This window comes from Vitis vinifera, chromosome 10 (assembly GCF_030704535.1).
Source record: "Vitis vinifera cultivar Pinot Noir 40024 chromosome 10, ASM3070453v1".
NCBI classification, from domain to species: domain Eukaryota; kingdom Viridiplantae; phylum Streptophyta; class Magnoliopsida; order Vitales; family Vitaceae; genus Vitis; species Vitis vinifera.
The window spans coordinates 15,167,390-15,239,478 of record NC_081814.1 but is presented as its reverse complement, the minus strand read 5'-3'; the positions used below and the strand labels follow the sequence as shown (position 1 = coordinate 15,239,478).

The following is a 72,089-nucleotide window of genomic DNA, read 5'->3' as shown; positions in this document are numbered from 1 at the left end:
GGTGGATTTTTTTAGGTATAAGATGTTTTAGAGGTGATTATTCTTTTAGACTTAATATATATATAGATTTTTTAAAGTGATGCTTTTTAAAAATAATATTGTTTAAATAAAATATTAGTTAATTAAAATGTCGAAGTAAATTAGTAATATCATAACATAAAATAAGAGTAATAGAATATCATAACAAAAAATAAGAATAACATATAAAAGGAGACAAAATAAGATAACAAAATTTAAAAGGTGACGATAGAAACATAGTCAAATTTAATGAGATGTAAAAATAAGATAATAGAATTTAGTAAGATGAAAAAATAGGAGTAATAGATAAAAGGAGATGGTGACATATGATAAAATTTAATGAGATAAATCTATTTATGACGCAATTTAATAACATAAGGGTTGACATCAAAGTATAATAGAATTTGTTGGGCTTTGTGAAGCCTAGTTTTGTTTGATCCGGTTTGACGACCCGACCCGAATAATATTGCATGGCTTTTTAATGGGAGATTTACTGAGGCCTGTTGGGCCCGTTTAGCCCATTGTGAAACCACCTTTTGTAATTAGGGTTTTTTAGTGTGGTGTGGTTGCTATGTTATACATAAAGAGAAAATATTGTAGCCGTTGTGGTTGTACTCTATATTCTTCCCTGATAATAGTGATATCCCTGCAACTCCGTGGACGTAGGCAAATTGCCGAACCAAGTAAATACTGTCTTGTGCGTGTGATTGTTTTTCTTTGGTGTGTGTTTTTCTCTATTTTTGTTTCTCACATGTTGGAATTCAGTTTAATTCCCTACAACTGGTATCAGAGCCTAGGGTTAGGTTTGAGTGGGAGCAATGGCAGAGGAAGCAGGAAAGGCGTCTGGAATAGAAAAGTTTGATGGCACAGACTTTGCGTATTGGAGGATGTAGATTGAAGATTATCTCTATGGGAGGAAATTGCATCTGCCTCTTTTGGGGACAAAACCTAAGAGTATGAAGGCTAAGGAATGGGCGCTTCTTGACAGACAGGTTCTAGGAGTTATTAGGTTAACTCTGTCTAGGTCTGTTGCACATAATGTTGTAAAGGAGAAGACCACAACATATTTGATGAAGGCTTTGTTCGGTATGTATGAAAAGTTGTCCATAAACAATAAAGTGCATCTGATGAAGAAATTGTTCAATTTGAAGATGGCAGAGAATGCATCAGTAGCACAACATCTGAATGAATTTAATACAATCACAAATCAATTGTCGTCTGTAGAAATTGATTTTGATGATGAGATTTGTGCTCTGATTGTCTTGGCTTCTTTGCCAAATAGTTGGGAGGCAATGAGGATGGCAGTAAGCAATTCTACAGGAAAAGAAAAGCTCAAGTACAATGATATACGAGATTTAATTATGGCTGAGGAGATTCGCCGAAGAGATGCAGGCGAAACCTCAGGATTTGGTTCTGCCCTAAACCTTGAGACAAGAGGCAGAAGTAATGACAAAAATTCAAACCAGGGTAGATCAAAATCCATAAATTCTAATCGGAACAGAAGCAAATCTAGATCAGGTCAACAAGTACAATGCTGGAACTGTGGGAAAACAGGTCACTTTAAAAGGCAATGCAAAAGTCCTAAGAAGAAAAATGAAGATGATTCTACTAATGCTGTAACAGAAGAGGTACAGGATGCATTACTTCTTGCAGTAGACAGTCCACTTGATGATTGGGTTTTGGATTCAGGAGCTTCATTTCATACCACTCCACACCGAGAAATCATACGGAATTATGTTGTAGGTGATTTTGGTAAGGTGTATTTGGCTGATGGTTCAGCCTTGGATGTTGTGGGTCTGGGAGATGTTCGAATATCATTGCCCAATGGGTCTATTTGGTTACTGGAGAAGGTTCAACATATTCCTGACCTGAGAAGGAATCTGATTTCTATTGGACAACTTGATGATGAAGGACATGTAATACTATTTGTTGGTGGTACTTGGAAGGTTACAAAGGGAACTAGGGTATTGGCTTATGGAAAGAAGACTGGTACTCTGTATATGACCTCATGTCCAAGAGACACAATTGCAGTTGCTGATGCAAGTACTGATACAAGCCTATGACACCACAGACTTGGTCACATGAGTGAGAAAGGGATGAAAATGTTGTTATCAAAAGGAAAACTACCAGAATTGAAGTCTATTGATTTTGACATGTGTGAAAGTTGCATCTTAGGAAAGCAAAAAAATGTGAGTTTTTTGAAAATTGGCAGGACACCAAAGGCTGAAAAATTGGAACTAGTACACACTAATTTGTGGGGGCCTTCTCCAGTTGCATCCCTTGGAGGTTCAAGGTACTACATCACTTTTATTAATGACTCAAGCAGAAAGGTATGGGTTTATTTTCTAAAAAATAAATCTGATGTATTTGAAACTTTTAAGAAGTGGAAGGCCATGGTTGAGACAGAAACAGGTTTGAAAGTAAAATGTTTGAGGTCAAATAATGAAGGAGAGTACATAGATGGAGGATTCAGTAAGTATTGTGCTGCACAGGGAATTAGGATGGAGAAGGCTATTCCTGGGACACCACAACAGAATGGTGTGGCTGAGCGCATGAACAGAACTCTCAATGAGCGTGCTAGACGTATGAGGTTGCATGTTGGATAGGAATGGCAACGGGCTGTTTTGGGACGGGTCACACCTATCCCATTCCCGTCCCAAAAGATTTAGTTATTTCCCAACCCGTCCCAAACCCGGGGCGGGGCGGGGCGGGGCATTCCGATCCCCGTTATAGAGTTAAAATTAAAATCCCATCCCCGGCCCGTCCCGACCCGGGTATGTGTTGTCGGGGCTGGGCAGGGCTGGGCGGGACTGGGCTGGGCTGGGCTGGGCTGTGCTGTGCTGTGCTGGGCTGGTTTGGGCTGGGCTGAACCTTGGAAATAAAGCACTACTAATGCTTTTGAGTTAGATTAACCACAGTTGAATCTTCATTTACATTGCTGCTAGAATGTATTAAGAAAGTAAAAATTACATCAAAGTTGAAGTTTGTTTGCATAGTCTTCAACACACAATGAGTGTTGATGATTAGAAAGATAGACAAATCATAACATATCAATCAAAGCAAGTAACCCACTTGGACTGAAGTTCGTTGGCTTTGGATTCACAAAATGGAGCCCTGACTGCATACAAGGCACAGGGCCGATTATAGCAATACTTAATGCCAAGCTTCCTTGTCTCTGATGACCACCCAACAAAAACCAAATATTGAGAGAAGCCTTCAGCCAATGGAGCCCATATAACTTGTTCTATACTCAAGGATTTGCTAATTCCTTCAACAGCATGCACCTCGCCACTGTATATCACAAGGAAAATCCTCCCATAAATGAAAATCCTCCCATTGTAAATCCATGGATCCAACAAGGTTATTTTCCTGAGTGAACGAATAAATGAAATTTGAAACAATAACAAAATTCCTCCCATAGTTTGGATCTATGAAAATCTAAATGTTAAACTTGTATCCAAATTCTAAAATTAGCTTGGACCTTATCCAACAAAAAGGATGTGGGATATAATGGATATGTGAAAAGAATGCTGAGGTGTAATTACCGAATTTAATGCAGCCTAATTGCCAGGATTCCAGGTTGAAAATAAGAAAAGCATATTGAGGTGTAATTACTGAATTTAATGCAGCCTAATTGCCAGGATTCCAGGTTGAAAATAAGAAAAGCATATTGAGGTGTAATTACTGAATTTAATGCAGCCTAATTGCCAGAATTCCAGGTTGAAAATTAGAAAAGCATATTGTCAATGACATCATAAAAGGAATTAGAAATATAACTCTATGAGCAATCTTGACTCTAAAAACTTAGAAGCATGCCTGATGTTAAATAAATGAATAAAAGTAACAAAAAACAAATGACAGATCAAAGAATCCTTTTAACCAAAGACATGAAAACTTAAAAAAAACACTGGTGGTTCCTAGCGAATGCCTACTTGGAAATGTTTGATCAATTAAAAATAGATAATACTTACTGTGGCTTCCTTAACAACTTTGTGATTACATTTTGGTGAGAGTCCCCTTCTTGAGCACAAACCTCACTTAAGCTTCCAAGTCGCACTTCAAATTTATCATCAAGTAGGATACTACTTGCTTGAACATCTCTGCAACCACCAAAAATTAAAATGCTTTCAATATTCACACCACTGGGCATAACTTGTCTTAATAGAATAAATTAGGAGAGAATTTTGTGCAATATTGATGAGAAGCAATGAGGAAAAGAACAAAGAGATAAAATCTAGTTGGTAAAAATGTTTAAGCAAATGAAAACCATTACAACATGAACATTGTCCGATATCTCCAAAATTGAGAAATCTATCTTCACTATCACCCCTTTCTCATGAGTTCTAATTAACTTTTGGGTATTCAAACATCCACTTTTAAATCCTTCTATGATTTACTAGTGTGAAAGTGACCATCTTCTAAAGATGCACAAAACAAAAATCAATGATTTACATTTCCTTTTCCCAAGGATGATGAATGACCCTATTGAAAACATTTGAAGTCTTTAGATATGGACTAGAGAACCCAAGCTTCATGATTGATATGATTCCTGGGTAGAAAATCTCTCATGCAAGGTGTGTTGAACACTAGGCCCTCATTTCTATTTTAAAATTTTGAGGGTTTAGAGGGACAAAAATTCCAGCTTGAGTACTCACCAACACCCATATAAATGCAAAATGAAATTCATGCTTCATAACAGTAAACACAGACTAAGATGCTTAGGGTGAAAATAGCACATATTAGCAACCTAGAAAGATCAAGAAAACCACATTAGATATCTCAATAGAGAAAGCTTCAGAATGTTTGGGACCACAAATCATAAAATCAATGTAACTTTATTTTTGTGGGCATAAAGTTTAAAAATTAATATAATATAAAGAACAATACAATAAATCCTTCAGGTTTTGAGTCCAAGCTGCCTTTTAGCAGCACAATATATTTTTCATATTAATATAGGTCTTTTACTGCTTCATTAATTGTCAGTCTAATTCAAAATTAGTGGACAGTTCAATCTAGCTCACCATAAAATATGTCCCACAAAACAAGCAGAAAAATGGGCCTAATTTCTTAAGGGCTCAATTCACTTCTCCTAGTCTCCTACAAAATCCTCAAGTGGCTTTTTACAGATCAATTATTAATATAATATCCATCTTCCAAGTGGCCCTTAGTTCAGGTCCTAGTAGTAGTAGCATAACTAACCCACAATATTAAGAGAACTGTGTCATATTGTGAAAACATTTATTTCGAATCTATGGAGTATTAATAACTAGAGTGTTCTCACATTTATTTCCTGATCTTTCCAAATTTTTGATAATTATACAATGCATGTGCATAGTAGGTATAGGTGCTAATTATATAGGGAAAAAGAACCTAAAATCAAATGTTCCAAGTACACACTTCCCACACTAAGACTACTTATCACTTTGTCTTAGCTACCAGTTTATAGGATTTTCATGTCACTTAATACTGAGAACAGTGGGACAAAAATCGGGGCCACCGTCCATAAAGGATCCTTTACCCCCCAATTTCAGCACTGCAGGACAATGCAGTATTAAGTTCAACTGTCTACAACCACCAAAAGGTTCTATGGATTCTCACATGAAATTCAAAACAGCAAGAAACTTCTATTTGATTGGAAAATATAAAAGGTTTGTAGTGGTGGCATCTTAGATCATACATACTTAATGATTCGACTCATGGTAGCTTAGCTTTAAAGGCGTATCAACAAAATTTATACCTTGAATACTATTACTAAAGTAGTCAAGCTACTATAGCATAGTGGTTCTAGGATCGTTCACTGGGAAGGGTTTTCGCAAACACAAGTGATATTCAAATTAGGAAAATAGGTGATTTTCTTATGGATGTTAGCTTTAAAAGAAGATGTAAATGTTTTAGAAAGATTTAAACTAATCTAAGCTAACATTAAAGACCAAAATGAAAGGGTGTAAAAACAAGTTTCTCAAAGATAGGATAGCTATGCTCTGGCTCTTATGCAAATTGGAAATCTCAGGATAGGCTCCTCGCGTTGGGGTTGCAACTATGGTGATGCTTGCTTCCCGAACCGGTATGGATTTAGCAAATCAAGTTTTAATCCTTTAAAATGGCAAAACAGATGGTAGTGAATTTCATCAATGGTTATTCACCTTAGACTTCCTTTGAATGGCTCGTAAGAGATAACTAGTAGTCTAAAGCTAAAAGCTTACCAAATATTGGCAACTCAAAGTCATTCCAGGTGATAAACTCACCTTTCAATGGCCATTGAAATTGGTTCTAACGGATTAATGCAAAACTTGGAATTGAAAACCTCACCTTCCAATAGCTCGTAGGAGATAACTAATGGATAGAAATCCAAAAGCTTATCAAGTATTGGCCGTTGGAAGTTGTCAAAAGGAAATAAAAACCAAACTTTGCATTAATGAACCATTAATGAAAAACGACTACCTTACCTTCCGGGTGCGAGAAATTTCCATAGGATTGCATCCAAGCCATCACATAACATCCATACTTTGAGAAACTAAAAGTTTTAGCCAATCATCCTTTGAGGAAAAACCCTCAGAGGCTGTTTGGCTACTAAGAAAATAGAAACGGGAGAGCTCTGTAAAAATTCTATATATTGATCGATATCTGTTACAACGGATGCAAGGGAATATATATAGAGAAGTTTTTTCCAACCTTCCTAGCTAAGAAATCTTATGATTGGTGGATTACAAGGAGAAGAATGGAAATTTATACAAAAATATCTAAAAGAAAAGATCTAAAGTGGAGTCAGCAGAAACAGGGGAAAATTCGCACCACGCATGGGGTGTGCGAATTTGGAAGGTGTTGTGCGAAATTTTCGCACAAGCCTGGAGCAATTGTCTTCCGAAGGTCATATCTTCCTCATTTCAGCTCCAAATCGTACATGGTTTGAAGCGTTGGATTCTTGACTTCCAGAGCTTTGAAATGGTATATAGCATGTAAAAAATGAACTTCGGGAAGTGCTCCAAAAGTGCGAAATAAGACTGCAGCTGCTGTCCTCTTTGCTTCTCTTCACTTTGCTTTCCTCTTCTCCATTGTTCTTTCCTTGCATACTTTGAACGACTTTGGCAAAGGGATATGGAGCTCCAAAGCTTGGTTCTTCATGAATTTGAGCTTCCAAAAGCTTTGCCATAACTTGTCCAAGTAGCTCCTCCATCATTTGGCATGCTTGAATTGATTCATAAGCTGATAAAAACATGTAAACTTGCCACAAAATGGTTAAAACCAATTACTAAGGACCTTAATGAATTAATTGGGTTAAATGAATATGATTACTACTCAAAGGTGCTTAAAACCATTATAATTAGGTCTACAAAATAGCACTTTTTGGTAGTAATCACTTAATGAGCCAAAAAGTTCTTGTTCAACACCAGGAAATGCAATCCTTTTACAAAAAGAAAAAAAAAAGAAAAAAAAGAAAGAGCATAATGTAACACAGCCTTGTTGTACACAAGGATATGCATTCTGAAAAACAAACAGCTAAAAGCGTAACATAACAACTTTAGCTAACCATAAATAATGGATATTAACAAAATGCCACCTATAAGAAAGCAGACAGAAGAAAAATAGTTGAAAGAAAGCTTTGCAATACCTGTGGACAAGGGGTGGGGAACACTCATGATGGAGATAAGATAGACCTTCTACAGCTTCTATTGCAATTTTCAATCTGGTAATCCAATCAAGAGATTGTAGATTGTCGTCTTCCAAATTCGTAACCCTGTATAAGGAATTAGACAAGTCTCCATTTGGCATGTATTTATATACCAATAACTTCTCGCTATCATGCTCCAAGCAGTGCCCCAAGAGTGGGACCAATCTCATATGTGAGACCTTGTTCAACACATCCAATTCAAGAGGTTGCAATGCATCAATAAATTGAGATAAAAATTAGGAGTTTCTTTATGATGCAGAAATACTTTACTAAGACATGTAAAGGAATCAAAACCTAGGGGAGTACAGCACTTACAACATGTCCCAGAGAACGCATTCGAAGACCTCTAGTATGCATGAAATCGGTCAGCGTCCGACCATCCACTGGTGAGAGTTCCAATGAACCAAAATCTGCAACCTGAATTGGACAATTTTCCTGCAGACACAGAAACAGAAATCACCACAACCTTATTTTCATGCAGACATAATCAAGTTCAATCAGATATTATTCAGTGGTTACCAGTTTCGGAAGTGCAACTTCACTGTAATATTTCTAGGACAGATCAACTAGTTCCTGTAAAGACTGTCAAAGACATGGGAGGATAAGTACAGGAAACTGAACAAAGAAGGAGCTTATACCTCCAATGGTATTGACAAAATATTACCTTGCGGTGGAGTCCAGTTTTAGATTGTTTAAGCCGGGCAAAAGCTGCATCAGATAGCATCCTCTTCAGTGCAAGTTCATTTTCATTTGCATTAGCTTCAAGCTGAGGTTTTGTTGAGGACAGTGTAGAATTTTCAGCTTCCCCAATAACAGACTCTGCAGGGGTTTTTGATTTCTCAGACTGCATTTTCAGATTGTTGCCATCTGAATTTTTCTTATTGTTCTTAAGAGATCTAAGAGGAGTACCAAGTCCCTCGACCTTCATCTCATTTTTTGTGTTTGCAGTAGATGGTTTCTTATCTTTCTCTATGTTGTTTTGATCCTGCAAATGTTGTATCCAGCACGCTCCAAGTTCCCATCTCACAAAAATTTCAAACAAAAGAAAAAGAAATATTACAAATTCTTTTTGGACTAACATAATTTCCTCATTCTCTACAAAATAAATAAATAAACAAAATAAAACCTTGGCTAGATCCATGAATAATGAGTTCCTAAGGCGCCAAACAATTCTCAATTGTCAACGCAATCCAATAATCCACCCAATGGTAAGATTTCCTCAACTGTAACAGTATATTCACAAGTTCATAATGAATATCTCCACTTCTAGTGTAAAAACATGAGAACAGCATAGCTTACATAGGATACTTCAGTGACATGTTGTAGGGTTTGACAAAAACCTGTTAATATTAAGGGCATTGGCACCACCTTCAGGCTGATCAAGAAGTTCAATGCTTTGAAAATGAGTATCCATTTTGCTACTTTCTTTCCCTTCAAGTTTAACCACAACTATATACCCACAGTATCTGACATTAACAACACCAAGAGTGGCAAAATCCTGCACTCAAAATGCAAAATTTTCTTCAACCATTTTAGCGGAAACCACTTCATATATACTAATTCAAAAAGAAAATATTCTGGATTCAAGGAACAGTCCTACTGATTGATCCTTTTTTTTAAGAAATTACCTTACATGTGCAGCAGTATTTTCATCAGTAGTGATCCCTTTCAGTAGGTTTCTTTCTATAACACAGGATGTCAATCTAAAATAAAAGACCAGGTTTATTTGAGAATTTGTACCTTCCTTTTCAACGCATTGTTGGCTTCAATTAGCATATGTTCCTGCACCCACATTTCCTTACAAGGACTCTACCTTGCAAGTCTTGAACTTGATTGTAAAGAATGTGGTTCTTAGTTACAACCATGGTAATTAACATCATAGAAGACATGCCAAAATATAATATCCAAAATTAAAATATATCCATAAGCTTAACAACATTGAAAAAAAATAAATAAAAAAAGACATTACAAAGAAATTGTTAGCAAAAAAGAAAGAAAAAATGTCTCTAACATCATCTTAAGTAAAAAATCTAAAGCACAAGTAAATCATCCTTTTCATCCATCATTGTGAGTTGGGGTTGTGAGTCATGAATTGATGAATCACCTAGTAAAAAAAAAAACACCAAAAAAAATATTAGAAAATTTTACTAAATATTTTAATAAAAAACAATTCATAAAATTGATAATTATGTAAATCGGTTACCTTCTTTTTCCTTCCATAACCAACTTTGAGCACACATTAAGGCCTCCAAAGTATCTGGATGAAGCCTACTGCGATGTTTTGATACCACCCTACCACCCGTGCTAAAGGCTGACTCAGATGCAACTATAGATACCGGAATAGCATAGATATCACGAACAATCATCTGCAAAGTCGGATACTTTATACCATTTGTCTTCCACCAACTTAAAACATCAAAATTTGAATTCCTTGGCAGAATAGACTCCTCTAAGTAATAATCTAACTCCGACTTCGTATGACTTTCTCCAGTGGTACTATGAACAAATAAGTCAAACTTTGAAAGAGGATCTTGTTCATCATAGTTTAACTCCAAAAGAGTTGAACCTGATGAAGTACCATAGGATGAAGTTTTTTGCCCCAAATTAGACTTTGATTGATACTCAGACAGCAACTCATAACACATTCCACGGATTTTTTCTATCTCATTTGAAGCTTCAGACCCATACATTAGTGGAAAGTAAAACTCTAAAATCTTTATCTTGTATCTTGGGTCAAATATAGCTGCTATTGCCATCACAATATGACACCCACTCCAATACTTGTCAAACTTTTGCAACATACTTGATGCCATCGTTTTCACAACATCATTTGAGCATATCAACCAATCATACAATGCCTCTTTGATCTCGCACACTTTGATGAAGAAAGTATTTGCAGTGGGATAATTTCGTCCTGAGAACAACTTTGTTATGTTGTAAAACAATTTCAATCTTCCACATATTTCCTTTGCCATATTCCATTCTTCCTCTGATGGCACAACCATGTAGTATTTTTCACGTTGCTTCAAACGTGGGAACACATCTTTATATGTTATAGCAATTGATAACATCAAGTATGTGGAATTCCATCGTGTCTTACAATCAAGACTTAACTTCTTATTGCATGGAATACGCAATTGGCGAGCTGCATCTTCAAACTTTTCCATTCTTGATGGGGTTGCTGACCAATATGCAACACTCTCACGAATTTTTTCAATTTCTACTTCAATGACATCCAAACCTTCCTTAACAATTAAGTTCAACACATGTGCTGCACATCGCATGTGGAAAATTTTTCCATTCAATAAGAGTGAATCGCTCAAAGATAATTTCTCCACCAAGATATTGATCATTCCGTCATTACTTGAGCAATTATCCACAGTGACTGTAGAAACTTTTCTATCCATATTCCAATCCAACAAGAAATCCATTAATACATCTGAAAGAACTTCTTTTGTGTGTGGAGGAGGCACATAAACAAACCTAAATTAAGAATAAAAAATATCATTAACACAAACAATATCATTAAAGGATCAAATAAAAAAACACTTTGCAAGTTAAAAAAAAATAACATAACTAACCTTACAATATGATGGTGTAATAACCAGGACTCATCAATGTAATGTACAGTGATAGCCATGTAGCCTTTCTTTTGATTTGATGTCCACATATCAGTTGTGATAGCAACTCTACTTTGAAGTTTCTCTAAGTAGCTAATCATCTTATCTTTCTAAACCTCATAAATCTTCATTATATCACCCTTAATCGTATTGCGGGAAACCATCTTAAACAAGGGTTGGAGACTAGTAGCAAATTCTCTAAACCCCACATGGTCAATGATTGAAAGTGGGTACTCATGCAATATAATTGCACGTGCAAGCTTCTCTCTTGAGATTTCTTGATCAAAGGTAAAACCACCAATTTGAACTTTTCCATGACCTTTTCTCTCTACTGCCAATAATTGTTGCCTAATATCAACATTTCTTCGTTTCATGCACCTATCTATGTGTACATGTAAGTGTTTTGTCCCATTCTTGCTATCGGCCTTAAGCTTTCCCTTACAGTGCTTACAAATAGCATAATCTTGTCCATCTTCTATGATTTTATCAAAATCATTCCAAACAACCGAAGTCAACTTTCTTCTTTTAGATATCAAGGTTCCATCAGTAGTTGAAGTACTGCCTGTAATTGGAGTTGAACCCGCACTTGGCATGGAAAAGTTTTCCCCTTCTTCTGATGTCATTTTTCTTAATATAAAATAAAGTCTATAAGTAAAACATTCAAACCTAAATTAATAACCTAAAGCTTGGGTAGGGCTTGAAGCAAGGGTTTAAAAGGCAAGATTGTATTTAGGTTAACCTCCAAGAATTGCAAGATGTCAACAAAGTTTCCATTAATAGGAAAATAAATGTAATAGAAAAGCATCGAGGGCAGTGCAACTGAAAGACACATGCAGTTTATATGGACAGACCACAGCAAGTGAGAAGAAAATAAGAAGAAAATAAAAAAAAAAACAGAAAACAAAACAAACAAAAGCAAACAAAGAATATTCTAAAAAGTAATAACCAGAAAACAAAACAAAACATTCCAAGAATCATTATACAAATTATCATGAGGCCATGCAAATAAATTCTAATTTTTCAAGATTATCTCTTCCTTTAGATCCACCTAAGTTTTTGTGCTATCATAATATGGAAGCAACAAGAATGCAGAATTCCTCAATGCATTTCTAGAGTCAAACAAAATTAAACTTTCATATAACCAGTAGAAAATAAATTTGCCTATAGAGAACATAAAAAATGTCCAATTGCACATTCACAACCTCATACTTCACATGATAAAGAACTGATATGCAAATTAAACAACCATTTGGTGCTGGATAAGTAATCCTGGTGAGAAAGAAGCAAGGGAATAATGCAAGGATCAAGTAAAATATGTATATATATATATATTGAACCAACTATTGAAATTCATGAGAATTTGGCATGACTAAGCACTAAATTTGAAGTCCTTATCTGCCACTTTCTGTTAACTGTACTTCAGCAACTGAGAGTAGATGGTGCAGAAGTTGAGTTAGAGAATAAAACACTTGATCAGGAATTGAAGATCACAGCACAGTAGCTTTTGGTGCTGCAAAACGAGAAACATGAGCTTCTAGAGATGAACCGGTAGTTGGGGCTAGAAGTGAGCAAGAGAGACCACCTGGAGGGAGTAAAGTGTGATGTGGAGAGTTTATGTAAGAAGCTGGTAGACTTTCAGAGAGCCAACGTAGAATTGAAGGAAGAAAATTCGAAGGAGATTGAAGAAAATAGATATCTGTTTTAAAAATTATCAGATGTGAAGGAGGAGAAGTGCATGTTAGAAAAGGAAAACAGTGTTATTCTCCATGAAACTGTTGCCCTCAGTAACCTGTCTTTGGTTTTGAACAACTTCTGGTCTGAGAAGGTAGGGGAACTAAAAGCACTTGCTGAAGATTTTGGCAATATCCATGGGGTTAACAGTGACCTTGGGGAGGAGGTGGGAATTTTGACAGAGAAATTGGGACTGCAAGAAACTGAAAATTTACATCTGAAAGGGCTTGTTGAGAAGTTGGACAAGGAGCTGCATGAAGTTACAAATTTAAGTGATCAGTTGAACAATCAACTTTCAGTTGGAAAAGATTTGCTAAGCCAGAAGGAAAAGGATCTTTCAGAAGCAAAACAAAAGCTCAAAGCTGCACAGGACTTGACTGCAGAATTATTTGGCACTGTTGAGGAATTGAAGAGGGAATGTGAAAAATCAGAACTTCTAAGAGAAAATTCAAAGAAGCAGATTCTTGAACTATCTGAAGAAAACACAAGTCAGAACAGGGAAATTGAATGTCTTCGCAAGATGAATGGGAACTTGGAGTCTGAATTGGATATGTTACATGAAGAAATTGAAGAATATAGAATCAGATGAGAGAAGTTGAATTCAGAGCTTCATGAAAGAAGCAATGACTTTGAACTATGGGAGGCTGAAGCTACAACATTCTACTTTGATCTTCAGGCTTCCTCTGTCCGTGAAGTTCTGTTTGAAAATAAGGTGCATGAGCTTACTAGAGTGTGTGAGAATCTTGAGGATGAAAGTGCTTCAAAAAGTATCAAGATTCAACAGATGAGAGAAATGGTTAGCTTCTTGGAAAGTGAAATTGGAGGATTGAAAGCCTTAAGATTTCATCCTACCAAAAGGCTGTCAAGGGAAAACCAAACAAAATACCGAACTTCATATCAAGCATAGAATGAGGATCATACCACCCAACAACAAGGAGCAACAGATGAGAAAAGAACCGCTGTCTCCAATCTGAGGCTTACCAAGAACAATATATTTTTTTTAAACAAAAAGGTTGAGCAACTTCATTTTTACTAAACTTCTATGAGGAATCTATCTTGAAAAAGCATATATATTAAGGATTTTTTTATTTTTAATGGGAATACAAAAATATTATTAACAATGCCTAACAAAAAGCACACCAAAGTAGGTAAATCGTATACAAAGGGCACCATCCCTAAGTAAAATGAAGGGAGAGAGAGAAAAAACTACCTCCCCTAATTAATACCTTAACACTAAGGAAATTTTTGGACAAAAATGGTTTCAGACTTGTTTGGGAAACACTGATTTACCAATGGTACTGAACTAAAAAAAGGTTTAGCATAGAAACACTCTTACATGTGGATGACTGATGACAGCAACTCACACATGGAATCCATGGAGAACCTAAAGTAAATCAACCCACAACTATTTCCCAATTAATCACACCCCTAAATAGCAACCCGAAAACTAATAGAAAAAAAAAATCCTTCAATAATCTGAAACTGGAAATGGAAAAATCCTAAATCTCGTAACTCATTCCCGAATTAGAAACGGAATACAACACCAAATCAAGGCATCATTCAACCAAAAAATCAACAAAAAATCTTACCGGTTTGTAGATACGTGAAGATAATAGTTGTGATTCTTGATTTCTTGTGAATATGGGATAAACAAGGATGAATCGAGAGGAAATGGATTTTCGAATGGATTATCTTATGGATTTCTCCATTGAGTGGGAGGAAAAACCCTAGCGTCGACAGGAACGAGAACGGAGAGAAGAAGACCTAAAATGAGGAGAGGAAGCTAATATTTATAAGTGGGGGGTAAAGTAGTAATTTCATATTCGGGGCGGGGCGGGGCGGGGCGGGGCGGGGCGGGGCGGGGCAGGGCGGGGCGGGTCAAATTATAACTACACCCGACCCCGCCCCGAACCCAATTCGGGTTTTTAAAAAAAATCCTGAACCCGGCCCATCCCCGATTGCCATGTTCCTATACCCGTCCCAATAGGGGCGGGTCGGGGCGGGTGACCCGGGAAACCCGCGAAATTGTCATTCCTAATGTTGGACTACCAAAAACTTTTTGGGCTGATGCTGTTAGCACTGTAGCTTACCTGATAAACTGAGGACCATTAGTTCCCATGGAGTTCAGACTTCCTAAGGAGGTTTGGAGCGGTAAAGAGGTGAAGTTTTCACATTTAAAGGTTTTTGGTTATGTTTCTTATGTTCATATTGATTCTGATGCTCGTAGTAAACTTGATGCAAAGTCAAAAATATGTTTTTTCATTGGCTATGGTGATGAGAAATTTGGCTATAGGTTTTGGGATGAACAAAACAGGAAAATCATCAGAAGTAGAAATGTGATATTTAATGAACAGGTTATGTACAAGGACAGGTCAACTGTAGTGTCAGATGTTACAGAGATAGATCAAAAGAAATCTGAGTTTGTCAACTTAGATGAATTGACTGAAAGTACTGTCCAAAAAGGGGGTGAAGAAGATAAAGAGAATGTAAATTCACAGGTATATTTGAGTACACCTGTAGTTGAAGTTCGCAGATCTTCCAGGAACATTAGACCTCTGCAGCGTTATTCACCTGTTTTAAATTATCTCCTGTTGACTGATGGTGGTGAGCCTGAGTGTTATGATGAAGCCTTACAAGATGAGAATTCAAGCAAGTGGGAGTTAGCCATGGAGGATGAGATGGATTCCCTGTTGGGGAATCAGACATGGGAACTGACTGAATTGCCAGTAGGAAAGAAGGCTTTGCACAACAAGTAGGTATACAGAATAAAGAATGAGCATGATGGTAGCAAACGTTACAAGGCCAGATTAGTTGTTAAAGGGTTCCAGCAGAAGGAGGGCATTGATTACACAGAGATATTTTCTCCAGTTGTGAAGATGTCAACAATCAGACTTCTACTGGGAATGGTGGTTGCAGAAAACTTACATCTTGAGCAGTTAGATGTGAAGACAACATTCCTTCATGGTGACTTGGAGGAAGACCTTTACATGTTTCAGCCAGAAAGGTTCATTGTTCAGGGATAAGAGAATCTAGTTTGCAAACTAAGAAAAAGCTTGTATGGCCTTAAACAAGCTCCTAGACAGTGGTACAAGAAGTTTGACAGTTTTATGCATAGAATTGGGTTCAAGAGATGTGAAGCTGATCACTGTTGTTATGTTAAGTCTTTTAACAATTCTTACATCATATTACTGTTGTATGTGGATGATATGCTTATTGCAGGGTCTAACATTGAGAAGATTAATAATCTGAAGAAACAATTGTCCAAACAGTTTGCAATGAAGGATTTGGGAACTGCAAAACAAATCCTTGGTATGAGAATCATTAGGGACAAAGCTAATGGTACATTGAAGCTTTCACAGTCAGAGTATGTGAAGAAAGTTCTCAGCAGGTTCAACATGAATGAAGCTAAACCAGTGAGCACACCCTTGGGTAGTCATTTCAAACTAAGCAAAGAACAGTCACCGAAGACAGAAGAAGAAAGGGACCATATGAGCAAGGTGCCCTATGCCTCAACTATTGGCAGCTTGATGTATGATATGGTGTGTACAAGGGCAGACATTGCACATGCAGTGGGAGTTGTGAGCAGATTCATGAGTAGGCTTGGAAAACAGCATTGGGAGGCAGTCAAGTGGATTCTAAGATATTTGAAGGGTTCATTAGATACATGTCTTTGCTTCACAGGTGCAAATTTGAAACTGCAGGGTTATGTAGATGCTGATTTTGCTGGTGATATTGATAGTAGAAAGAGTACTACTGGGTTTGTTTTTACTCTAGGTTGTACAACTATATCATGGGCTTCAAATTTATAGAAGATTATTACTTTGTCTACTACAGAGCTGAGTATGTTACAGCAACAAAAGCTGGAAAGGAGATGATTTGGCTACATGGTTTCTTAGATGAATTGGGTAAGAAGTAAGAGATGGACATTCTACACAGTGATAGTCATAGTGCAATTTTTCTTGCCAAAAATTCAGCTTTTCATTCAAAGTCGAAGCATATACAAACAAAATACCATTTTATCCGTTATCTTGTTGAAGATAAACTGGTAATACTTGAGAAGATTTGTGGATCTAAGAACCCGGCAGACATGTTGACTAAGGGTGTCACTATTGAGAAGTTGAAGCTGTGTGCAGCTTCAATTGGTCTTCTAACTTGAGGACAAGAGGATGAGTTGCAGGGATGAGGGATTGTTTCTTGGAGGATAGCGGTTTGATGTTGGTGATTGAACTAGTCTCCAAGTGGGAGATTTGTTGGGCTTTGTGGAGCCTAGTTTTGTTTGATCCGGTTTGACGATCCGACCCAAATAATATTGCATGACTTTTTAATGGGAGATTTACTGAGGCCTATTGGGCCCATTTAGCCCATTGTGAAACCACCTTTTGTAATTAGGGTTTTTTAGTGTGGTGTGGTTGCCATGTTATATATAGAGAGAAAATATTGTAGCCGCTGTGGTTGTACTATGTATTCTTCCTTGATAATAGTGATATCCCTGCAACTCCGTGGACGTAGGCAAATTGCCAAACCACGTAAATACTGTCTTGTGCGTGTGATTGTTTTTCTTTGGCGTGTGTTTTTCTCTATTTTTGTTTCTCACACGTTGGAATTCGGTTTAATTCCCTACAGAATTTAGTGGGATGAATATATTTAAGATGCAATTTAATAAGATTAAAAGATCAACCTTTTAAATCTCGAACGCTAATGAAGAATTATTTATCATAATTATGCGTATTTTTTTTTAAATTCTATAAAAAAAATTGTTGTGAATCTATTTTAATAAAATATAATATTTTTTCAAAATTGTCATTTAAAAATATAAGTTTATTATACATTTATAATTATGGTCATACTAAAATATTATTTTTTTAAAAAATGATTATATATGAGATAGGATAAGAATAAGATATATAACAAAAATTATCAAAAAATTGTTTTTTTGAAAAGGTGGATTTCTATGTAAAAATTATTATTTTTTTTAAAGAAATATCTTTTACCATAGTGATGTTTACATGAAATAGATAATATCAAAGTATAAAGTATAAAATAAGAGTAAGGAAGAAATATAATTAAACTTTCATATTAAAATTATTTTAATTAAATTATGACGATTTTTTAAAAAGAGAAATATTATTTCAATTAATTTTTAGGTCTTTCAAAAAGATAAATATTATTTAAATTAATTAAATAAAATAATAAGAAGACCTAAATCAATGAAATGATAAGGATATTTAAGGGAAAAAAAGAGAGTATACAAACACTTTATATATAGTATAAACATAGAAGAATAGATTTTGAACGCGAAAAGAGGCCAGAGCGGCCCGACCCTGAGAGACCCTGGGCCGAAAGCCCTAGTTCCAGCGAATTGGGCTAAGGCCTGTCCGCTTCCAATGGGGAGTGAGGCGTAATGTGCGAGAGGGAAAAGCAGAGGGTAGGGGGAGCGTTCCCAAGTTGTTCAGGGGGCAGAGGCCATGGAGCACTGCTGATGAACAAACACTCTGTTGATGCCCTTTTCGCCGCTCTTTCTCAAACTCCGAGTCTCAGACCCTCAAATGCTTCTTCTTCAACAACAGAGGCTAGTCATCTCCTCTTCACGCACCATCCTCATGGCCTCCAAACACCTCCTCAAACCCACTCCTTCCACGCTGCCTCTCAAGTTAAACCTTTCCTCGCCCGGCATCATCTCCGCCTTTCCTTTAAAACCCAACTCCAGAATCCTCCCAATCTCCCTCAAAACCTTCGCCTTACCTTATACTTCCCATTCCAATGTCCCCGGACCAGGTCTTCCTTCTCTTCTCATATATATGTGTGTGTGAACGCGCGCCTTGTTTTGTTTTTTGGAATTGCTTATTGAACACTATTTTATTTTTTGGTTTTCTTTGGTTCTTGAAGTTTATTCGGAGAACCCAGAAGACACCAGTAATTCGTCCGCCCGACTCAACGTTTTAAAGAAGAAACTGGAGGTGATAGGCTTTGACACACAAATGCTTAAAACTGGGCAGTACAGTCACTTGACGTGTCCCACGGTATATGTTTCTAAGTTCTATTTATTTTTTGCTGCTATGTTTGTTGTTGGATGAGGGTTATAGATAAAATGAATTGGAACACCCAAAAGTGGGTTTATGGATTTCCATGTGTACAGTGAACACCATCTTCATGCTACCAAACAACAATCAGGTGATGACTTCAATCTAACATATAGGTTTACAAATTCTTGCTTTGATTTACTGGATTATTCTCTAATTGAATTATATCAGGTAAACAGGGTAAATAAGAACAAACCTGGAGTCATCTATTTACCAATTGAAACATAGGTGGATAATTTTATATGGTATTAGAATTTTCATGGTTTATCTTCAAAACTGACTTAATTATTAAACAGGCTATAAAGTCTTTTTATGGTCCTTTTCCTAGGGAAAACTACTGTATGACTTAAGGCCCTCGATTCATCTGGCTCAATAAGAAAAGGATGACACAATTAGTTTAAAAACAGACTGCCACTATCTAAAGGTACAAATTTTTTGAGTGATAGACGTGTGGTAGAGAAAGTGCTTCAGAGAGGCAATTGACGCTAATAAATGGTGGTCTTGCATCAATGCATGGAAATGTTGACCATGTTTGATGAAAGATGGAAAACTAAAAAAATAAATTATTGAAGTTAAAAGATTGTTGTGGAGTTGGAGAATAGGGGATGAATAGTTGTCTTGATGAGGATGAATATTCAAGATATATATCAAGAAAGGGAATTAGTATTAGTTGTAATTAAAGTAGGATTAATATTACTTGGAGTTAAATTATGATTAATATTTGTTGGAGTCTAATTAGGATTAGCTAGTTGAGTTATAATATAATTAGAATTTGAGTCATGATAGGTTATTAGAGTCCTAGTAGACTTTGGATGTTATAATTAGAATTAGAATCATAATAGGTTATTAAAGTCCTAGTAGACTTTGGATTTCTTAGAGAAGCCTATAAATAGGTTAATCAATGTAAATCAAAGGAATGAATTTGATGAATAATATTATACTTTCTTTTATTGCAAGGTTGCAACCCTCAATGGTGAGACTCCATTGATTTTTCTTCTAGGTGAGACTCCTAGAAGGCCTTAGTGAGACTCTAAGGTTTTTCATCTTTTCTTCATTATTTCTTCTTTCTCTCTATTTCTTATCTTATAATTTTCTCTACCATAAAGATTATTCCTTGTTCCTCTCCTTACACCCTAAAAATAAAACCCTAGCCCACCTACCCTTGAGTGTAGGCAACCATCCTAGGGTTGTCCTACATCATGTCTCCTTTATTGCTTTGTCTTAAGGGGCGGCAGTTTGGGATTCATACTGAAAGGAGAAGAGATAGAAAAAAGGAGGGATCCAATTTCAAACGACGATTAGTGAGTAGCCCTTGAGTCCTGGCTAAAGTGGTCAGGGTTTGGGTTGGGGTTGTAGGAGGTTCCCAAGTTTGCGGTCCATTGCAAAAAAAAGGTTTACCCATGAAAATGATTAGTGAGCAGATAGATTACCTATATTAATAAAAATGATCAAACATCTAAAGAATACTTCTTACAAAAACCTTTTGTATGTTGGGGGGATTCCATTTAGTACAAATTGGATACATGTGACTTCATTTGTCCTTTAGCTTCTTATTTGCAAATTCATTTTTGTTGAGCTTTTTTTTTTTTTAAAATATATGTTTTTAATTTTTTAATTCATTTATTTATTTATTTTTATTTTCAATGTAAAATATGTATTTACATGTTGTTCTTGGCACCTTAGTGTAAAGGTGGTGATTCAATGGAGAAAAGCTTATCTCTTTTCATCACTTTAGATGGGTATGTTACATTTTTTTAAATTTAAATGTTCTTTTGTTTTTCAATAGTTCTCCACTCATATCTAATTACAAACATTTTTGAGTACCATAGGGATCATGCTGTATGGATGTGTCATCGAGGAAAATGTGGGTCGAGAGGTAACATACGGGTAAGATACTTCTGTCACACAAGTTTGATATATAATTAATTTTTACTATAAAATTTTGGATTCATTATTGGTTGTGAGATCCCCTTGCCTAATGTTTTCCATTTGGTTGCAGGCCTTTGTAAATGACAGCTCATCATATGGAAGGTTGAACCAAATTACCAAAATTAAGCCCAAAAGAGAAATCACAGAAGAAAGTTTGGGTTTAAAACCACTTTGTAGTGAGGTTTGTCTTTTCACTTGTCTTATTGCCAATGAACTTGATTGGGTGGTTTAACCAGTTTGGTCTTTTAAGAGTGTTTTTATCACATAACATTTCTATTAATAGGTATTTTTTTTTTCCTTATGTGGAATTTAACTTGGAACATTCTCCATCCCACTCGAATCCTTTCTATGTGAGCCTAGCCTCAAAGGCTTATCATGCACTACTTTTTTTCATGAATAGGATTTATATGGTACCCCTGTTCTCTATTATCTATCAAAAAAAATAAAAAATAAAAATTGTACCCTTGTTCTCTACATTTCGTCATTTGCTCAATTGTGAACATGTCATGGAAGTTAGGAGATTAGGCTCATCCATAGGACAATTGGAAGTTTGATGATGATGATTGGGTATTTGATCCCTCATCGCTCAAAAACAAATTGGTCCTTTGTTTTCTTGATATAATTCAATTTTGAGAAACCATTGGTGAGAAGGAATTGATGCAAGCAATGCCTTCAATGCCCAGGTTTTTATCAATCAATCTATCCACAGAATTCCAGCCAAAATGGGAAGGGAGTTCTCCTGGACCTCTAACTTTGACCACAATCCTTCTTCATAACCCCCCAATTTGTGGAACTTTCTTCTACAAGACTTCCCTTTCAACAAAAGACTTAATAGATAAGCCCTTATAATCTGGAATGTTCTATGATTATGAAAGCTGAAAGTTTTCATCTGCAAACTCAAATAAAATATGCATACCATGGCCTCTTGTAGTTTTAGAAAACCAAACTTCACCTAACACCATCCTCACATTTTTCTCTCAATGGCACAAAGTTTTTTCTATGCTTCTCTTTCCTAAATCCTTTTTTATTTGTTTTTATTTATTATATTTCTGTAAATTTTTTAGTTGTTTCTATCTAGAAAGCTAATACTCCCCCTTAAAGGTCTTTCTTACTATTATTTCAAGTTTGAGTACTAGTCTTTATTTTATTTTATTTTTATTTTTTACTATGATGGTCTTGTTTAGCAATATTTATAGTAAATTTATTTTGTTTGCCTTATGCAAAATAGTTAATATTTCCTAATTGGCCTTGTTTCAGCTAGTTGCATATTTTGGAGAGCGAATGATATCGGAAAAAACATTGGCAAGAAATTCTGTCATGCAAAAGTCATATGGCGATCAGGTGCATATTGGCACTCAGTTCAAGAAAAATACTGTCACCTTCATTTATCTTTAATGATTAATTATGGGGTTTGAGTCACCCTAATTGTATATATGAATTCTCTTTTTCAATGACATTGATCAGGATGAATTGACTTTAAGGGTTTTCTGGTCTCACCTTTTCTGTAAAAGGTGTTTAATGATGAAAACACTATATAATAGAGCTCATTTATGATATCTTTTATGCCAAAAGTTAATCCTATGACCAATGAGCTACTTTGTTTTTGATGAATTTTTTCTAGGTGTATAGAGGCACATTAAAGAGTGCCTAACAAAAATGGGGTTCCACCCATGTGTACAAGGAAAATATAGAGAGTACCACAAAAAGAATAGAAAATGCAAACAAGGAATGCAAACTAACCCAAGCTTTGATGGTCTAAAAAGTCCAATAAAGGAAGACTTGTCGATCCCCATGGGGGCCTTAGTCCACTCCAAAAGGGACTTTTTGAAGATCTCCTTCAAGCTCTAATCTGTGAGCTCCTCCTCTTTAAAAACTTGGCCATTCTTCTATTCTCTCAAATACAACAGAGCAAGGAGAGAGGGGCCATTTTCCTTACCTCCCTCTTCCTTTTTGTTTGGTTTTTGAGTTTTGATGTCCAGGAAAAGGTTTAGTATGGATTCGTGAATCAAGGGATTGAGATAAGGCAACTGGTTTGTTTTTTCTATAGGCAATATACCTAAAAATATGACAAATGTTTGGTCCTTAGCATTGTACTAATTGGATTTGGATTAGCAAATTCTGGTGAGGCTGATATAAAGGTCAGGAGTGTTAGCTATGATCTCTTTTCATAAGTTCTAATGGTGCAAAGTGAATCTAAATGGCTCTAAAGTTTTCCTCAGTTATTGTGTTGCAAAAGAGGGACAAGATGAATGGTTTTCTGCCTCATTTTGGACTGAGTGGCTCCTGTTCTTCTCAATCAGGGTAACTAAGAAAAGAGGGATCATAATGCTACAAGGCAACATAACAAACATTAGTTTCCTTCCAGTGATTAACATTTTATTCTTGTTGCTTTTGTCTAAATGTGACCATTATTGATATGTCTGATGGTTTCTGATTTTCTTGACAGTTTATTATTGCATTTACTTATCGAAGAAATGGGGTGCTTGTGAGTTGCAAATATCGGGATGTTAACAAGAATTTTTGGCAGGTATTTTTGTATTAGTTTGGATATCTACTTCAAGTAACTGACAAACAGTGGTTAATAAAATGGAATGATATCTAATTTAGCTGCATTTTAAACCTGTGGAAGGGACCTCCATTGCCTGAATCTCATCTGCATCATATTGTCAAATCTTATCTGCCAAATTGAAGAAGTTGGTTTTGGTTTCTTGTCATTTTTTAGTATTTCCCTTTTTCCTTTATCCTTGATGAGGTCTCCTTGTTGCATTTCTTCTTTTCATTAGTCTTCATCTCTTACCACCTAAAAAACAAAAAACTGTAGGGGATTTCATTCCTGATATTTGGGGAAATGGCCTTTCCTATTTGTTAATAACTTTAGTTCTTTAGTTGCATAATTCCTCTAATGCTATTATCATAACATTTCTTTCTGCTTTGAGGGACAAATTTTGATGTTATTCCAATTTTGATCTCTTCATTTTTTGCTATTGGTCTGCAGGAAAAGGACACTGAAAAAATATTCTATGGTGTGGATGATATAAAGGAAGCAAGTGATATAATCATTGTAAATAATGTTCTCTCCACTTGCTGTGGGCAGTTATTTGAAAAATATTTCACCTGATTATTTTAATGTTTGATTTAGGTTGAGGGTGAAATAGACAAACTTTCAATGGAAGAAGCTGGATTCTACAATTGTGTGAGTGTCCCTGATGGAGCGCCTCCATCAGTTTCTACAAAAGTGTTTGAATCTGCGGAAAAGGTTTGTGTGTTTGTCTTTGGGTTGATTTTTTTAATATGTTGATGTATCCCTTCACCCAATGTTGATAATTGATTTTTTTGGCGAAATGTCTCTGACATAATCTGATTTTTTAATCCCTGCCTATATACAACAAACTTTTTCATGAAATATCCCTTCTTGTTGAGTTAGAAAGCAAACTCACTCCTATCCAAAGAATTCTTACAAATCTTTAATCCTTGTGGCCTGAAGAGAAGAGAAGAATAGGAACAGACTTTGTCCACTAGTTCTTCAGTGGAGCTCTGTATTGTAAAATTTTTTTGACATTGCTCTCAATCAAAATTGTCCATCAGATGGTTTGTAATGTTCAATGCCAGAGGACTCTTCTAATGGATCCTTACTAGAAAGAAGGTGACACTCCGAATCAAGGAGTATCGGCTTATTGGTTTCCCAATGGGTCTTTTATTCTTTACTTTTTATTTTATTTTTTTATGTAAGATTATTGACAAATATATAACATGATATGAAATGTGATAAAAATAAGATATATGATACATGATCTAATATGGTATGTGATACCAAAAACTAGGAAGACAGTTTGCACACATTTTACTAGTTGACAGATGACAGAAATGGTGGCAGCTACAATTTAGAAACTTCAAGGCAATTTTCTTTGATAGGATCATGGGTAAGACATCAGAGATGATTTAGATAGGCATGAGACTTGTGCAAACCTAAGTTAGCATGAAAGGAGAGTAGGTCTACGCATGGTTCTTTGAAAATATGGCCCTAGTCTGTAAGTGACTTTAGAGATGACTAAAAAAGTGAAGTTCTTCTATGGTTTGTTATGGAAGTAAATATAGGTAGCAGAACAATGGTTAACACCCCCTTGGCTGCCATACCTTTTTATCCAAATCCTTGGCAAACCCCTCAGGATATCTCTAGTATGCTGGTCATAACCTTTCAGGGCTTTAAAAACAAGGGGTATACTTCGAGTGCTTTGGTGGTGTGCTCTTATAGCTGATGGGTGATTTGGCTGGAAAGAATGCCAAGATCTTTGAGGATCAAAGGGACCTATGGTAGATGCCCTTGAGGCCTAGCTCAAGTGGTAAAGGGATGGGGAGGGGTTGTGGGAGGTTCCAGGTTCAAGTCACAATGGGGACAAAAATTTACCCATTAAAAAAAGGGACCTATGGTAGATAATGCGATATATTGTTTTCTTTTTGATTAGTTGATTATCACTTCTATGATTTGAAAACTGCTTCCATGAGTAGGAAGATCAAGGAGGAAATTATTTGTCACAAGAGTCTGTGAAAAGAAAGAAAAGGGAGAATCCCTAATTTTTGTTATTAAAAACTATTAATAATACACATTGGACTTGGGTATATATATACATGCTAGTGGGACCCACAATACAATAAGGAAAAAAAAGGAAAAGTAAATAACTGAAATAACTGTACACTATCTAACACTCCCCCTCAAGCTGGAGCATATATGTTATATGCACTAAGCTTGTTACAAATGTATTTAATTCTAGAACCTCTGAGAGATTTAGTAAAAATATCTACTAGTTGATAATTTGAATTGACAAAACTAGTCGCCACACATCCTGATGCGATCTTCTCTCTAATGAAGTGACAATCAACTTCAATGTGTTTGGTCCTTTCATGGAAGACTGGATTGGGTGCAATATGTAAAGCGGCTTGGTTGTCACAGATGAGCTTCATTTGTTCATCCTTTCCAAATCTCAACTCCCGAAGAAGATGTTTCAGCCATATAAGTTCATATGTTGCCAGAGCCATAGCTTGATACTCGGCTTCAGCACTAGATCTGGCCACTACATCTTGTTTCTCACTCTTCCAGGATATTAGGTTACCTCCAATAAAAACACAATACTCGGAAGTGGAACGTCTATTCGTGGGTGAGCCAGCCCAATCTGCATTTGTGTAACCAACAACCTGGGTATGACCTCTGTTCTCGTACAACACACCTTGGCCTGGTGTGCTTTTGATATATCGAAGAATGCGGATTACAGCATCCCAATGGCTATCACATGGTGACTGTAGGAATTGACTAACAACACTTACAAGAAAAGAAATGTTTGGACGAGTAATGGTGAGGTAGTTTAGTTTACCTACAAGTCAATCTAACAGAGTCCTTTTGGTGGCATTAAGCTAAATTTTGATGGTTGTGCTTTTGGGAGCTTCAACTTGGTTGGGCATTAGGGCATTAGGGCAGTTGTTAAGGCTGAGCTGTTTTCACTCTTGGAAGATTGATTATGACATCTAATTGGGCATCTTGAGTTTCCCTATGGAAAGAGATTCCTAAGTGTTTCTTTCCTTGGAATCATGGGGAGCAGAAGCCCTTGGAAGTTTTGGTGACTGTTTTGAGGAGAATTCAGGCCCTTTTGAGGATTATCATCTCCCCTCATAGTCTAAGTAGGGAGGCTGATCTTTAGTAGTTTTTATTTTATTTTATTTTGTTCAGCGGGGTGGGGTGTTTGGTTTGGATCTCTAGTTGTTACATTTAGTGTTAAATGTTAATTTCCTGGTTCTTTCTTCTTTTTCTTTCTCTAACGTCAACTTATGTGGGAAAGGTACCCCATCCTTCTTTGATATCCCTAGCCTTTTTACGGTATTTTTCCCTTATACAAAATATTGAAAAAGAGAAAAAAGAATATCCATGTTCTCTTAGCTACTTGGTTGTCGTCAATTGATTTCAACTTGAGTCCCCTACTCTTTTTTGAGGTGCTTTTTAGGTGCCCTTTGTATACTTCCTGTTTACTTTGGGACGCTTCTTTGGAGTGCCTTGCTTTTATTATATTGCTTTTTACCCATAAAAAAAAAATGATTTCAACTCGCGTCTTGGGGTTGTTATCAAGCACTGCAATATAAACTGTACAGTATAACTACACATTTTGGGATTCACTTCTCTTTGCATGAATATATCTACAGATTGCATTATGATACTAATTCTAGGCATCCTCTATCATGCTTTCATTATTTTTTTTGGCTAATATTTTCTGTTTGTCCAGGCTCTTAGTCTTATAATTATAATGCACAGGGCTCTTAGTAGGGGTTTCTCTATTCAGATGTCAGTTTTTGCCCCTTGTGTTGCCTCATAAATGCAAAGCATTAATGCTTTTTATATACTTTTGTATAGAGAATTTGGATCTGATGCCCCTTCCATATTTTTTGTAAAGCTAGGACATAAAATATCAGTATCTATGGAACTGCAAGGAGTACCTGGAGAAGGTTGGTAAAAGGAGGTTTATGGTTTTCAGTTACAATGAATTAATGCAGAAATGATAGGTCTTTTATTTATTTTTAATATTATAGGCATCTCGCATTATACTTGCAACTGATGGGGATGCACCTGGTCTTGCCTTAGCTGAAGAACTTGCTCGCCGCCTTGGAAGAGAAAGGTTTACATGATTGTGTGCTGATATTGTTTACTTTGTTGAAAAATTTCTGATAACTCCTCATTTTTTGTGAGATGGCAGATGTTGGCGAGTAAAATGGCCTAAGAAAAATGAAGTTGAACATTTCAAAGATGCGAATGAGGTTTGATATAAATGTCTGCACACATAATAATGCAATATTTAGTTTAATGTTAAAATTTTAGCTTTATTTATAAGAAAATTTTAGGGTGTTTTGACTACATTATTTAATAATAATTTTATTTCTAGAGGTTTCCCTTTGAAATACTACATGTTTGTTATTAATAATTTGATTGAGTTCATCATGTGGTGAAAATCATCAAAGTTTCTCCATCAAATACTGAGAACGTCTTGCTGCATTTTGTAGCATATGTATCAATATGAAGTTGGTGGACTTTTCTTGTGTTTCCCCAGTGTGTCAAGTCGTCCTTCCATCATATGTATTATCTTTTGATAATTTCGCCAACTTCATCTGATACCCATTAGCTGCTTTATGTTTATTCTAAGAAAGGATAGAGAGTAAAAATGACATTAATTGAGTGGATATATAATAAATGTGACACAGTAACTGTTGTCTATGCATCATGCTGTCTGTGATGCATGTTGTGCACTTTAGCTGGCATTCATGCTTGTGATAAACATTCAATTGCCAGGTTCTAGCAAAAAATATTTGTTCTGGGAACCATTGCATTTATTTTGGTGTAGTTCTCTCTTGCAAAGATAAAAGTTGAAACACTGATTATTTGTTAAATTATGTTCTCAGGTGCTTATGTATTTAGGACCTGATGTTCTGAAAGAAGTAATTGAGAATGCTGAGATATATCCTATTCAAGGATTGTTCAACTTTAGCCATTACTTTAATGAGATTGATGGATATTATCATCACACTCTTGGTTTTGAGCTTGGTGTTTCAACTGGATGGAGGGGTCTGAATGGATTATACAATGTAAGTACAATATTTCATTTATGTCTTGATTGCTTTATAAATTTTATTTTTAACCTTCCTTTGGCTTTGTCATTACTTCTGAAGAATATATTAAATTTAAGTGTACCTTGAAGTATTGAGTGGTTTGAGAAGAATAGTCAAATGTAATGTTGGATACATCAGGGAAGGATGCTCTGAACTTAGGTCTAACAGACATTTTTGTTAAATCTTAAGTTCAATTTAGTGTTATGGTCTACTTGTATTTGAGGGGTTAGTAGTTTGAATCTTCTTAGGATCCATTTGATAAGAGGGTATAATTTTCCTTTTGAATTACAAAACTGCCTTTTGATTCTTATGTTTTATGTGTGAATTCTTCATGGAAGATGGTGGCTAAATATTATCCGAAGGTATTGAACTGCATATCTTAAGCGATAAAGGGGCCTGGAAATATTTTATTCTTAACATTGAAACCTACCTAGTAATTGAAAATCATTTATTCTTGATGTTGAAGCCCACTCAGTAACTGAACCTGAGAAGGGGTTAGTTCCATTTGCTTGTTCACTGCCTTTATCAATCATCCATTCTGTGACTGAAAGATTAGTTTAATATATCTGGATAAAAGTCAAAAATAGGAATTTTTTTTAATAAATCATTTGATGCCTGGAAGCAGAATAAAAACTAGCAACCCTCATCCCAAATTTCAAAAGGTTCTAGATTATCTGATAACAGACTTTCAACTATACCTCCTCCATGAACTGATACTGAATACTTATGAGCCAGTTGATAGCAGGGAAAAAAAATCTGCCACATGCCTTACAATGACTGATTGGCTGTCAAGAAAATCTATGCTAGTAGATTAAGCTCATGCAATAAAAGCACAATTATTCCCAAACTTATGCATCCAAAACTATATTAACGCATGCGTGTTGATGTCCCTTGTTATTTTGTAAGTGGAAGCTTTTTATAATTTAAATTTTAGTTTTGTGATCAAAGCATGCAACACTCGTTGGGTAACATGAACATGTATAAGTGACTAGTTTTAAAGGTAGAATCCACTCTTTTTGTTGAACTTTTTATTTTGATCAGGTTGTGCCAGGAGAGTTGACTGTAGTGACTGGGGTCCCCAATTCAGGCAAGAGTGAGTGGATTGATGCTCTCTTATGTAATATTAATAGAAGTGTTGGTTGGAGTTTTGCACTTTGCTCTATGGAGAACAAGGTAGTTTATGATTAACTTAAATTTATCTTGTTTCTGTTTGAACTATTTGTTTTAATCTTAGATATTTGCTGTGAAATGTGGGCATTTATATTAGAGATGAGTTTTGGAAATCAAATGATATTATCTTAAATTGAATATATAAACATATCTTCACATAAATGTATCACTATGTTTGTTCTTATATTTGTGTTTGGTAGCCTTTTTAGATAATGTATTTTCTCTTCATGGGATTTATATAGAATCAGCAAGTATACCTGTTAAACAAGCTGCTCAACCTATTGGCATTTGGAAGAGATGCAGTCGTCATAGGATTATAGATGCAGAGGTTCTTGCTTAATCTTAGCAAACAAAGGTTGTATCCTTTTAGACACTAGCAACTTCTGTGTCAAAGGTGATTCGGTGATTCCTCTCTCTTTGGTTTCCTAGAGTAATGGAAGTCAATGATTGACTTTTCCAAAGGAGTGGGATTCTTTTGTTTGGAAGTTGAAGTTTGCATACCAAGTAGTGGATGATAAGACTAGAAAGAGATGCTTCTTTGTCTGAGGAGTTTGTCAGGGTTTCTTCACCCTCAAGTTTAATGCTTCTGCATGGGATGTCTTTTTTCACTTGGTTTAGTTTTTATTATTATTTTTTTATTTTATTGTTTCTGTATTTATGTTTTTTTTTTTAATTTTAATTTTATTTTCCTTGACTTTATCCTTAGTTCATTTTTCCTTCCTTTTTTTTTCCCCCTGAATAAATTGTTTCAGTTACATGTTTTAAAAATGGATTCTTGTTCTCCTTGAATAGTCTTTCTTGTGCTCCCTCATCCTTATCAATGACATGTTGAGAGAACATGCGCGTTCAAGCATGTTTGAAGAATGTTCAATGTACTCTTTACTTATTTTTAAGGTCTTTGTTATGGTTATGTCTAGGATTGAGAGTGTTCAACATTGACTTCCCGCACTCCAGATTTGGGGGTAGGGAACAGAGATCACTTGATTGGTTGGAATTAGGTCACAAACTAAAGTGTGAAGGAGCTATGTGGTTTTGGATGGTGCTATGACACTGAGGAATATAACTCTTATATGTAAGTGATTATGGAGATTCTCTAAGATGAGTGAATCATTGTGGCACAAGGTTATCCAAATCATAAATGGTCTACAACCCCATAAATGAGACAAAATTGTTTTGATTAGGTGGTTGAATGGATGTCCTTGTAAAGTTCTTCCCTAGAGTTATCATGATTTCTCTTATTTTAGTTACTTTTCAGTTGGGGATGGTTCAAAATTTGTTTATGGGAAGATCTATGATGGGGGATCAGTCTCTTTTTATCCAATATCCTAGCATATATATTGTTTCCAGTGGTAGAGACTAGAGATTTCTTATTTCCTTGTTTCATGACCCCTCTATTACAACTCTGTTCTGGAAATCAGAACCTGAAATCGACAACATCTCTTTGCTTCTGATATCTATGTTTCCTGTTTATTTGTCATGCTGTTTCCTTAATTTATTTTTGATAGGTAAAACAAGGAGTATTTATTAAAGGGAAATGCCTAAACAATGTCCTAAAGTATATTGGAAGTATACATTGGCTGCCAAAAGGCTTAGTCAAGTGGGGGAGGGAGAAAACAAAAAAATCACCTGCCCTCATTTAGAACTTAGCCAATCAATGAAGCTAATAAGAGAATTAGGGTTTATATCTACAAACACCCTAGTCCAAGACCATAAATTACCAACAAAAGAGTTTTCATCCTTTGGACCGATAACTCGGCATTATCAAAAGCAAGCATGTTCCTTTCTTTCCAAATGGTCCAAAAGATGCATAAGGGGGCAGCCTCCCAAGGCTTTTTGTGACCTTTACCCAAAAAAGACCCATGCCACCGAAGGAGCATCTCCTTAACTGAAGAGGGGAGAGCCCAAGACACCCCAAAGAGAGTAAACAACAGTTGCCAAAGATTCCTTGTCTTTGTACAATGGAGAAGAATGTGATCAACGGTTTCTTATTCAGAGTGGCAAAGAAAGCATCTATTTGTCTAAGAAAACCCCCTCCTCTGGACAAGATTCAAAGTTAAGGCTTCCCCCCAAGTCGCCTCCCAAGCAAAAAAAGCCACCTTGGGTGGCACACAAGAGCTCCAAATGATGCTTGTGCAGTCTGGGGACTTTGGACCATTGGCGGATTTTGTTGGAAAGGATTTGTCAAAAGCTTAGTAGATTAGTGGAGATCTTCAACGTATTTGTGGAAGCCATCCACTACCTCAGGTCCTTCTGGTTTTCTGCTTCTAAGGAATTTCTGGGTGCTTCCTTGGTTATGATGGATTGGGAAAGACTTATAGCTATATCAGGGGAGTGATGGGTACCTGCATAGAGTGGTAAGCCCTTCCTCTTGATTGCCCTAATTTGGTAGCGTTCCTTGGTAACCAGGGGCATTGGGGGATTGTTGGTGTATTTAGAAACCATTGTGACACTGTGGTGTGAGGTGTTCTTCAAGCTAGTGGCTCTCATGTTAGCCAAAAGGTAGAGATCGTAACCTTGTGATTGAATGAGGTGAGGTCATTAAGAGTTAACATTCTTAACGCTCTTGTAGTGGAAGGAGTCTCAACAATTTTTAGATTGTCCAACCAAGTTGTGGAGTAGTTGGGCAAGTGACAAGCAATTGATGCTAGGGGCCTTTCTCGAGGATTGCTTAACTTCTAGAGATAATTTACTTGTTGATCTTGTTGTGAGCCTGTGACCTTGCTATATATTTGTTGTTTTCCTGTTCTCCTGTACGCTCCTAATGACTTTTGGGTCCTCATAATTCTAGTACCAAATATCTTTTTTTTTTTTCATTGATTTTATAAATTATTTTCTGTCTATTATAGCATGGAAGAAGTATACATTAACACTCAATTAAAGTATCCAGTTAATCAATGCCAAACAATAGGGCTTTTAGAATATTCTTAATGAGTCTGCATAGGTATCCAGTTGATCAATGCCACTGTGTAGAACTGATCTGACTTTTCCTTCCTAATTGTTAGTTGGATTAATATAGTAGTTATTCATGGACGGTTCTGACATGCATGAACTATTTGATGAATTGATTGAGATATCTTTCAACACAGTGTCGTTCATGCATGCAACTTTCTACCAACATTCATGCTTATTCCTGTCCAATTTGGTTTTTAGGTTCGGGAGCATGCCAGGAAACTTTTGGAAAAACACATAAAGAAGCCTTTCTTTAAAGCAGGGTAAGTTCAAGTCAATATCATTCATTATTGCTCACCATAGCATTTTGGACCTATTTGTTATCCCGTGTTCAACTACTTACAGCATATTCACTTATGACAGTTGGAGTTTCATAACTATGTCCAAACTTTAATGTGGTAGGAAATGTTTAACTCTGGTCAACAGGCTGGTGGAGAGTAGTGATTCATTGGATTATAGCTCAGCATTATTTTTAGTCCCTTATTGGTCATGCTCGTGTTTAGTTTGACTGTTGATTGAGTTTTGAGGAGGTGGATATTTCCTTCTTGGTTTGGAACATGTGTCTCAAGGGGGAGGATTTTATGAAAAAAAGAAAGGAAAATCAGGGGATTGGTGGGGGGATTTTTTGCATGGAGGTTTCATAGTTATGTGTTAACTGGTCAATTGGACAAGTCTAAAGGGGAATTAAGACAATGGAGGAGAAGAGTTTGGAAATGTTGGGTGAGGAAATTAATGATTGTTGAAGATAGCTAGGTTTAACCAGACAAACAAGGAGGGCTTATCCTTAGAATGAAGGGTAAGATGTGAAACAAGAGGGATTTCAAGAGGTGAGCTGACATGAAAATTATTTTCTATGGGAATAAATTGAGCAAGTTGTGGTTGAAGAGAAATAGGAATGCCATAGTTTTCTGGGATATGTTAACTGTCTATTGTTGAAGGGTAAGATGTGAAAGAAGAGGGATTTCAAGAGGTGAGCTGATATGAAAATGATTTTCTATGGGAATAAATCGAGCTAGTTGTGGTTGAAGAGAAATAGGAATGCTATAGTTTTCTGGGATATATTAACTGTCTATTGTTGAAGCAACCATCACAGAATATGATCATTAATGGGGATCCTTCTCTTGAGGGAAGATGGTGTTGTTTTATGAGAACCATCCTCTAGAAAGATGAAGAGGAATAGGAATACCATAATTTCTGTGATGTAATAAATGCTTATAGCTGTAGCCATCATCACAGGAAAGTGGTCCTTAATGGGATCCTTCTCTCCAGGGAAGATATGATAACCATCCTCTATAATGATTGGAGTTGTATTTCATGATTGCAATAAGAGTGGTGATTCAAACAGGGAATGCTTTGAGGATAAATCATGTAGTGAGGAGAGTCTTGCTTCATCTTAAAATATTTTTTTAGAGGGAAGACAGATACTTAATGCTGTGTTGATATGATAATCAATGCCTTGGATCAGGAGCAGGACTTTGGGATTTATTTTGAAGTTCAAAAGCATTATGCTTAGATGCACTGGGATTTCCTTGTAAATGTTGTAGCATATGGGCTTTGGTGAGAAATGGAGGAGGTGGATTTAATTCTTATTTTTTCATTGCTTGAGTATTCAGTTCTGATCAATGGTTGGCTGGCATGTTTTTCAGTTGCTTCTTGGGATTGAGACAGGGTGATTGTCTATCACCTTTCCTTTTCATCTTAGTCATGGAAGTAGTTTGGGGCCTCTGATCTTCTCTGTGCAGATTATGTCATTGCACTTTGTGGTTGAGGTGACCTAATTGAGATTTCTTAGGTGTGTTCAGTTGCGTGGCAAAATTGTGTCAATTCCAATGATGTGGAAAAGGTGTTTAATTTGGCTCCTAATTAGAGATGCAGGAGTGGTTCCTTCCCTTCTTCCTACACGAATTTAACTTTGGAGATTATTTTTTTAATATAAAACCTTGTGGGCAAATTTCAGAGGAGGGTTTGGTTTAGAGTAGGTAGTTAGGAGGCGTAAAAGGGGATAGGTGGGTGTTTGAGACAAATATTCATCAAATTGAGGGCATTTTAACCTTCTAGAGAGCACCCCATGGGGGTTGCCTATGTAACGCAAGCTGCTGTTTACAATTTGATGTTTAGTTGCTGCTAGGTTGAAGAAGCTTCAAAGGAATGGGAGAGGTCTATCCTGGGTGTTGGTGGGGTTTTTGCGTTTGGACAAGAAGATTCATTTGGCAAGGTTGTTGATTATTTGTTCTAACAAGATTATTAGGGGGCTTGGTTATAAGGAGCCTTGGGCCTCTCAACAATACACCTATTCAAAAAAAAAAAAAAAAAAAAACACACTAGTGAAAGAATTCTAAGCCTCCCTTTGCATCTTTGTTCAAAAAACTAGGGGAAGCATGTGGCTGTTTTGTGGCCATTGACAAGGATATGGCGGAACACGGGAATTTGTAGTGGGCCAGGGTTCTCATTAGAGTCAGAGGGTGGAATCTCCCTAGTTCTCTGCAGGTGGTGGTTGATTCCACTTGTATCGCGATCTAGCTGTGGTGGGAGACTCCTCCATGGAAGAGTAAGGTGTAACCCTTGCGGCGTTGCAGAGGAAGGGGGGGGGAGGTATGAGGGTGAGGTTGGGTCATGCGTCCCTTTAGAGAGTGGTTGGAGATCTCTTTGAGAAAGGGGTTGGCTAGGTGGTGTTGGATGATCCCTTGATCCCTATAAAAGGGAGAGAGGGCACTGTTCCTGATGTGATGGGAGCAATTGTAGGTGCAGAGGCCAGCCTGTTCCTTTCTGGTGATGGGCAAGAGATTAGTGGAGCGGGTACATTGGTGTTGGGCCATGCTATTGGATCCCAGGCCTTATTGGGCTCAGAGAAGGGAGTTTGCCTTAAAAGGCCTCCCTTAGGTAAAGCCCATTTGGAAGTGGGTTGGGCTTGCCTTTTAAGGAGAGGGGAGAAGCTTCTTGGGGTCTCTGTTTCTGGGTCCACTTCTCACTCTCCTCTCATAGAAGATCTCCACGATCAATGCCTTAGCAGTCCGTTGACTGCAATGGGGTTTTTTAAAGGTCTCAATCCTTGCGTGTCAAACCTGACGGTTTTGGAGGTGGCCTTGAAGCCCTTAGTAGATGATGCCTTTCTAGAAAAAGCTCTCAAGTTCCAAGGTACGTTCTCTTCGTCCCTTTCTTCCTGGGGGGAAGGGACCACTTCTTCTTCTACTCCTTTTTGGGTGTCAGCTTTTGTTGATCTGGGTGGGGACTGCAAAGGGACTGTGGATCTTGTGAAGGTTTGGGGAGGATCCCCTGAGCGAGAAGGGGGTGTGCTGGAGATAGGGGTTGAAGTTGTGAAGGGGTCTCTATCTATGGTTTTGCATGATGGTTCAAAGGTTGTTTTCCCTCAGAATGCTTCCCTTGGAGAGTATCTGCTTTTTGATAAGGAGCTCTCCAAGTTCAAAGAGTTTAGCAAATTTTTGGGAATGTCGGTTGAGGGGTGCAAAGAAGAAATTTGTTGCTGAGGAAGTTAAGGAAGAAGGCTTGTGGCGGGATCCCTTGCAAAGGGAGGAAGAAGAAATTGGTGTTTGTTTCATGATTCGAAAGGGGGCTTAGGAGAATGGATTGTACGGTTAGTTATGGAGATCCTATGACTGCCTCTAGAAGGAGTGGTAGGAACAATTGGGAAGTGATTCCAATTGACTGATGAAGATCAAAATCCTCTTTTGGAATGTTAGAGGGGTCAATGACCGGGATAAAAGGAAGTTGATTAAGTTGGTGGTTAGATCCCAGAAGGCAGATTTGGTTTATTTTCTTGAGACAAAGGTGCAGGAGACGTTGTTAAAGGTGGTGAAAAGTTTAGGTGTGGGAAGTTTTTTGGACTGGGGTGCAGTTGATGCTAGGGGAGCATCAGGAGGCATTTTGATTTTTTGGGACAATAGAGTTTTGGATCTTTTGAAGTTGGAGTGTAGAGGGTTCACCAATTTTGGTCGTTTTTGGAATGTGGAAGATGGTTTTGTCTAGGTGTTCACTAGTGTTTATGGTCTAGTCCTCTTGAAGGAAAAAAACTGATTTTTGGGATGAATTGGGTGCAATTAAAGGTTTGTGGGATGATCCTTGATGTGTAGGAGGGGATTTCAACTCTGTTAGATTCCTAAGGGAAAGGAGGAATGAGTTCAATTTGACAGTAGAGATGAGAAGGTGTTTTGAGGTCATTGAGGGACTGAGACTGAAGGATCTACCTCTTTCTGATGGTCAATTCACGTGGTGTGGTGACTTTAATTCTCAAGTAGCTTCAAGGTTGGACCACTTTTTAGTCTTTGATGAGTGGGAGGACCATTTTTCGGGTGTCTTTCAATGTGCACTCCCTAGGATTGTTTGTGATCACTGTCCCATTATTCTGGAGGGGGGAGGGGTTCAAAAAGGCAAGACTCCTTTCCATTTTGAAAATATGTGACTTGTGATGGATGGGACCGATGGGTTCAAAGAGTTGGTAAGAAAGTGGTGGATTGGGTACTTGATTGCAGGGTTTAGCAGTCATTGCCTTGCTGAGAAGTTGAAGGCTCTTAAATAAGGATCTTAGAGTGTGGAATAAAGAAGTTTTTAGCAATGTATCCTTTAGAAAACCAGAAGCCTTTTCTCGAGGAGGTAGAGACTAGAAAGAGGGATTTGGAGGAGTACAAGAAATAAGTTTTATTTAAAGAAACTTCATGGAGACAGAAATCTAGGGAAATTTGGTTAAAAGAGGGCAACAAAAACACCAGGTTTTTTCATAAGATGACCAATGCTTGGGCGAGAAGAAATTTTTTATCCAAGGTGAGAATTAATAGGGTTACTTCGATTGATGAGGAAGAGATCAAGGCTGGGGTGCGTAGGGCTTATCAAACTTTGTTGATGGAAAATGGGGATTGGAGACCGCACTTTGGGGGTTTACGTTTTGGAGTTCTGAGGGAAGAAAGGTCTAGAAGTTTAGAGGTGCCTTCTTCAGAAGAAGTGTTTGAAGCCCTATGTAACCTCTCTGGTGATAAAGCATTAGGTCTAGACGACTTCACCATGGCGTTTTGGCATTTCTGTTAGGATTTTACCAAAGTTGAGATTATGGCTTTCTTTGGAGACTTCTTTCGCCTTGGCACGTTCTAGAGGAGTCTAAACTCTACTTTTCTAGTTCTGATTAAAAAAAAGGGGGTGCGAAAGATTTGAAGATTGATCATTTTGATTAGGAGACTGAACAAGTTGCTCGCCAAATTTTTGACAAATAGGTTGAAGTTAGCTGTGGGAGAGGTGGTTTTAGAGAACCTGCATGCCTTTTTTCAAGGTAGATAAATTCTTGCCGCTACGCTTATTTCAAGTGAGGTTGTGAATTCTAGGTTGAAGGACAATCTCCTTGGCCTCCTTCTAAAATTGGACATAAAGAAGGTGTTTGACCATGTCAATTGGAATGACCTTCTTTCTAATATGTCTAATATGGGGTTTGAGCAGAGGTGGATTAGTTGGACAGGTGGTGTATTTCCACAACTAGCTTCTTAGTTTTAATCAGTGGAACTCCTTCGGGCTTTTTCCGCAGCACTAAGGGCTTGAGACAAGGCAACTTGTTATCTTCCTATCTTTTTATTTTGGTCACGGAGGCTCTTAGTCAGCTATTGTTCAGAGCCAGATATGGGGGCTTCATTGGGGGGTTTAAGGTGGGAAGAAACAGTGGAGAAGGGAGGTATTTGCTCCATCTTTTGTTTGTTGATGACACTCTAATTTTTTGTGAGGCCAATAGCGACCAACTAAGATACTTGAGTTCGGAGTTTTTGTGGTTCATGGCGATTTCTGGTTTGAAAGTGAATAGAGATAAAAGTGAGTCTATTCCCGTAGGAAGGATGGAGTCTTTTGAGGATGTTGTTTCGATAATGGTGTGTAGAGTAGGGAAACTTCCTACTTCTTATTTAGGACTTCCTTTGGGTGTCTCTTTCAAATCTTCAAAGGGATTTTTTGTGGGGTAGTGGTGCCTTGGAGAAAAACCCCATTTGGTGAATTGGGGTTTGGTTTGTGCTGATAAGTAAGAGGGAGGCTTAGGAATCTGTAGTCTTGTGGCCCTAAACAAAGCTTTACTTGGAAATGGAGTTGGAGATTTGTTGTAGAAAGGGATTCCTTTTGGAAACAAGTCATCATTGACAAATTTGGGGTAGATGAAGGAGGGTGGTGTTCGAGAGGAGTGAGGGGAGGCTACGGTGTGGGGGTGTGGAAAGCCATTAGAAAAGAATGGGAGGGTATTCGTTGTAGATCCCGCTTTATTGTAGGGAATGGGAGAAAGATCAAGTTTTGGAAGGACTTGTGGTGTGAGGACCAAATGTTGAAAGAAGCTTACCGTAATTTATTCCTTTTGGCGGTTAATAAGGATGAGTGGGTGTTAGATGCTTGGGAGGAGGGCAGGGAGTTAGGTAGTTGGAATCCTCACTTTTCAAGACATTTTAATGATTGAGAGATGGAAGAGGTGGAGGGCTTGTTTCGAAAACTGCAACCTTTGGTCATGAGAAGAGACGTGGAGGATGTTTTGAGTTGGAAAGAAAGTAGGAATGACATTTTTTTTGTTAGATCCCTTTACAGCTCTTTCATGAGGGCCTTTAGTGATCCTTTTCCTTGGAGTATTATTTGGAGGTCTTGGGCTCTAATGAGGGTGAGTTTTTTTTCTTAGGAAGCGTCTTGGAACAAAATTTTGACCATCGATCAGCTCAAAAGGAGGGGATGGAACATGCTGAACAGGTGCTACTTGTGTAAAAAGAAAGAGGAAACTAGTAATCATCTAATCCCCTTGTGCAAAAAGGCTACAGTGTTATGGAGTTTGATATTCTTTCTTTTTAGTGTGCAGTGGGTCTTGCACTCCTCAATTAAAAGGAATTTGCTTAGTTGGCATGGTGCTTTTGTGGGCAAGAGAAGGGAGAAAGCATGGAGGGCTGCCCCTTGATGCTTAATGTGGACTTTATGGAAGGAAAGAAATGAAAGAGTGTTCAATGATATCATATTGTCCGACCAAGCCATAAAACATTCTTTTTTGTATACTTTTGTGAATTGGGCTAGGGTGTATTTAGAGGATCATTTTTTGTCTATGTTTGACTTTATAGAATGGTTGTTTGTCTAGTTAGGGGAAAGGTTTTTTGTCTTTCTTTTTGCCTAATTACTTGGGCGATGTTTGTATTCTTCGTGTGTATTGTTTTCACCGATTCTAGGCTTTTCTAATACAAGCTCTCATTTACCTATCCAAAAAAAAAAAATTTGCATCATTTTATTTTTACTATTTATAACTAACATATTCACTTGTGCATGCTATGATCATTAACTCTTCTCTTGCTTCACCATAGGTATGGGGAATCTATTGAACGAATGACTGTTGAGGAGTTTGAACTAGGGAAGAAATGGTTAAGTGAAACATTTTATCTTATACGGTGAGTTAAATTTTCAACTTCTCTGTGCATATTTCAGGCAGAGTTGTCCTAGGAGTTCAATTCCATGATTAGTGATTGCGCACCTGATTATTGATGTGGCAAGGGGTTGTACTTCATATCCACTTCACTCAATTCTGGATGATGTCCTTAATTCTGCATTTCCAAGTTGCCAAGTCTGTCCTTACTAACAAAAAATAGTGTGTATCATATCCTTTACCCTTTACACATCACAGATTAATGCTGCATTTGCAACTTGCCAAGCCTATCTTAATCAGCAAAGAGTAGCGTGTGTGTCTCACATCCTTATTGTTTGTGCATCATGGATTAATTCTGCATTTCCAGCTTGCCAAGTCTGTCCTTACTAGCAAAGAATACAGTGTGTGAGCATGTGCATGTGCTCATCGTCTCACCTCCTCGCTATTTATGCTTCTTGGATTAATTACATCCTGTCCTGACTACCAAGGACGTGTATGTGTGCATGTGCGTCTACTGTTTATACTTCAATGATTAACAACCAACCCTGTTCTAACTGGCAAAGACATGTGCATGTGTGTGTGTGAATTTGTGCATGGGTGAGTGTGTTTACTGTTTAGCTTCGCAGCTTAGTGGCTAACTGTCCTAACTAGCAAAGACGTCTATTTGGGTGTCTCTGTGTGTGTGTGTGTGCACGCATGTGCATGTCTATGTCTACCTGTGTATGTGTTTGTGCGTGTGTATTTGCATGCATCCCTGTCTCTGTGAGTATCTGTGTATGCCTGTGTTATCGTCTCCATGTGCATGTGTGTGTGCCTATGCATTCGTCTGTCTGTGTTATTGTGTCTGTGCCTGTCACATCTTTGATGGCATTTCACAAATTAACATCCAACCCAAGATTTGTGCATGCATGCACATTCATTTTTTTCCACTCTTGTTTCTAGTTTGTCAAATTACTTCCTATATACACACACACACACGTCAAATAATAATAATAATAATAATGATTAAAAAAAATGAAAATTTGTGTCTATTGACATACATGCCAATAGCCTTGCCACAGTAATATATGCATGCCTTATGTGTGTCAGAATTAGGGGTGTAACTGTTTTGAACATGTGTGGCTATTGTTGTGATTAACAAAATGCCTTGGCCACCTGAAATTTGATCAATTCTGGAAAGCTTGGGGATTTGTTTTCCTTCAGGACGTGTACCCCTCAAGCCTGATGTCTTGGTTATCTTTCATCCATCCACAGTAATGAAATTTGACCAAAATTTCACCATTTAACTTTTTCATCAGAGAGATTACCATGTCTGCCTACTGCAAGTGAAAGTTACCCTAATCTTCTTGTTCTCTCCATTTGACAGCAACAAAGACAGCACCTTAACCACTAAATTTTGCTTGTTTTTGTGGTGGCTTTTCTGAGGTTTTGTTGATCCATATGGATTCAATGCTTTGAAGTTTGCCTTATATTCTTACAGCACTTCCCACAAAAAAAAAAAAGGGAAAAAAATGAAAATGCATATGTTAAATACATGCTTTGTCTATTCTGGCTAGGATTTGTTTATAATTAGCATTTCACACCCATCTTAATTCCATAATTTATAAAATCTCCTTGCCCTTAAGGCATGGCTCAAGTGGTGGAGAATTGGGAGGGTTTGTGGGAGGTTCCAGATTCAAGTCCCTGTGGAGACACAAAATTTACCTATCCAAATATATATATAAAATTTCCTTGCAACAATCTTCTGCCAATCAACCTTGATGATTTATAGGTATTGGTCCCCTTGGATATCCTTTTAGAGTGCCTTTATTTGAAGAATTTTATAGTGAATTAATTAAAAGACTCTTATGAAATGCAAACTAAATTTATCTTAGGTGGGTAGATTCATTGGTGTACTTTTTCTTGCTGAGTTTATTTATCTGAAGCAGAGTTTATTCAGTGAACCCTTTTATACTCTTGGATGATGATGTTTACTCAAATTATTCAGTTCCTTTTTATGTTCCTACTGTTGCTTGTAAGTTTATTGAACTATTACAGTTGTTTGAATTGATTTACATGCTGTGCTGAGTAGGTGCGAGAAAGATTCTCTTCCAAATATAAAATGGGTTCTTGATCTTGCAAAATCTGCAGTTCTAAGGCATGGAGTGCGTGGGCTTGTAATCGATCCATACAATGAACTTGATCATCAGCGTCCTCCAGGCCAGTGAGTCCTTCACCTCTTTTGCCTCTTGAACCGTGCTGTTTGTGATCTTTTCTCATTTGGTTGTATTTTGGGTTTGAGTCTAGCAGCAAACTTGATAAGCAACACAAGCACACATACAAAACAACAGCCCACTGGATCTGATTGGAAAAAGATCACAACCACCCACTCCAAAAAGAAGTATTCCCACAGATTACATACATTTTCAGAATACAAACTGAGGTTGCCTTATTTTAATGTTGTCATGAAAAACAGTTATATATAGCCAATAAATTATATCCTAAGCATAACTTTGAGAAGATAAAAAATTATCTTTGGGCCAGGTTTCACTATTTGGCATTTCAAGGAGATCTCAATTTTATCAGGGGCTGTAGTGTGAAACTAGGTGATTCCAGAATCACTAGAAGCATGTAGTTCTTTAATAGTCCAGCTAGGGATTCTGCTTGGTTTACATAGTTCAAAGTTGTTGTATTGGTCATTAGCTCGGAAGGTGCTGAGGAACATCGGTCTTGGTAAGTTGGGTTGGTATCAAACGATATGCAAAATATTTTAAACTAAATGTTATAAAGATAGGCCAAAATTACAAATATTATGAGAAAAATAAATGCATTTAGATGAATTTTAAAAAATTAATAAAATAATTCAACACAGTTGACATTGTCCAAAAAGTTCACAAAAAAAGGCTTTTGGATTGATATATAATAATATTAAGGATTATATGATAATATCAAATAGTCATAAAAACACGAGTTCAAAACCCTCATTTTAAATGATATATATATATATTTTAAAATAATAGCTGTTTCCATTAGTATTCATAAAAATATCCATATAAATACATGAGTTCAAAAAATACCCACATATAAGCATATATATATATATATATATATATCCAATACCCACATTCATAAAAATACTACATATTATACCAAATATTCAATTCATATTTACCATGTCCATATAGACATCGAATAAAATACACAATATATATGTATCTTTTTTAATATAATACCATATACTATAGCAACTATTCAATTGATATTTCCCCAATTTAATCCTCTGCTCAAGCCTCTTAATGCCTCTTAATAAAATACCATATACTGTACCAAATATCCAATTTATAGTTTGCCCAAGTCGAGCCTTTGCTGATTTATATAGATTTATTTTTTGTATATTTACTTAATAGATTTTACAATGTATATAAGAAAAGAGAAAAATTATAGAAGGAAGAATACAAAACAAATCCTTACAATTTGATCATAACTTGCAGCAATGATAATAAGCAAATCCCTAAAATCAAGGAGCTAAATGTGATAGCTACAGATCTTCTCCTTGCTTATTGAAATTAAAATGGTCAATCCCTAATAACTAGGATCAAATATGAAAGCTAATATAGGAAGTATAAAAATTGAAACCTCTAAATATTTTTTTGATAAGAGTATATATATTAAAAAGAGGTGCCAAAATAGCGACCCATGATATATAAGATAAATACACTTGCCTTACCTAGCTCAAACAAAAAAAGCTGCCAAAATGGAGGTACAAAAAACATCCCCACCCTCAATGAGAGCTTGCTCTCTAAACTTTCTTATGCTTTTTGCACACAAAGGACCCATTCCATCCCAAAAGTGTTGCTCTAAATGAAGAAGGAAACACCCAAGATACCTTAAAAAGAGTAAAGAACATCTCCCACAAAGCCCTTGTCTTTACACAATGGAGAAGGATGCAATCTATGGATTCTTCATGCATTTGACAAAGATAACATCTATTTGTTAAAGACCATCCCTTTTTCTGAATTTGGTCCAAGGTTAAAGCTTTTTCCCATGTTGCCTCCCAAACAAAGAAGCTCACTTTTGGCTACACCCACGAATTCCAAATGAATTTCATTGGAAAAGAAAACACTGATGACATGCTACCATTGAGAAGACCTGACAAATCTCTTAGTCTTCATTGGTGCATTTTATGCATGGGAAGTGGAGAATCAATTGATTATCTTTTTCTACATTGCCCTTTAACATTGAGGCTTTGACATAAGCTCTTTAGTCTGGCCAAGATGGATTGGGCTTTGCCCAGGAGTATTGGTGATATGATGACTATCTCATTTAGAGGGTTGGGGACTTCCATCATAGGCAAGAATCTTTGGCAAATCGCTGCCCTCTCTGTACTTTGGATTGTGTGGCAAGTGAGAAATGTTGGGATTTTTGAGGAAAAGTGGAGAATGGAGAGGATGTCATGGAATATTCTTAACGTTTATTCCTCTCTATGGGCCTCTTGTACTGTCGCTTTTAGAGGAGTTTCACTTAGTGTTATTCAACTTAGTTGGCTTTTGATTTGTAATTCAAAGGGGGTGGATAACATTGAACGGAGTCGAGTTCGGTTTTGAGGACATTTGTGTATGCCTATGTGTATAGTTCTCCTTATCTAGTGAAGATGTATAGTCTTACTTTGATCGAGTTTTATATTTTGAGGGAAGGACCTCTCATCCTTCTCTTGTTCTTTTATCATATTTAATATATCTTTTATTTCTGATAAAAAAAATCTCTAAATATACAATTAACGCGTAAATAACCTACACCATGTCATTGACTCACCACCAACAACAAAGAAGTAGATCAGAGGAAGGAAGACCACTGGCAACAAAACTATTGCCTCTCAAGTTAAAAGCACCATAAAAACATTACGAAGAAACAAAGATGGGCAGAAGGAAGGGCATTTTTGTGCCTTAACTTGACGTCAGTTTTTGAAACTCACTTGAGTCAAGTGAGTTGTTTCAATAAATAAGCCAAGTCAGCTGATTCAAGGTCAAGTCTATGTTGAATCATAACTCGGATATTGAAGATGCTTCAGACCTGATGTAGGCGGATATGACTCAGTTGAATTGTACTGGACTTGGCCAATACTTTGAGCCTTCTTGGCTGATCCTCCCATTAGAAGTCTTATTCACACAATATACAAGAGAATCTGGCCTACAAATGATTAGACAGAGGCAAGTTCATGAATGAGTTTGGTTCAAGATTTCCTAACATGGTGCAGGAGGTGTTGTTTATGCCAGGCTTTTCTGATCACTGCCTGGGCTCTCTAAGAGATGGCAGGATGCATGTGAAAATACTGGGAAGGCCATGAATAAATGAAAAGCTCAAATCATGAAAATTAAGCTGAGTGCGGAAATAAGCTGGTTTTTTAAGATCTGAGAGAAATTTTTGCATGTGTATCAGCTTAAAGGATGGAAATAAGCTGGGTTTTTAAGATCTGAATGAAATTTTCATGTGTTGATGGGTGTGAAAATAATGGGAGGGCCATGACTTTATTAAAAGCCCAAATTATGAAAAATAAGCTTGAGATCTGAAAGAGAATTTACCATATGTGTCTATTAGAAACTGTGCTCCTTGGGAAAGTGAACCTAGATACATTAACTTTGAAGAATGAAAGTTTCTCTTTGACTCGTGTAAAAGATAATCAATAAATACATCAAGCAAAATTAGGCTTTCAGCCAGATCTGTCAAAATTTGGGTTTACTCAACTTTTTCTGGGTTGTATTTATTTATTTATTTATTTTTTGGTTTTGGTCTCTCTCTCTCTCTTTCTGTTCTTTTTTTCCTTCTTTTTTCTTTTTCTACTCTGGTTGGCCTTCTTGTCAGCAACATTTGATGTCCAGTATCATTGCTCAAGTTTTTGATTTCACACAAGCTTGCATAAGTAAAAATTAAAAAAAGAAAAAGAAAAAAGGAAACATCTTTTGCAAATGGATTTTATATAACCTCTTTTAAACTCGCCAATGAGAATTTTCTCATATACTTGTGTTGATAAATAAATTGCTTACTTATCTAACAAGATTTAAATCCATTTCTTCTCATACTCCCTTTGTTACTTTGAGGGCTCCTCTTATGGTGCATTCTATAAATTTAGAGAGCATCCCAACACTAACCTAATGTGTTACAGGACGGAAACAGAGTATGTGAGTCAGATGCTGACAATGATCAAGCGATTTGCTCAGCATCACTCTTGTCACGTTTGGTTTGTAGCACATCCTAGACAGGTTTGTCCTTGTGACCTCTATTTTGCTAACCTGTATCTTCATTTTTCTGACCTTTTGACTCTTACCAGTTGCACCAATGGAATGGGGGTCCACCTAATATGTATGATATCAGTGGAAGTGCACACTTCATAAATAAATGTGACAATGGAATTGTTATTCATCGTAATCGAAATCCAGAAGCTGGGCCTGTTGATCAAGTGCAAGTAGGTTTCATTTACGAAGTTTATTTTATCAATTTGTTATTGGTTATCTATTTATTTGTTCTTGGAAAAAGGACAAAAAGGTGGTTGGCCATTTTTCAAGGTTCAGGAATGGAAACTTATTCTTAAAATCTCTTAAATTATCAATTTGCAGGTTTGTGTGCGAAAGGTACGGAATAAAGTTGTAGGAACAATAGGTGATGCCTTCTTGTCATATGATAGGTATGGGGCTTCTTTTTCTCATTATTGCATTGTGTTTACTCAAGTTTGAGGAAGAACACTTCAATGGCATATTTGTGGAATTGGTTTTAGTGTTTAATGCACTAATGACTTGCTTTTAGTATTTGTGGCATATATAATTGCACTTAGTGTTTATTGCACTAATGACTTGCAGCATGCCCATTACCTTAGGGACATTAATATCTTTCCCAGGAAACCAGAGGAGTAATACTCTGTCTGATAATCATATTGAGTGCCAAAATTTAACCCAAAAAGAAAAAGCTGTCTAATTTGTTCAGTGCTACTTCCATTTTTATTTTTTGAAACCATATGCTTTGAATCCAAATCTGTATGAGAAATCCAATCTCTCTCTTAGGTTATCTCTAACTTATAATTTTTATTGTCAAGTTTTTCTGTTTTTAGTTATGTGAAGATGGCGATATTTTGATTGTGAATTTGTAAGAATAATGATTGTTTTTTTAAGGTTTAGTTTATATGATGATAAACACACAGAATTGTTTTGCCTATGAATTTGGGAGAGGAAATAATGACTTTTCTGTAATTTGTAGGTGAATTTTTGGAAACAGAGATTTGAATTGTGCTTAGTTTTGTGAAAGAGTATATATTTATCTTTGGTAATATGATTTTGCTTTTTTCAAACAGGCCCTCTCTTTTCAGGGATTTTGTATGATGGTTTATTTATTTATTTTCTTTTTCCCTTCTTTTGCCTCCACAATTTTCTTACATCAAACTTCTGCTCATACAATTAGGCCAAGAATATGACATATTAAATGTTTAAGAAGCGTATTATAATATTTGAAATTTTTTATGTAAATATTGTTGAAAGAATGTCATTACAATAGTATAAAGGCAGCAGCTGTAAATTACAATGTTTTAAACTTTAGATTTTTAATTTATGAAACAAACAGTTTCTGGCAGTATCAATAGACTTTCAGCACTTAGGCCTTGGATATTAGTCATTCAACTCTGAGGTTTTCGTACTTAATTTTAGTTTAACCAACCCAATACATGCAATAATTGAGAAGGGAAAGTGCCTTGTGTAGGATCAACGTTCAAAGGACAGGTCGAGTCTGATGTGACTTGGCCAAGTTTGATATGAGTAGGCCAATTATATCCATAACAGCTGTTACTGAGATGATACCAAGACCTGGTATTAGATTGTTTCTAATTGCCACAATGAATTGGCTGATACAGCATAGTCATGGTCGGTACAGCCAAAGTGTTGGCTGAGTTGTGATCAACATGGCCAAGTTAATGACCAAGTTGCAGCAGGGTGTCAGAAAAGCCTATATAAGTTTTAAAACCATTTTGACTACATCATTCAATATGAAATTGACTAATGTATGTTTTTAGCTGAAAAATAATTATGCCTGAAGTAATAGAATTTTCAATTTTTAGTACTATATAAACCAATATAAGCATGTGCTTTCATGATTATTTAAAAAAAATGTCTAATGTAAGAGATGGTTTTTATTTTTTTAGTTTGTTGAGTCCATCAAATTGTAATTATTTTTCTGAAAATCTTCATTATTCTTTTAGAACTTTTTTGATCTTTTTAACCAGCATATTGTGTGTGGCTCAATGTTGACCAATCTGTGATCCCAAGATTGATCTACTTAAATGATTCCTGAGTTAGTGGCTGATATCGCAACTTTGAATCATACCTATAATAGTCGCCTAATTTTCCAAAGATTGAGGTGAAAGTTCTGCTTAGCAAGTGCCTATTTTCGAAACTCCTGAGAAGTATAACTATGATTTCATAGCCCTTTGGTGATCTTCATGCCGCATGATTGCCAATTAGAGATGGTAGCTATGAATCTTCTTGTTGTGCATGACATAAGATAGGAGGATCTGGATCCTGCAATCTTCTGATGTCTATGTGCAAAATCATTGTTAAATTTCACCCTATTGTTTGAAATGTTGCGAATGTAAGCTTAGTTTGATGCCAATTGTGCAGGATAAGTGGTGTGTACACAGACATTGATGAGACTTCTGGGGAATGAGATGCATAATTTATGTGGTTGGAGTAAGAACAGGCTTTGATTACACATGTATCCACTGATGTCTATAGTCTTAACGTGAAGGGGGCCTTCTTATCTGGTTATGCAGATTACAACAAACTGAAATGATTGAAACAGTGGCTCCTTCATGACTACCTAGAAAATCTAGAGCAAAGATGAAGGTATATATTTTACCCAGCTACAGTTGATGAGTATTAAGCTCAAATTTTGCATTGTTAGATTTTTGTCTGCAAAGTGTATGATCGATTTTTCTCACTATTTTCGGTAAAAAACTTGGTTCTGTCGTATAGTCAACAATCTAAAGACCTAAATGATGCATGTTCTGTTTTGCATTTTTTTCTCCAAACAAGAATTTGTTCATTCGTTATATGTTGATTCTTTCATCTCTGAACAAGTGAATGTGTTCGTTCATTATGAGTACCAATCTGAAGATTGTAACCCAGGAAATGAAAAATAAGTAAATAAATAAATAGGAAAATATGCAAAGACAGGTGGTTCAAGAAATTGGAACTCAGGTTGGGAGTTTTGGAGTGATTTGGCATATATTCTGCAGTTTTCTCAAATCTAGATGTTACCCCATTTAGAGGGCTGTCTTATAGAATGAACAAGGAAAATGTAGATGAATCTAAACTTTTCCTTTCCAGTTAAATCTGTGGGTAATGTTGCAGAAGCGCCCTTATATTTTTCTAGCCTTTTCTCTCCACATATTTCACATTTCATAGCTTGTTTTTTGTTGTGAATTCAAATTGCCTGCCATAGATTGGAAACCAATTCACAGCTTTAGTTGAGCTCATCGTAACTTACCCATAAATGAGTAGGTTTGTAAAGGGAATGGGGCGGGGGTGGGGTCGGGGAAGGCTCCCCGTTCCCATTCCTGTCCACGCTATAGTAAATTTATTCTTCATCCAGCCTCATTCTCCATCTTAGATTAGGCAAAGGTAGGGATTGGGAATCCCAGTTAGGGTAGAAATTTGAGATACATATATATATATATATAATCCAGGGTGGGTAAGGAGACAGGTTCAAGGCGGGGAGTAGGATCCCCATCCCTACCCCCGTTTTGGGTTTATGGAATTTTCCTTGTCCCTAGCCTTGATTATCACTCTCCATCCTTGGCCCTCACTTGGGACGGATCCCATGGAGACCTAACCCTTGTTTGGTTTTTGTTTTTCCTTTTAGCTATCCCTATAAATGAGAGGGTTGTCAAATGAATTGTAAAAATAAGTTTCCAAGGTTTGTTGGGTAATTGTTTTTAAGGACAATTTTTTAAGATTGTTCTGTGATGATTTTAACCTGAAATATTTTTAGCTTGTTCATAATATTTTTAAAAATAATTTTTATATTGATTGCTTTATTTTTAATCATTTTACATGCTTATATAATTATTTTTTTAAACGATCCTTGAAAAAAAAAAAAAGTCAAAACAATTAAAAGATAATCTCTAAAAGATACTCGGTTTGGATATTGTTTTAAAAAACAGTATTTTAAAATAATTCTTTAAAACAAATTTATAATGTTTTGTAGAATAAAAGTTTGTTTCGAAAATAAATAAATTTAATCTTTTTTCATCTTTTTAAATATTTAAAAAAAATAACTTTTATATGTAATGTTTAATTTTTAATTATTTTTTTTATACTTGTATAATTATTTTTCAACTTAGTACTCAACAATTTAAGTGAAATTAATCTTTTTATTTACTATGAACTGATAGTGTCTTTCATGCATTTAGGCTAGCCAACCTATGGTTCACATAAGCATACCTATTTGAGAGATTCCAACACAAAATAATACCCTTAATTTTGTATGACATCATACTCATGTGATTGTGGGATTGGCAATGGCATTGGGTTGTAAAAGCCATTATACAAATTGGTACCACCGGTGTTTCCATTTCATTATTGTTCCCAACCGTCCAAATCTCAAAGCATTTGTGCCAACTGCCAACACTCATCTCCTATTTGTTTGACCAATTCTTCTAATAACATGGGCCCTTTCTACTGGCTAGTTGCATTAGAATACAATTTATTACCTTAAAAATAAATGGAAATCTGCATATCTTTGTAGCACATGAGGACGTGGGTTTGCCAACCAATCAATAATGCCCACAGCCTTTGCCAATTGGCATGTTAATGGGTAAAGTCAAGGGCAGGCACAGAAGAACAAAGATGCTTTGCAACGGGGCACTTTGTTTAAGAGCTGTGTCCCGATCACACGAATGACAGCTAAATCTTGGCCAAATGTTGGGGCAAGGCGTAATTAAAATGAAATTTATTATTATAAATGTAAATTTATATGGTATGAACTCCATTTAATAGAATGATATGATTTAAAATCAATGATTGAGGTTGTAAAAGGCAAATACAAAATCATTTGTATATTCAAATTCACCTCATGTTTGTCTTTTAAGCTATGAAGTTTCCCTTTGCTTCTTCTACCAAACCCTCTTTATAACCAATAAGCCAATAAGCCAAGGAAAGGAAGGTTTTATCCATGCACAAATATTTCTTATTTTAAAGCATTCAATGAATTAATATTATTATTATTTCTGTTGGGCTATTTATTAAAAAAAAAGAGAAGATAAAGTAATCCCTAGATCCAAAAGATGGTCTTTATTTTTTGAAAACAAGGAAATTAAGGGTGTATTTGGTAACTGTTTGTAAAAATAATCTTGAAAAACAGATTTTAAAAACTTTTTTTTTGATATTTTAGAGAACAAAAATCTTTTTGAAAATTTAAAATGTCTTTAATATATTTTTAATTATATTTTTGAAAAAACAAAGATCATTTTTTTCAAAATAAAAATTATTTTTACATTCCATTCCAAATATTTGTTTGAAATTCAATTGAATTTCTCAAAAATCTTGGTGGGTTTCAATGAGCTAATTATTTTTGGATAACGGTTATAAAATTGAATTCCTATTTTGTAATTTAATCACATGATTGTAAAACAACGGATATTATACTTAATTTTGTTGCTTACGATTTTAATATTATCAAATTAAATACTTATTTTTTATGGTAAATATATGATGTTAAAAGGGTAATCTACAGATTTTTTAATTTAATGACATATATGGTTAATTTTCACTCTTTACTCATTTTTTACCATCAATAAAAATAACAATATTAAGTGATAAATATTTTTATAATTAAATTGATAAAAAGGATTCCTAATTGGAAAAATAATCTTTATTTTTGAAAATATGAAATATGATAATTTTAAATAAATATAGTCCACATGAATTGACATTATATTTTGAATTTTACTAGAAATAGAATTATATATATCCAAAAATAAAAATATATTTAAAAATATAAAAATAATAATAAAATAATTTAAAATAAAATAATGAAATAATATATTACTTTATAAAAACAAAAATCCTCTCATTAAAGATCCCATATTTAACTATCAATTTTCTTAAAGATAATCTTATGGGATTTGAACTTAATATATATGCCATGCTCCTTAATAGGATTAAAATATAACTCTTTTTAAATATAATAAACATTAATTTTTAAGAAAAAAATCAAAATTTTTTTATATAAAGATTATTTTATTATTATTTTTAATCAATTCTCTTTTTTTTTTTTTTTTAAACTTTTTTTTTCACATGAATTCACCTCGTAAATATAATACAATACAAAATGGACGGTAGGAGACATCTAAAATGCAGCTCAAGTTCCCAGGGTAAGGTTGTGTCTCTTGCTCTAAAAATTGTACAATCCGACCAATAAGCTGCCGCCAGGTGTAGCATATGGGAAGTGGGACCCAATGGGGGCAGTTTTTTGGCTGTCTTCCAGGCTATCACTGCTCTCGGGAAAGAATCCCAACGGCTCCTATGCGGTGGCTACAGATATGTGACCGTTGTGGCCTCTTCTTCTTTCCTTGTTATTATTCTTATTATTTAATTTTTTTAACTTTTCTGCTGGAAAATTTCGAAATATATAACCGTTGTACTGACACCCTTCTCACACTCACACAAGGTCCTCGGATTACAGACAGAGAGAGAGAGAGAAGTGGGCGGCTTCATTTTTCATTTGTCTTCACAGATTGTGAGTTGTTGCGCCCAAAGCCATGACTGTGGAGAGTGTTGAGGCCGTTGAGGTTAAGGCTGAAGACACCCAAATGACTGAGGTTTCTGTTTCTCTTCCAGAGGAGGAGAAAGCTGTGGAGAAAGTTAATGAAGCCAAGCCCAAAACAGTTGAGAAGAGCTCCTCCTATAGGGAAGAGAGCAATTTCCTCTCTGATCTCAAGGACAATGAGAATAAGGCGCTGATCGAGTTGAGATCCAAACTCGAAGAAGCCATCCTTAGAAACACTCTCTTCAAGAAGGAGGAGCTCAAGAAAGAGACTGCAAGTGAACCCAAGGAGGAACAGCCTGCCGCCGCTGAAGAGAAAGAGAAGGAGCCCGAAGCCACCGATGGCGCAGCCCCAGAAGAAGCTGAACCGAAGACAGAAGGGGAAGACAAGCAAAGCAGCAGCGAAGTGGAGAAACCGGAGGAGGTGGTGGATCGGGATATCACCCTGTGGGGTGTGCCCCTTTTGCCCAGTAAGTGCGCCGAGGGAAACGATGTAATCCTCCTGAAGTTCCTGAGGGCGAGGGAGTTTAAGGTGAACGAGGCCTTTGAGATGCTGAAGAAAACTCTAGAGTGGAGGAAGGAGTTCAAGACGGATTCCATCCTGGAGGAAGAGTTGGGACAAGACATCAGTTCGGTTGCATACATGAATGGAGTTGATCGCGAGGGTCACCCCATCTGTTACAACATCTATGGGGTGCTTGAAAATCAAGAGCTGTATCAAAAGACTTTTGGGACTGAGGAGAAGCGCAACCAGTTCTTGAGATGGAGGATCCAGCTGATGGAGAAGGGAATCCAGAAGCTCGATTTCAAGCCTGGCGGTGTCACCTCTTTGCTCCAAATCAATGATCTCAGCAACTCCCCAGGACCCTCCAAGAAGGAGATCCGGATCGCCACAAAGCAAGCTGTTGGCCTTCTGCAGGACAATTACCCAGAATTTGTCGCAAGAAATGTAAGATTTACTCATACCCAAACTGCAACATTCTCATAGAAAAATGACATTAAATATTGTATCATTGGCGCTCTTCACCTAATTAGAAGTATTGATAATTTTGGTTGCAGATCTTCATAAATGTTCCTTTCTGGTACTATGCCTTGAACGCCCTCTTATCTCCTTTCTTGACACAAAGGACCAAGAGCAAATTCGTCTTTGTTCGCCCATCCAAAGTCACTGAAACACTTCTCAAGTAAGCACCAACTCATCACCATTCCTGATCCAAGTCCCGATTATGAATCTAACCACAATCTCCATTACAGGTACATCTGTGTGGAGGAAATCCCGGTCCAGTACGGTGGGCTCAAGAGGGAGAAAGACACCGAATTCTCCATTGAAGATGGTGGAGTTACAGAACTCGTTGTCAAGGCTGGATCAACTGAAACAATCGAGATACCTGTCCCCGAGGTATGTAGAAAAGACTTGACCCATGTTTCTTATATATGTCCTTTGGAAAACGCTGGACTAAGATACGGTGTGTGATGATTTGAACAGGTTGGAACCACATTGGTATGGGATCTGACTGTATTGGGTTGGGAAGTGAATTACAAGGAGGAATTCGTGCCGGCGGACGAGGGATCTTACACCATCATCATCCAGAAGGGGAAGAAGATGGGGTCACAGGAGGAGCCTGTTCGCAACTCTTTCCGCAACAATGAACCAGGGAAGGTTGTGCTGACCATTGAGAACAGTGTGAGCAAGAAGAAGAGGATTTTCTACAGATACAAGACCAAGAACTGCTCCTCCTTCTGAGAAAGATTATTATGTATCATTGAAAATTGGGAGGGATTGAGGGATGGATACAGGAATTGAAACTTCTTTCATTCTTTTAGCAGGATGAGTATGATCCTGTGATATGATTTATTTGATTTGAACACTTTGGTTTTGGGTTTATTAATATGTTTGAAGTTATTACATGAGTTCTTTTCCCCTTTGTTGATAATATCAGTTTATTAATATCCATGGTGATTCAAGTATTGTCTAGCTTCTCACATGAAATTTCTTATGATTCATTCCTTACAAAATGAAGATAATCATTGGTGGAGAAGACATTTCTTGTAGGTGATTCTACATTATTACACCCTTTTTATCATCCCCTCTTTGTTTTCATCACAAATGATGGAATTTTGGGCCAAAATGACATTGGTATGGGCTGATCCCTCAAACATATAATGGATAGCGGAAATTGAAGTTTCAATTTAACAATGAAGTCGTATTTGACAATTGAGGTTTCGGTTCAAAACTGAACCTGCATTTAGCAATTGAAACTTTAATTTAAAACTGTGGAACTGCATTTGGCAATTGAGGCTTCACAGTCTAAGTCACATTTGATAATTGAAACTTCAATTTAACACTAAAACTGTATTTGGCAATGGAGGTTTTAGTTTAAATCTGAAGTTGCATTTGACAACTAAGGTTTCAATTAAAAAATAAAGCCACATTTGGTACTCGAAGTTTTAGTTCAAAAATAAAGTTGCATTTGGCAATTGTGGCTTCAACTTAAATTAAAAGAAAATAATAGCAATGAGGTGACTCTATCGTAGCAGTAGAAGGACCATTTTGAACATAAGTATGGGAAAACGGCTTTTTTTTTTTTTTCTTCGTAACAGGCCTATTTTGCCCCCATAACTCCAAGTGATGAATGCATTTAACATTGCTCTTTCATGTCAAATATTACAAATGTCTTTACTTTTATCAACCTCATTTTTAACTTGAAGTTATTATAAAACATACTTAATATGTTTAATAACTTAAATCAAATGAGTAAATTATTAAATTAATTTACTAGACATGCCCAAACCAAAGCATTTTTTTTTTATCTTGGCCCTAACAATCTTTAAAAAAAAAAAAAAAAAAAAAAACACCCAAAAGAGCACCAAAAAAAAACTTAATAATGTATACACAAACTTAATTAGAAATATAAAAATAAACATTGTATAACTTTAATGATTAAAAGTACTTTCTCCATGGAAATTTCTCATTGAACAAAGTTAAATGATCCCCTTTTTGGTCTACACAAATCTCTATTATTGAGTACACGCATGGCTTTTCCAACATGGTAACCAAAGGTAATTTTAAAAAATAAATAGTAAAAAACATGATTCTTTGCATCTTGCTCTTCTTCTTCTTCAATTTCCTACCAATTTTCCACACAATAGAACATATACTCCAATCATACCACATAAAAATTTTCCACAACTTTTGTATAAATAAGATTGAAATTATTTTGAAAAAAGAAAATCAAACCACTTGGTGAGAAAACTTCACTAGAGTCGAATCTTTGTTATAATAAAAACACACAATGCCTAAATATAACCTTGAATAAGCAAAACCACAACAAACACAACTTGTTTGATTAGTTAGTATATTTGGACTCCATGTTAACAATATTATCATAAGAAAAAAGATAAAATATAAGATGAGAATGATAACATATTAACTTTGAAATTTTTTAATTATAAATTAATTTATTTTGATTTAGAATTAATGAGAATCACTATAAAGTAATTTATACGCTAATTTGAAGCTAATTAAAATTACTATGAGGGAATCATATTATCTGACTAAAATCCCAAAAGATGTGGCGGTGTAACATTTCAAAATGAAAGAAAGACCATGATACCTTACAAGAGGTCCTTGTCATTTACCCTATCATGGTTTTTGATAAGTGTACGGTAGTATAAAAAATAATTCGTAAATTATGATAGTGGAAAAAATATTTTTAGATCTATTGTAGTTTTTACCAATTGCGAAAGAGATTTGGATTTGAAGCAAGAGACGATTAGTTTTTTTTTTAAAAAAAAAAAAAAATTATATGCAAAAATAATCTATTGAAGAGATAATTTCTAATTTATTTATTTATTTTTAATAAAATTATAGGCTAAAATCTTCTCTTGCAAAAACGATTTTTTTTTAAAAAAAAATTATAGGCAAAAATCATCTCTTCAAAAGATGATTTCTATTTATTTATTTATTTTAAAAGATAAAATTGTCTCTCGAAGAGACAATTTCAAAAAATTAATTTTAAAGAAAAAAATGTTTTCATGTTTTCTTATTTTTTTAATAATGGTTTAACTAATAATATATTTTAACAATAAAATTATTATTATTGTAAAATAAGGATAAATGCAACACAAATAAAGTAGTAGGGATAAAATATATCTTACTTTAACAATATATATAATAGGAAAAAGGAATCAAAGAAGAGAGTTGAGAAAGTTGAGAGAATAAGAGAAAGAGAGAAATTTCTTTCTTGCTTAGGGATGCTTATTACAAGGGATGGGAAACCCTTTTATAGGCTTTCCAAATGGCTTTCATTAATATTCCCAATAATGAATATTAATGGAACTCATAAATAACATTAATAGTTTCCATTAATGAGTATTAATGGAAGTCATAAATAATACATAATTAACATTTATTATAATTAATGTGGTGGCATTCATTACTTCAATTATAACACTCCCCCTTGGATGTCCATCACATTGAAGAATATGCCTCATTAAAACTTTGCTAATAAAAAACCCTATGGAAAAACCCTAGCAAAGGAAAAAGAGTACAATATTCTTATAATTCTTTAAGTTGTTCTTGGTATGTTAGGACTACCTCGTTAAAAACCTTGCCAGTAAAACTAGTAGGACAAAACCTGGACAAAGGAAAAAAGAGTACAGTACATTAACACCCTATTACAAGCATACTCCCCCTCATGTCGATATCCTTGAGTTGATGCATTCCAATCCTGTGTATTAACTTCTTGAATGTTGAGGTTGACAATGATTTTGTGAATAAATCTGCTAGAGTATCAATTGAGCGTATTTGTTGCACATCAATTTCACCACTCTTTTGGAGTTCATGTGTATAAAAGAATTTTGGTGAAATGTGTTTAGTTCTATCTCCTTTAATATAACCCCCTATTATTTGTGCAACACATGCAACATTATCTTCAAATAATATTGTCAGGTCACCTTTGATAGAGGAAAGTCCACATGATTCCCGAATATGCTGGATCATAAATCTTAACTATATACATTCATGACTTGATGATGTGACCACCATTGTTTGTTTGATAGATCTCCATGAAATAGCAATACCATTGCAATTAAACACATACCCTGTTTGTGACCTACCTTTATGTGGATCTAAAAGATATCCTGCATTTGCATATCTAAGCAATTGTTGCTTTGATTCCCTTGAGTAAAATAAACTCATATCAGTAGTTTCGCAAAGATAACACAATATATATTTGATACCATTCCAATGTCATCAAGTTGGAGCGGAACTGTATCTTGCTAATAAATTGACAGAAAAAATAATGTTTGTACATGTACAATTGGCAAGATACATAGGTGCACCAATAACACTACGATATGGTACTACAGGACTAAGTAATTTTTTTTTTTTTTTTGCAAGGACGAAATGGATCCTTTTTCACATCAAGTGATTGGACAACCATTGGAGAACTTAAAGGATGCACTTTATCCATATAAAAATGCTTCAAAACTTTTTTTAATGTATGTTGATTGATGTACTAAAACTCCATTTGGAAAATGCTTGATTTGCAAGCTGAGACAAAAAAAAAAAATTTCCAAGATCTTTTATCTCAAAGTCATTTTTCAAGTAATTTGTTGTTCTTGTGAGCTTTTCAGGAGTTCCAACAAGATTTAAGTCATCAACATACACTGCAATAATTGAGAGTCCAATTTCTGATTTCTTAATGAAAATGCATGGGCATATAAGGTTATTCACGTACCCTTCTTTTAGTAAGTATTCACTAAGGCGATTGTACCACATGTGTCCAGATTACTTTAATCCATACAAGGATCGTTATAACTTGATTAAGTACATGCTACGAGCCTTTATACTATTTGATTCAGGCAATTTAAATCCTTCAAGGATTTTCATGTATGTATCATTATCCATGGATTCGTATAAATATGTTGTGATAACATCCATGAGACGCATATCTAGTCCTTCTGAGACTGCCAAACTAATTAAGAAACAAAATGTGATTGCCCATGATGGGAGAGTATGTTTCCTCGTAGTCAATACTAGGTCTCTACAAGAAACCTTGTGCTACTAATCGCGCTTTATATCTTATGATCTCATTATTCTCATTGTGTTTTCGTACAAATACCCATTTGTACCCAACAAGCTTTACATCTTCAGGTGTTTGGACTACAGGTCCAAAAACTTGTCGTTTTGTCAATGAGTTTCAACTTTGCATGTATAGCTTCTTTCCATTTTGGCCAATAATTTCTATGTCGACATTCTTCCACATTTCGTGGTTCAGGATTTTCATCATTTCTTCTGATATTGGGGCTACTTCGAAAACAAAAATATTGTTAATAACAATATTATTTCGATCCCATTTTTCTCCCGTGTGTATATAACTTATTGAGATCTCACAATTTTTAGGTACCTGTACCTTTTTAGGGGTTTCTCGTTTAATATGTGCCTCTTCAGGGGCTTCTTGTTCAATATGTGTTTTTTTAGGGGCTTTCTGTATTATTTGTGCCTTTTCTGGGGTTATAAATTTATCAATTTTAAAGTGATCAGTCATTTTGATAGCCTTTTCTAAAGTGCCAATTTTTTCTTGTGTTATCATCTTCTGGGGAGTTACATCCTTTGAGCCTATAGTTCTACCACACTTTAGGCGTATCTTAGATTCAATTTTTAATTATCCTACAGGGACATCAATCAATGTTGGAGTATTTGCAGCCGGGATATGTGACTTTGTCACTTTCTTTGTATCAATGAATGCATCTGGTAGTTGATTTGGAAGATTTTTCAAATGAATGATTCTTTGAACTTCTAGTTCACATTGACTTGTACGAGGATCAAGATGGGTCATAGTATATGCCTTCCAACTAATTTCTCGTCGTTCTTAAGGAATCGACTTTTCTCTCCCTAATGACGGGAAAACACTTTCATTAAAATGACAATCTGTAAAGCGGGCTGTAAAAACATCGCTTGTCAAAGGTTCAAGATATCTTATGATAGATGGAAAATCAAAACCTACATAAATCCCAAGTTTTCGTTGGGGACTCATTTTAGTGCGTTGTGTAGGTGCAATTGGTACATATATTGCACAACCAAAGATTCGTAAGTGAGAGATATTTGGTTGTTTTCCAAGCACAAGTTGTGAAGAGGAGTATTCATGGTAAGTTGTAGGTTGAATACGGACTAAAGCTGCAACATGCATAATAGCATGTCCCTAGGTAGAAGTAGGTAATTTGATTTTCATTAGTAATGGTCGAGCTATTAATTGGAGACGTTTGATGAAGGATTCTGCTAAATCATTTTGGGTATGAGTATGAGCAACAAAATGCTCAATATTTATCCCTACTGACATGCAATAGTTAATGAAAGTTTGAGAAGTAAATTTGCCAGCATTATCAAGACGTATTGTCTTAATTGGATAATCTGGAAATTGTGCTCATAATCTAATTATTTGTGTAAGGATTCTAGTAAAGGCAACCTTACGTGTAGAAATGAGACAAACATGTGACCACCTAGTAGAAACATCTATTAAACTCATAAAATAACAGAATGGTCCACATGATGAATGGATAGGCCCACATATGTCCCCATGTATTTTATTTAAAAGGACCGATGACTCAGATATGACTTTAGTAAAAGATGGTTTGACTATCAATTTACCTTGTGAGTAGGCAACACATGAGTATTCATTGGGCGAAAAAATCTTTTGGTTCTTTAGTGGATGCCCATGTGAGTGTTTGATTATTTGACGCATCATTGAAGACCCCTAGAGACCTAACCTATCATGCCAAAAGACAAAAACTTTTGGGTCGTTGAACTTCTGGTTCATGACAACATATGATTCAATAGGCTTTATAGTTGTATGATACAACCTAGAGAAGCAAGCCGATAGTTTTTCCATTATAAGTTTCTGGCCAGATATAATGGAAGTAATGTAAAGATATTCTACATTATCTTCATTCATAGTTTCAATATGATATCCATTTTTGTGGATATCTTTAAAACTGAGCAAATTTCTTCTGGATTTGCTAGAATATAAATCATCATTTATATGGAATCTAGTTCCATTTGGTAGCGTTATGTTTGCTCTTCCAGAGCCTTCAACTAAGTTTGTAGTACCAGATATGGTACTTACATTAGCTTTTATTAATGTCAATTCGAGGAAATATCTTTTATCTTGAATAATTGTGTGCATGGTTACACAGTCTATGAGACATACATCATCCTTATTCATCTTGAGATCAAATAACACATGGATTTCAGATATAAGTAAAAAAACAAGGCATAATGTAAATAACAAAAGAAAATCAGATGTAAATATAAGAAATATATTGTTTGATATATAAAGTAACATCAATCAATGCTGATTTTCTCATCATTTATTAAATGGTCTGTTGAATATAATGAATTTATAGTGTACAATCTTTCCTTTTTTTAATATAGGTCACATGTATGGTAGTTAGAACTCCTAGCCTTGTATATATATATTTTCTCAATTGTAAGTAGATACTACATGAATGAGAATCAAGGTTTTCTTCTCTCTCTCTCTTAACATGGTCTTTTTTTTTTTTTTTTTTTTCACTAGGACCTCCAAAGAAATCAATGTCATAGTAGGTTAGGTTCAATCCATCACCATCGGTAAAGTTCATCTCTATCTCTTTTCATTTTGCTTTTATTGATGCTTGGTAAAGGTGGACCAAATGTTTGGGCGTACGATAGGTACGCAACAAATGCCTCTTCATACCACATCTATAACAATTATTCTCATGGTTCTTAGGAGGTTTATCTTGTAAACACTTCCCATTTTCTTGTTTTGTTTCAGTATTATTCCACTTTTGGCAGTGCAATAAGGCTTTTCTTTTATGAGAATTTGATGAATTATTACTATAAGAACTATGGTATCGGGGATTTCTTCCATGACCATGACCACGTCCTCGTCCTCGTCCACAGCCACAAGTTTGGGACGATATTGCATTCACTTCAGGGAATGGTTTAGATCCAATTGGACAAGACTGGTGATTTCTCATCAAAAACTCATTTTATTTTATTTATTTATTTATTTTTAAACCTTCATGGAGATGATGACAAAGGAAAATCAGTGTTTTTGTGCGATCCTGTAGGGATGCTTGATTTCCTTCTTTGATCATAGCTCCAAGATTCATTGCATCAAGATGTATTTCAACATCAAAGATCCAAGATAGATAGTTCTTTCCCAAAATGTCAATTGCCACAAATTCGAGTTTTGTGACATTCGACATTGTCAAATAATTTCAAATATATGACAAAAAAATATTATTAAAATCAATTATAATAAATTGATAGCATTGGTATAACTTTGATCATAAACAAAATCAAATAATTTGTTATAACTTTTAACAATATATAAAAAAAGAAATCAACAATAATATAAATATGTGAAATTTTATTCTATATAAATAACTTCAAGTTTAAGATACAAGAATTACCTTTAGAGCAATTCGTGCTAATAACATGTTGTAAAATAAGGATAAATGCAATGCAAATAAAGTAATAGAGATAAAATATATCTTACTTTAACAATATATATAATGGGAAGAAGGAATCAAAGAAGAGAGTTGAGAAAGTTGAGAGAATAAAAGACAGAGAAAATGAGAGAAAGAGAGAAATTTCTTTCTTGCTTAGGGATGCTTATTACAGGGGATGAGAAGCCCTTTTATAGGCTTTCCAAATGGCTTCCATTAATATTCCCAATAATGAATATTAATGGAACTCATAAATAACATTAATGGTTTCCATTAATGAGTATTAATGGAAGTCATAAATAATACTTAATTAACATTTATTATAATTAATGTGGTGGCATTCATTACTTCAGTTATAACAATTATAGATGTATTTATTGTAAAATTAATTGATTTTATGTATTAAATTCAATACATAAAAATAATTATAATTATTACCGATATATTATTTATAATTATAATATATACTATATATATTTGTACTATATATAAAAGAGCAAAGTATTTGTTGACTTTTTTTTTTCCTACAATGACCTTATCATCTTTCTTATATCCTTTTAGTCTTATCACTTAAATGATTCAAATAATATTTTTAAAATTTTAAATAATAACAAATATAGATTGTTTTAAATGAAATGATTCAAATATTATTTTTAAAACATTTTTAAAATTAAATTGGTTTAAATGATTCAAATAATATCTCAATAATTAATAATAACTATTGGAGTTGGGTTTGGGTGCCTAAGTGGGCTGACCCGACCCGACCCAATTAATGGGAGAAATAAGGGGAGCAGTTTCTAGGAGTTTTAAAACTATCTAGAAACTGCCACTATTTAAAAAAAAAAAAGGTTTTTTTCTCTCTCTTAAAAGAAAACTCTCTCAATGAGAACTCTCTTCGTGGAAAACTAGTGAGAGAAATAATACATTTTCTTTCTCTTTTCTTGAAAACAAAGGTGAAGAAATACGTTTTCTTCTTTCCCCGGAAAACATAAGAAATAATAAATTTTCTTTTGAAAAAACAAAAAGTCATTTCTCTTAAATTTATTATGTCTTCTCCGTGAAAACGAAGGTCAAGACTCTTGTACTGTGAGAAACAAATGGTTCTCGTATTCGTAGTTTCATTCATGACTTGAGGCAAAAATTTTGGCTAGTGAAACAACCAATCTGGATTTTGGGCATTTAAGAAGGTAATCGGAAATCTTATTATTCATCAATAATAAATATGCACTGTTTTAAATTAAATTGGTTTTTAGATTTAAATATTATTGCCAAATTTTTTTGATTAAAAAATTATCATAATTTAGTTTTTGTTCTTAATTTAATTTGTAACATAATTTATTTAAAATAATTCAAACATGTTAAATATTTGTACCCAAACTTCTTTAGATAAACATTATTTTTTTTCAAACTTTTAAACATAATAAATGTTTACAAAAATTTGATTTAGATAAAATTTCTTTTCAAAAAATTATCATAATTTAATAAAAAAATAATAACATTTCATAATGATATAATTTTTTACTTCTTAAAAATCTATGTGGATAAACATCATTTTCTTTGATTTCTTAAAAAAGAAATACAAATAGCCATTGTTTTGAATTAATTTATTTTTTTTCATGTGTTTTTTTAATATCAATTCAATACCATATAAAAACGTTTGAAGTGTTTGTAAACTTTTTTTTTCCTAAAATGGTATTATCATCTTCCTAATATCTACTTACATCTTTTTAAGTAATCTATAAAACCTAAAAACCTTTTAAATAAAACAATGATGTTTTTCGGTTCATACTCTCTTTTATGTCTAATGTCTTTTCGGTTCACATTCTCCTTTATGTCATATGTCTTTTCAATTCACACTCTCATTTATGACCTCATCTTTTATATCCTCGTTAATGTCAATAATGTCTTTTAAGTTGATAGCTATCCAAAAAGTTAAGAATTCTATTATTCTTTTATATCCTCATTTATGTTATTGATGTCTTTTGAGTTGACACCTATCCAAAAATTTAAAATTCTATCATATATAAACCATTTCTTCTTTTTGAGTCTCTATTTTCTTGTTTTTTTTTCTTTCTCATTTTGAGATTTTCCAAACTCTTTTTCTCATTTTGAATTTTATTGAACTCTTTTTAAGTTTCTATTTGTCAGTTTCTTTTTCCCATTTTGACATTTTACTTGGTTTTAAGTGGTTCATTATTTACTCGCTTCATTTTCTTATTGTGAGATATTATTTGGTTTTGTTATGACAACAAAAGCTTTCATGCAAACAAGGTTAATTCAAGAACACAAAGATAAAACAATCACACATAGGGAACACAAGGTTTTAATGTGGTTCGATCAACCATATCTACGTCTACGGATGATGAAGAATCATTCCACTGTATAATAAAGAATATTACAGATAGAACCAGATACATCTATTGGGTTCTCAAAACATCCCATATTTCCCTACTCTTTGTATCCATACCCTATCACGAACCCTCTCTCTCCACTGGGTACCTCCCGTTCTTCCTCACATCTCTATCCACCTCCTGTAGTCTCGACAAGCTCATTTCCATCTCATGACTTTTTCTCCTCATGACCTAGAATATTTATAGAGATATTTCCAACAACTTTCCTTATTCTATAAGAAAACTAATATTACAATAATATATTAACTTAGAAAATATTCTATACAATATTCTTTACAAAAAGGAATCTTTACTAATTAGGAATTAGGGACAATTCCCAACAAGTTTTATAGAGTTCACAAATGACGGAAATCAGCATCGTAAAAGGATTGTGACTTGTCTTCATAATTATGATTTTCTCTATGATTGTTACAATATGTCAATGCTCTCTCCAACGCTATGATTGTCTTCTCTTTAGTATGTTCTCTCTTCAATCTCATAAAACATTAAGTTTCCAAGTGTTGTGATCTCTTTGATATTTTATCTCCCAAATCTCATGAAACAGTGAGTTTATGGATTGGTTTTGCAAATTAAGGGTTGTATTTTACTATTTTCTTGAGGATTGTAGTGGGTTGTTTATTTTATAAATAATTACATTTCAAAATTATAATAAATATTTATCCGTAATTATCTTTATTCTCATTTAATTATATTTGGGAAAAAAATCTTTATAATTTTTTATGATTTGTAGTATCAATGGTCTTAATATTTTTCCTATAGGAAAGGTATGATTTAGAGACAAGGTATATAATAGAGAGATAAAGAGAAAAAGTCGGGAAGATAATTGTGATAATAATTATTTATGCATTTTATATATTTATATGTTATTTTAAGTAATGTTAAAATATTTAAAAATTATTTGAAGGAGTTTTTTTTTTCAACTACCCTCTTTGCTTTTTGAATAACGAAATATGGTAAAAATAAAAATTCGCAAATGTTTTGTCCATTTAAAATAATAAATTTAATTTTTCATAATTATTAATTATCTTTTGATTTTTTTTATTCTAACCATCTTTAAAATTGGAATTTACAGAATTAAAAAAAAAATCATTCCATGAATACGAAAATTTGAATTTAAAAAATTAAAAAAAATCATTCAATTGGAATGATGCCATGTAAACAAATATGATCATATTACATATTAGCAATTAATAAGTAGAATTAATTTTTAAACATTAAATTATTATAAATCTCTCATAGAGAGAGAGAGAGTAAACTCACCAAATGTAATAATCCTTAAATTTTATATTTAAAAAAAACAGAAATGACACTAATATGAAGTAATATGTTATAAATTATTACTAAATATTTAAAATTAATAATTAAAATTAATTTTCAAATATTAAATTATTGATATTCTAATCTCTAAAGTTAGTGTAATAAATTTTATAAAAATAAAAATCTAGATGATTATAAAAAAGAACAAAATATATATGTTGTTTCAACTCTTATCTAATTTAAAGAACTTATTTAAAATAGAGATTATCAGAAAACAAATCTATATATTGTTTCAATTTTTATCCAACATAATGATAACACATCTATTGTTAAAAAAACTCATTTCCTTAAATTATTGATATTCTTCAAAAAAATCTGATTTAAAAAAATTTATTTGAAGTATTGATTAATATATAGAAAATTAAAAGTCCAAATGCCTATCAAAAAAACAAATGCATATAGTATTGAAATAAAAATTAAATTATGTCCACTCTTCACGTGCATTCATTGAAGATTAAAAATGTTTTCTCATTCTCTTACTACATTATTTATTATTGTGTTATATTAGATTTGTCTATAAATGTAAGAGTGTTTTACACTTAGTTTTGCCTAAAAATACTCCTACTCATTTATTTAATATCATAAAGTTATTCAATTTTCATTATTTTATTTATAACTTATCATTAAATTATTCGAAATTGTCATTACATATATCATTAAAAAGTTTATTCTATATGAATGATAGAAGACAACATTTTTTATATAATGTTCAATGTATTTTATTCTTTTGAATATTTTCCAATTAAAGAATATGTAAGAATGTGTGTGTGTTTAAAGGCTAATTAATTATGAAAATCACCCATGAGGGAGGGTGAATTGTGTGTGTGGGTATATGAATTTAAATGCTAATTAATTAAGAAAATCAGTCAAAATGGGTGAAGGGTGAGTGAATTGGATTTTTGAAAACTTTTAACACCATACTAAATTTAGGCAAAATGTAAAAAGATAAGGGATAGAGAATGGAAACTCAAGATTTATAGTGGTTCGACAATCCTTACCTATATCCACTCTCCTCAAACTCCAACTGAGTGAGAGTTCCACTAATTTGACGTTTTATCTAAGCTTCTAATATTTTATACTTGGATTTCTAACTCCAATAGACACTAAATTCCTTTCAAGTATAACCTCAACTTGAAGCTCTAAACACTCAAAACCTTACTTCAATAATTATGAATGAAAACACTCTTGCCTAGCTCAATAAATGAACAAGTATAATGGAAGCTAGGATGAATAACAAGGGTACACTAGGAGGATTTGCAAATAAGGATTCATTGCACCAAAAAGAGAAAAATGAGAGCTTTTAATGAGAAACACGTAAGTAAAGAGTTAATAGTGGGTGTTCTCTACCTCATAAATGAAGTGAAACTCTCAATTTATAGGTTTCTAGCCTCAAACACCTAAAAGGACACCAACTGGCTCTTCTCAATCGAGCTCTAATTTGATCAGTTGACTAGCAGTTAGACATTTAATGCAGTGCGGGTGACCATTAGGGCTTATCCTAACCTCGATCGGGAAAGGGTTACCTTCGACCAGGAAAGACTTTTCCTCGATCTCGAAGACAAGCCTTCTAGAAGAGAGAGAAGATTTTTGTACGACCTTAATTGGTCCTTGACCAAGAAAGGGTAACTGATTGACCCGATCCCCTACCGACTAAACTCATTGAGCACACCCTTGACTGGTTGGATAAAAAGTGTTCAAAAGTCTTTCCTTTTTTAGACTAAACCTTTCTAAAACTTAGGCAACATCTTTATATAAAACATGTTTGATAGGTTTTTGCCTAAGATTTTGGATTAAAACTTAAATTCAAAAAATGTAATCTTTAGAGTGCAAAGAGAGAGTATGAGAAAATGATGCATGAATGGATTTGAAAACCAAAGTGCACCCAAGTGAACATCTTACATATGATTCCTAAGCTTGAAAGACACTTGTGCACACTTAGACTTGCACTTTTGTGATCTTTTGGATAATATCTTTAACTTTTTTGGTTCTTTGATGAATATTTTGATTTTCTCAAATATTACCTAAAATTTGACTTGATTTTAAACTCATTAGTGAACTAACCATGATTTGTTATCATCAAAATTCACTTAAGGGAACCCTAGGGCTAACAATATATATATATATATATATATATATATATATATATATATATATATAATTTTCAGATGAATTTTAATATTTTATTTTTATTAAAATTTGTTAAATAAAAAAGAATAATGAATAATATTCTTTTGTATGAATAAAAACAATAGGCATTTAACAAAAAAGAGTGATTTTGAAAATTTTAAAATTTAAATATTTAATTGACTATTTTTGTCTTTTCAATAGTATATTTAAATTTGTAGTAATACATGTATTATTCATATTCAAAAGAAATATCTAAAAGATGTGAATTAATTGAAAGATCAATTAAGTAAATGAATTGAATGTGAATGTAGATAAAGAGGTTAGGGTTATGTGTAATGTAAAGCATACTTTGGAAGAATATGGATTGATGTGAAAAGTTAAGAATAAATTTATTTTTGTCCTATCTAAGTTTTTTGAGACTATACATCACCCAAAAAAAAAAAGTTTTTTTGGAACTTTGCTTTTACTTTTTCAATTTTAGTGTAAAGTAGGAAAACATATTACCTATTCATGCACTCGGATAGATTGCCCTCAAAAGTTGAGTACAAGAATACTTACCACTTCAACCATTGTTAAGTACACCTATCATTTTTTGTTTCTCTCACACATCTCAACTTCAAAAGTTGTTAAGTACACCTACCACTTTTTTTTTTCTCTCAAATCAACTCTCTCACACATCTAACTTGTCATGTTCCTACTTTTTGCTTTTTTTTCCTCTTTCATCACCATATCCATTTTCACCTATTATATTTCTTATTGTTATTTTTATTTTTTTTTCACATTTCTTTTAATATGCTCATATATTCTCTCATAAAACTTTTAAAATTTCAATTTTTTCACTCTCTAATCTCTTCATATTTATTAACTTAAAATGATAATGTATAACAAATAGTTAATAATAACAAATTAAATAAAAACATAAATATATAATGGACAAAAATGAAAATATTATCCCACAAAAAATATCCTTAATGATTTTAAATATTAATTATAATAATACATTTGATAGTTTAAGGTTTAAATTTAAAAATTATATTTTATTATTTAGAGGTTTATGATATAAATTTTTTTATATTAATTCTAAATAAAATATTTCTTTCCATATCCCTTCTTACCCTCTCTTCAACTTTCTCTACATGCCTCCTCCATTCCTTAAAATGCCAACAACACTACTCATATTCACAAGTAATATTTTTGTTTTATTTTTATTTCATTTTATTTTGTAATGCATGATTTTTATTATTATATAATTTTTTAAATTTATTTGGATTTATGTTGCATTTTTTAGAATAATATTTGTTGTAAATTATCATTTTAAAAAAATGAGCAAATTAAATCATTCAAAAAATAAAAGTAATATTATTTTATATAATTCATATGAAATAATATTATATGACTTATGTTTATCTATCAAATAATATGTTTTATAAAATATTAAAATCAAAATTAAAAGCAAAATAAAAAATATTATATAATATTTTAATAATAGTAGTTGTAAATATAAATATTAGTAAAATGAGAATGAAATAATAATATATATATATATATATATATATATATATATAAACAACAACAACAAATGATGATTTTTCTATTTATTTAAATTGGTTTGATAAAAACAATTATTAGTAGTAAATTATTATTTTTGCATAAAATATGATATCAACAATATTAAAATACAAAAAATAAAAATATAATTGTAAAGCCCAAAATAACATCTAACATATACCACAATTATCTCATACCCAAATTAATTAATTCAAATGAGCAAACTCATATCAATTATCAACCCAACCAAGAAATTTCATCAACAACAAATGGGCCCAAATTTCATATTAATTAATAAACCCAAATCTCATAAACTATTACTATTGAAAACAAAGCAAGAAAAAAATAAAATAAAATAAAATAAACAAATGCATAAATAAACTTACCCATTTTTGGAGACCATGAAAGGAAGGTTGTGGGTGGTAATATGCTGAGAAAATATAAAAAAATAAAATAAAAATGAAAGAGAATAAGATGAAAAGATAGAGAAAGTGGAGAGATGAAAGATGAGGGAAATGAGAGGTGGTCGTCGGCTGTCAGAGGTGGTGTCGTCGGTTGGCTGACAACGACTAGCTTATAATCAACCAACATGTGGGTGTCAGTGTCGGTGGAGAGAAAGAAAAAAATGGAGAAAATGGAAAATGAGGAGATGGTGTCGTGCTGGAGGTACGGGTTGAGTGGGCTAGGTGGGAGAAAAAAGAAAAAAAAAAAAAAAAGTGTCTCTTAAGGTGGGAGAGGAAAGGGAGAAAGTGTGGGTATGTGGGAGTAAGTGCGAAAAGGGATGAGAGAGAAAAAAGAAGAAAATAATAATAATAAATAAATAAATAAAATAATATAAAAAATAAAAATAAAACAAAATAATAGAAAAGGGGTGAGTAAGCCAAAAAAATTCAAATTTAAACGGATTTGAAATCTAAAAATAAAATTAGGCTCAAAATCTACGGATAAATTTTGGGGTCTACAATAACATTATCCAAGATTATGAATTTATCTTATATATTTTTTAAAATTAATACTAGCCTTAAATTGTTGAAAAAAATATTGCAAAATATTGAAAATCAAAAAATATAAATATAAATAAAGGAAGAAATAAAACTAAAATATTATTTAGTTTATTTGAATGTATATAATATAATTATTCAAGATTATAATTTTTGAACAAAAAAATAATAGTTGTATATTATTATTTTAGGGGAAAAAAAAAAAAGAAAATATGTAATTGATTAATTAAATGGTCTTATGGTGGTTAATTAATTAATTAGAACCTAATTTGGGATAGATTAAATGACCTAAGCCCATGTAGGCTCAAGTCACTTAAGCTCAATTTAGAACCTTATAAATATTTCATAGGGGTTAGGGTTTCCATCACTTTTGTTTTCCACCATCCAAAGAGAAAAGAGAGTCCTAGCCTTCACCCTCCCAAATACTACCCATTGTTTGTGTGCTAAGGAATGAGATTGAGTTATTAGATAGAAAGTCGTGGGTTTACGAGACTTCTGAGGACATCGATTTGATTCTTTAACACTTGGAATTTAAGGTTTAGGATCATCCAAACCTAAAGGTTAGTATTTTTATCTAAAGATTAATACTATTTTTCGGTAGCAAAAGTTACTAATTTTTTAGTTGAGAAAGTTTCTATTTTTGGTAGCAAAAGTTCCTAAATTTTCTGGTTTAGAAAGTTTTTATTTTACATGCACAATAGACAATCGTTGTATAAGGGCATTATTTTGACAAGTTTTGATGCCAAAAGTTAGTGTCCAGTTATGACAAGTTGAAGACCAATGACTCTTATGCATAATTGGAAATTTGCTTATGTAAAAATATCCCTTGGTCATGCGAACTAGTTTTGATTATTTCCTTATTATGCATATTGATTATATTGTATATGTGATAAGAAATATTTTTTAAGTTGGTAATTTTGGATTTTCTTATGAAAAATAAATTTTCATAAGAAAGTTATTTCCAAATTAAAGTTTTATTCAAAATTGGAATGGTGTTATTATTAAAGAATTTATTTTTTATATAAAAAGATTTTTTTTATTGTGAAATAATTTAGTTTCCTTTTCTAAAAATTGCAAGAAAAAAGTTTGAAAAAATGATTTTTCTAAGGATTTTTTTAGAAAAGGAAACTAGATTCTCTTACAATTAAAGAAAATCTTTCTATATAAAAAAAATTCTTTAATTGAAGCACCATTCCAATTTTGAATAAAAAATTAATTTGAAAATAACCTAATTGGAGTCAAA

At 34.3% G+C, this 72,089-nt stretch overlaps 2 protein-coding genes and 2 long non-coding RNA genes across 4 annotated transcripts; 2 read left to right on the top strand and 2 right to left on the bottom strand.

Annotated features, from left to right (window-relative positions):
* Nucleotides 1–7,979: 7,979 nt before the first annotated feature.
* On the bottom strand, nt 7,980–8,656 carry LOC104880538 (uncharacterized). The gene is made up of 3 exons (XR_786785.3): nt 8,352–8,656; nt 8,207–8,269; nt 7,980–8,104 (listed from the first exon to the last, which is right to left on the bottom strand). It is a non-coding gene; the product is annotated as an uncharacterized LOC104880538 (long non-coding RNA).
* A 205-nt stretch (nt 8,657–8,861) lies between these two features.
* LOC132254517 (uncharacterized) lies at nt 8,862–9,373 on the bottom strand. Its single transcript, XR_009466813.1, has 3 exons — nt 9,321–9,373; nt 9,028–9,185; nt 8,862–8,910 (listed from the first exon to the last, which is right to left on the bottom strand). It is a non-coding gene; the product is annotated as an uncharacterized LOC132254517 (long non-coding RNA).
* Nucleotides 9,374–18,350: 8,977 nt separating this feature from the next.
* Nucleotides 18,351–49,199, top strand: LOC100257655 (twinkle homolog protein, chloroplastic/mitochondrial). The gene is made up of 21 exons (XM_002268816.5): nt 18,351–18,813; nt 18,925–19,058; nt 20,802–20,857; nt 20,948–21,005; nt 21,118–21,228; nt 22,305–22,388; nt 23,494–23,574; nt 24,043–24,108; nt 24,187–24,303; nt 27,486–27,533; nt 27,618–27,703; nt 27,782–27,842; nt 28,482–28,664; nt 29,730–29,861; nt 33,009–33,070; nt 40,112–40,195; nt 42,242–42,373; nt 46,310–46,406; nt 46,475–46,609; nt 46,761–46,828; nt 48,804–49,199. The coding sequence occupies exons 1-21, from the start codon at nt 18,537–18,539 to the stop codon at nt 48,847–48,849; spliced, it is 2,118 nt and encodes a 705-aa protein (XP_002268852.1). The 5' UTR covers nt 18,351–18,536; the 3' UTR covers nt 48,850–49,199.
* A 3,636-nt stretch (nt 49,200–52,835) lies between these two features.
* LOC100262778 (patellin-4) lies at nt 52,836–54,918 on the top strand. The gene is made up of 4 exons (XM_002268728.5): nt 52,836–53,899; nt 54,010–54,134; nt 54,205–54,349; nt 54,437–54,918. Exons 1-4 carry the CDS (start codon nt 52,946–52,948, stop codon nt 54,692–54,694), a joined length of 1,482 nt encoding a protein of 493 aa, XP_002268764.1. The 5' UTR covers nt 52,836–52,945; the 3' UTR covers nt 54,695–54,918.
* The last annotated feature ends 17,171 nt before the right edge of the window (nt 54,919–72,089 follow it).

Excerpts from the sequence above, each read along its gene's own strand:
- LOC100257655 (XM_002268816.5), top strand. The coding sequence starts at position 18,537 with ATGCCCTTTTCGCCGCTCTTTCTCAAACTCCGAGTCTCAGACCCTCAA. Across the intron at positions 27,534-27,617 it reads GCAAGGAGTACCTGGAGAAG|GCATCTCGCATTATACTTGC; the intron begins GTTGGTAAAAGG and ends TTAATATTATAG. Across the intron at positions 28,665-29,729 it reads GTCTGAATGGATTATACAAT|GTTGTGCCAGGAGAGTTGAC; the intron begins GTAAGTACAATA and ends TATTTTGATCAG.
- LOC100262778 (XM_002268728.5), top strand. The coding sequence starts at position 52,946 with ATGACTGTGGAGAGTGTTGAGGCCGTTGAGGTTAAGGCTGAAGACACC. Across the intron at positions 53,900-54,009 it reads CAGAATTTGTCGCAAGAAAT|ATCTTCATAAATGTTCCTTT; the intron begins GTAAGATTTACT and ends TTTTGGTTGCAG. Across the intron at positions 54,350-54,436 it reads TCGAGATACCTGTCCCCGAG|GTTGGAACCACATTGGTATG; the intron begins GTATGTAGAAAA and ends TGATTTGAACAG.